Genomic DNA, 72,089 nt, shown 5'->3' on the forward strand with positions numbered 1-72,089 from the left:
ACAGGTGATTTAGATTTTGATGTAAGTCTAATTTCATGATCTTTAGGCCAGATAACACAAAGAATGTAATTAAAGAGGTTCTTATATTCATACATGAGTTAGACAAAAACAGTTGAATTAAATCTTTTATTCTTAATCCCCCAAAAAAGAATTGGTAATCCAAAACAGATTTTTTGTTGAACAGAGCTTCGCATGGCCTTATTGACTGTGTAGAGAAAATATCTACATGTGATTTGGATGAATTTACCAGTGAGTTTGATGATTTGATGAAAAAATTTACTAACCTTGCAAGAAGAATCCTTGCCAAATACGGATGCGATGCACACGACCACGATGAATTTTAAAACAAGTCAAGTTGACAAACAGGTATGAATTAAAGCTTTATTACATGCAAATGATAGAGCAAAAATCTTTATTCGTAAAGAGAAAAAAATTCTCAAAGTTTGGATTATTTACATTCTAAGTGACATTGTTCCAAAAAATAAAATAAAACTGTTTTTATTGCAGGTTGCTGAGGATCTCTTTTCCAATCTTGTGGCCATGACAACCACACTTCCATTAAACATATAGTATAATAATTAAATCATTTGACTATATAAATATAATTACTTTAACCAATATTTCAAACTCATATTTAATTAAATATATCACAATGTATTATTCTCTACCTTTGAAAATAGAATTTAATCAAAACCATTGTAAGGTTTGTCAGTTTATCTGTAAGTACATTTGTATACATTCGTGTTAAAGAATCATTTTATTTGGAGACAAGTTTTCAAGTGTTTGACAATACCTTTTTGTGCATTATAAAATATCTTATGGAAAAAAAGGAGTATTTATTCAGACATTCATTAATTTTTTTTAGTCAGAATTTTCAATCAAAACGTTCATTTTTATTTTTGTATAATTTCCTTCAAATTTAATTTATTTATTGAATTTTTAGATGGTGGTGGGGGTTTGTAGGAAAATGAGTAAAACAGCTTTTTTTTAATAAAAATTATGTTAGTTTATATTATAATTCGTAATGCCACATTTGGCCTGTTTCTTTATGCGTTCAGATAACCAAATTTGAAAAGGCATTTGTAATTGTTTAAAACTTTTAATAAAAATGAACTTTTTCCTGTAAATAGCATGATTAAAATCAATAAATTTATTGCGTTTTCAAGATTTTAAACATTTGAAACAAAAACGAATTCCATTGCCAAATGCACTTTGAAATAAGAACAGTTTAAAAACATAAACATATGAGGATATTCAAGTTAAAAATCGATTAAAATTTTGATTTGATCTCAAAGAGCATCATCAACATCTACATTCAATCTCGTGTTATTATTTTAGCTCACATGCGCCATATAGTCTTAAGGGGACTGACTGGGGTTTTCATTGCGCAATATTTCGTGCATCATAGTAATGCGCATTTACTGCATGTTTCAAAGTATTTTTTTCACTTAATTAATAAAAATTAAACAAAAGCAATAAATTACAGATTAAAAAATGTAATTTTCATTTTATATGACTGATTTTCAAACCGATTGTTAGGCAGACTGATGTGATTGACGTTGCAATTGTGTGATTCTGATGTTATGATAAACCAAAGCTCTTAAAGAAACTTATAATAAAAATGTTATTAAAGAAATATGTAGTACTCCATAAAAACCTGGAAAATCCTAATTTTTTAGCATTTTGTTTTTCTTGCATATAATGTACAATATAGTATTAACATAGAATTTTATGTTTTGTTTTCCTTTTTTGTTTAAATTTGTGCATCAATACAATATCTATTGACTTTCAATGTGTTCTTCCTACATATTCTGTATATCCAGCACAAGGTTAGTTGTTATATAACTTTTTGGTGATGGAAAGATGTTGTCAGCTTATTACCTTATCCTTATTTGCAAATTGTGTATTCGGACCAGGCGATTCACTATCAATAGATGAAATATTTTATGTAAGTGGTCAGTGTTCTCATGGGATAACAATTTTGATTTTGGTCAAAATCATTGACTTTGAACACGTCTTAAATTGAAGATATTAAATGCAAAATTCTAAATTTGGCAAAGGTTAATTCTTAATTCTTGGTTAATTCAGTGAAAACACTGATCACACCATGACCATATGCGGTCATGTCACATGGGTACTGAAAAAGTAAACAAGTTGTGGAATTGTCATGGAAACCGGTTCTGGGGTATATAATGGCTGTGCGCACCCTGACAACCTCAGTTACGGTTTCTCGAAAATAAATTTGTAAAATCTTACAACTTGTTTTCTTTTAAGGTACGTACATGGATATTCAATCATCTTTATGTTAATCATATTCATATTTATATACTGTTTAAAAGTTAACGCAACTAGATTGTAATATGTTGAAAATAATGAAATTTTATTAACAATTTATTTCTTTTTCATAATGTTTTGTAAAATTAATTATTTTATTGATATATGAGTTGCGGTTTCTCGAAAATAAATTTGTAAAATCTCACAACTTGTTTTCTTTTAAGGCCGATAATAACAGAGGCTGAATACAAGTACTACATGTACCATCCCTCACAAGCCAAGCGGGAACCTAGCTCAACCAAAAAAAAACACACACACAAAAATTCACTATTAAAGTATTACTAATCATATATTTTAGTTTGTGCAAAAACATTGTGACTCATTAGCCTAACAGTTGCCTTGGAAACAGAAACAGAAAAACAGAAGATATCTACAAAATGAACCTCTTATGACTTCTACATCTGTATAATTTGTTTTAAAGTGCAAATAAATTGGCACTTTCCTAGTAAAGAATCCTATCGTAAATATACCTGTATTGTAAGGCGGTCCTTTTATATACCTGGATTGATAGATTACACTAAAACTTTGCATGTAATTAAACTGAATTCAATGTAAGTTTTATATGGTATAAAATTAAAGAGTTTCTCTATTGTAGTTTTCCCACAATAAAACCTCAGTCGGTCCCATTAAAGACATATCAGGGGACTGGTATTTGCCAAAAAATAGTTCTGAAATTTACGAAAAGTTTATTTGTCTTTCTGAACTTTTAGACAAAGCTTTCAAACTCAATGATATCTTTCATTTCCTCTGAAAAATATCGATCAAAACAATGTGTTCTGAGTCATGATTTAAACAAATTAATAAATATTGACTGTGTTTTTATTTCTTGTGCAAGCAAACTGAGGATGTAAATACATTTTTGTATCAGATTTTTTGGTACCAAGATGTAAATATTTTTTTAAAAATTTTTTACCATCAAACAACGGAATCGAAATTACCGGTAAGCAATAAGATAAATATTTCAAGTAATTAAAATAGCCAAGGTACCTTTAGTTCAAAAAGCAAACTATTATTATAATATATATGCCTATTTGATATAGAAAAACTGAAATCTGATCACAAGTCGCTGCCGTAAACAGATGAAGAAAATACACATTTCTGATGTGATCAATAATTTTAAAACAGAAAAGTGTTTGAATCTGGAAATTAAGCAGGACGGGTTTCAGACTTTGAAAACTAAATGTCATATATCTAGAAAGCTGCAGAACTGTAGCTCTCAGCTTGATTACATTCAGAGAGATACGCCAGAGATGTACAGGTACAAGCTTTGTAAAAATTTTCGATTTACGACGCCGTCGCACATGTTGGGTATTATTTCTTGTACGTTATGATTTTTCCCGCTTTTAATTTGGTATTCGATATTTTAACTCCAACCTTTGGACAAGTGTTTTTTAAAAGATACTTTGAAAAAACACCAAAATATTTAAAATGGATTTGAAGTGCAGGGCTTCCATAAAAAGGGAGATAAATAACATTATATATACATTGTTGTAATAATTTATATTGCTGTTTATAATATTCAGCCCATTATAATGGCTTGGAGAAGTGAATAACCCCAGTCAAAACTACATACCTGAACAAGCTTTAACGAGTATCCAAACTTGAAATCCTATTTGAGATGGGAAGAAAGATTTTTACTTTTTGAATTTTTCCACAAAACACATTTATTTTGAGAGGATGAGGAGGATATGACTATATTGCAACCACAACTCTGAAGGAAAGGGTGTGTAGGGGATACGACCTTAACAACAGTCAGCGATTATTTTGAATAAATTTGGAGGGTGACCCTTCTAACTGCACTTGTCTGTTATAACTTTTTCATGTAAAAATATGTTTTGTTCAAATTTATTTTTTGTACATTGTTATTAAAAAATATTATCATTGAAATAGTACATGTATATCTAAAAAAAAATTTAAACAATAGTTTTGTAAAGGGTGTGACTTTTCAAGTAACAGTTCTCGGATAAGAGAAGACCCTGGAACAATTGTCCAATGTACTTTAATTAGAGAGCCTTTAGCATGATTTTACTGGATGAAGTAAATATATAATTTCATTCATATCATGATCTTCAATTATCATGGAAACATTACACACAGAATACACATTTAATTGAAATCCATAACATATTAATTACTGACGGAAATAGAATTGTTTTTTTATCAAAAATATCTTACCATCTAGACAAAATCTAACTCTGTTGCAATTGGTTCTAATGATAAGATCATGAGTTATGGACAACAACAATCATGTGATAACATCTATCTTTTTCCGAGAGTTTTCATCGACTGATTAAATTTTTTTTCTATGTTCAAAGGTTAATAAAATTCACGACACTCTTGCATAATGACTGAAAAAAAGCAGTGAAACACACCCATACACATTCCACACTTACCGTGTATGACAGAGTTCATACCCATGAACTTACAAACCATAAATGATTTAATGTTGTGACGCATGCACAAATTATAATTCATGGTGCATCTGTAACAAATAGTAAATAATGACCTTGTGATAGTTTTAAAAGCATATAGGTTAGCATTCCTTTTTACTTTTATCTAATCATCGTTTATATTACTCTGACAGCAGCCAAGAAGTTTGAAAGGGCTTAATTAAAGAAGTTTTGCCATCACTAGATTTCCAGAGATTTTCCTTAATCTTATTCCTCTAACTAACTTGATCATCGAGCCTCTGGGATCGATACTGTTACATGTATCAAGGGGAAAATAAACTACTTTTACATAAGAAATTTTCACTGTCCAGACTTTAAATCATATGGGTAATCAAAAGGATAACAATCACATGCTTTTAAATGGAGGTAAGTTATATATTTTAAGGTAATCGGGTAAAATTAAGTTTTCAAAAATCATCTGAAAAGAGTCCAATTTACACACCTTGATTTTGTAGCGGAATTACGAAGCAGTGTTTTTATTTGATAATTTTGCCTATTTTTAGGAATAGGAAAAGTGATTTGATGACATTTATGTCATTAATCAACTACATGTATGTATTTAAAATTAAGTGAAGAAAAAAAAATTAAGTGCTTTGATTATAAGTCTTTAAAATGTGACACAGGTAGAAAAAATTGCGTGTTTTATACAAGGGTCACAACTTTATTTCTGACATTTAAAAAGATGATACTGTAGACATGTATTGAAAACACTCACACACTCACCATGATTCTTTAATTTGTTATCTTTCCTTAAATGTCTAATCGTTTCTTACATGTACATAAGAGACATTTATGTCGGTGCTTAACTTTCAATTTTTTAAATTTCTTTCCTCAAAATACATTCGCTGAATAAAATTTGTGTTTCTTAAAATAAAATCTAGTTATCGAATGGCTAAACTACACATAAAAAATTAATAAAGTCATAATATGTTGACGGTGCGACCGTTATGGTGAGCGCAGATATTTATTTTGTTATAATTTAGATCGGGCTCGTCAAACTGCACGTAACATTTGGTGCGTCTAGACTCTGACGTCACGTGACGCCGTATGTAAGTTACATTTCCAAAAAGAAGCCTGAACAGTGCTGAACGTAAAGGAAGGACGTTACATTTCGTTTACAATTTTTTTTCAATATTTATCCATTAAATCAGGGCATGTTTACTTCTAGTTGAACATTTGCTGCTATTTTCGCTAGAACGGAGCTTTAACAAGTGATGTATTGTGGGTCCAAATTACTACGTCAAAAATTCTATCGAATGAATGTGCAATAGTCCGAATTTTCTCTTGGCGTTGCTTTAAGAGCTCGCAGTGACGAGGGTCGCTTAGCGACGCTCGCTATCAGTTGGATTTATGCAATTAATGCGAGTATTTATATTAATGTCTTGGATGTTTTGTCGTCCTTCTGAAAATTACTGGATCTACGCCTTGGCCTACTTATCAATGCCATTTTAGTGTATTTTGATATACACTAGCAGACATGCATTTTCGCAATAGCCTCAGTCATCTACATTAAGGTCAAGATCTAGTAAATGAAAGATGCCTACAGATTTATCAAACTTGAGAAATAAATTCCTTTATCGATGCTTTACAGCTTTAGCTTGGTCAAATACGGTGTTTCGGGGCATAATTTGTAGGTAAACAAGATAAAAAGTGTATTTTAAACTGTCATTTTCAATGAAAAATTAATAAAAACAGGCATAAATATACGAGTTTTTTCGTATTCGGCAAAGGAAATGTATCCAGATTGCCTACAGTCTCTCAGAAAACGGTAATTAGTATGTTCATGGCCTCTTCTTTAAATCAATATTAAATTTAGTATAGATATCCGGTTTACTTTTCACATGATTTCAAATTGAATGACATGAACATACCCCATTTTCTACATAATTCTGCTAAAGTCGTAAAGTACGGGAAAAAGAAAGTTGAAATTGATTATGACGTCATAATGGATCTAGCACTAAAAAATTACTTTAAAGTTATTTACTAGGTCTTGACCTTAAAGAAATGCCGCCATACAAGCGGTCTGTCTGAGCCTTTATAATTCCTGGTTTTTTTTTTTTTTTTGTTTCCTTTTAAATTTTAAGATGACGTGTTTAGTTTGATAATAACAGGGCCGTAACAAGGGTAAAAGATAGAGGAGGCGGGGGTTTGGGGGCGTCCGAATGAGGCCCCCAAAGATCGGGGGGAAATTGCTTCAAACGGCTCAATTTTGGACCATTTCCTTGATTTTGAGAATGCTTACCACTTTATTATATTACCTATTTATGTACTATTTTGGATAGATATGATCAAATAAATTTCAATCGTAATTCCCATTTTCAATATTGTCTGAAGGCTTAACGGTGATCGTTAACTCACAATACTCATCTGATGCTTCAATTGAATTTTAACTTCTGAATGTAAATATAAACAATGATAAATACGAAACTGACTTTTCCCAAGAAAAAGATAAAATTATTTAAGTCAATAGGGGTATCTGGGAAGATCGTACCCGTCGATTCATTCTGAATAGTTTTCACTGTACTAAATGCACTTCTGAAATGATCGATCGTTGTTGTTCGAATTTCGCTATGGGACATGGGGACTGGTCCTTCGAATGAGACCGCATAAAGTTAACCGAAGCCCCGTGTCACAGCTGTGGCACGATAAAGATCCCTCTCTGCTCAAAGGCCCTGAACGCCGAGCATAGGTAATGGTGACACTCACTGGATAGCTGAAAAATTGCTCAGGTGGCTATAATCAAACAAATAAATGATCAATCTTGATCCAGCTGCTTGTGTTGTGTTTCTTATTTCCCCCCAAAAAAATGAAAATCTAGAGGAGGCAATTTCCTCCGTTGCCTCAATGGTAGTTACGGCCCTGAATAAGACTGATCAATCAGTCTTTCAGCAGTTTTGTGTAACGTCTCTATATTTAGAAAACAGGGTCATCATAAAATTAGCCCCGTGGGGATCCGGGTTAGAATAGGTCCTCAGTACCCCTTGCTTAATTGTCGTAAAAGGCGACTAAATGGGGCGGTCCTTCGGATGAGACCGTATAAACCGAGGCCCCGTGTCACAGCAGGTGTGGCACGATAAAGATCCCTCCCTGCTCAATGGCCCTAAGTGCCGAGCATAGGCCTAAATTTGCAGCCTTTCACCGGCAATGGTGATGTCTCCATATCAGTGAAATATTCTGGTGAGGCACGTTAAACAGTAGACAATCAATCATAACATCGTAAAATTACATATGCCTCGCACACTTTGTATCGACTAAAGGAGAGTAATACGAGAATTTCTGATTGGTCAATAGAAGCTTAAATTACACCAGGACTTAACATGCACATAAAAAAAAAATCATACAAAATAATGTTATTAAATTTGAAATAGGATTTTTAAAGCAATATCAAAGTACACACTTTTTTCAATGCCTTTTCTGTAATTTCGGTGTGGAATCATCCCTGGGGATATCATATCGTGAAGAGCTACAGAATGAAAAGCACATGATTTAAATAAGCTTCCAATCGCAACAGAGCAGTATGAACAACTTAAACCCAGGAAATTGCACATCAAACGAAAACTTGAACTGCTTTGTACATTCAACAAGAATATCATACAATACTCTCAGTAGTAATAGAGATTGTTCTATCTGACGTATCCGTATCCGTATACGTATCCGTATCCGTATCGAGATATGAAAGGCATCTCGATCCCGATGTCTAAACCATTCAATACACTTCCATCTCTGTTTGTGGTTGCTTAAATAAGCCACAGTCTTGCATTGAAAAATAACAAATGGTTTTTTTTTCTATAAAAATACTAAACTGCTGTAAACCTCTATCATTTCGAAGAAAAATATTGATTAAAAAAAAAGAAAAGAAAATGAAACCAAGTTTAAAATTAATTTCATTTTGTTTCCAAATATTTCTTGAAAAATCCCCTTTCTCTTTTCCTCTCTCATTATATCAGGATATTTTATTGATTCATTCTGTATTTTTCACTATACCATTACACGTAAATGATAACATAATAGATACACCCCCCCCCCACACACACACACTGAAATACAAAATACCTTATCATCAACGCGATCAATAAAACTCTGTAGCCGTTTTAGAGAGAGTTTCAAATTGATTTCATAATTCGCTTCAGGACCGTTACAAGTTCTGAGTATATGCTTTGAATAGCCAGTTCAGCTCCCTCCTTTTCCCCTCACATTGGCGTCGGAAGGAAATTGAAAGTAGGGAGTGGGGCTAATTGAAAGAGAGAAAAATTCAGCCCTGAAAAAGCAGAAAAAAGGAAAAATTTTTGTTCACTGTCCAAAATCCTTAAATACAATTGTGTGAGTGAGTGTGTGTGTGTGGGGGGGGGGGGGGGGTCGAACTTTTTTCATTACAATTTTCTTTTCAAACACTCCCACTTACCCTACTTTAACCATTGGCGTCGGCAGCAAATTGTAATTTGTAATTAGGGGGGGGGGGGGCTATTTAAGAAATATTTTTGTTATTCCTTCAAAAAAAAAAAAAAAAAAAAAAAACCTAATTGGCAAAAAAAGGAACGTCCGTCTAAACACGAAAATCCTATTTCGGGGGGGGGGGGGGGGGGTGTTAGTTTCACTAGCAAATTTTTTCCAAACAACACCACTTTCCACATTTATTTAACCTAAACTAAAACATGTTTGTGGAAAGTTGGGGGGAGGGGGCTTAACCTAAGCGATGTTCAATGTCTATATTAAGTCTATCTTTGGATAAAAAAGTGGGGGGGGGGGGGGCGGCTACACCCCCTAGCCCCCCAGTTCCGACGCCTAAGTTAACTGCAATACAACATGCCTGTTGAGAGTGGGGAAGGGGCTTATCCTACGCCTCAATATATATTATGTATATCTTTGCAAATAAAGTGGGGGGGGGGGCGATAAGCCCCCCCCCCCACACACACACACACAATAGCATTAAAGGGTGAGTTTTTCAGAGCTTGCTTTGTTTACTAAAAACTCCATCATGTAACTTTCATGAAAAGAAGCTTATATGCAAAAAGAATAGTTTAAGAGAGGAAGATACATCATAACCTAACATTTATTTTCCTCCCCCTTTATCGACAAGTGTTTAATCAATCAAGTCTAAAATAAACAGCGTTTAAACGCAACACTTTCAGATTTTGTACATAGTCATTTCTCAAGCTCCTTGAAACCCTGGATACACATAGGCGTCGGAACCGGGAGGGGGGGGGGGGTAGGGGCGGCTTAGCCCTCCCCCTCTTTCTTGCAAAGAAAGACATTATATATAGGCAATTTAAATTGGGGTTTATCTTTTTTTGTTGGTTTAGCACCCCTTATCAACTAGCTCCCCTTCCTATTTCCTTCCGAAGCCCATGATACGGTTATCGACCTACAATTTAGGGAGTGTATTCAAACTGCCCGCGAATTACCAGATATCCAAAGTTTTTCTGGAGAACTATGACCATCAAATACGTGATAATGAATGGCATAGAAGATGATAAAAAAGAAAATGAGGATGGACATTTTCAGTGAATCCCCCATACACATTTTTTTTGCACTTTGATTAAATCTTTCCCAGTTAATGTACAACTACATGTATTTACAATTTACAAGTTTGAGATAAAGAGGTTTAACTGTATATATAATTATATATTACTGGGGATATGTCGTGTTCTTGTAAATGTTCTTTCAAGAATGAAGAATGAATACCCTAAAATTGAGAGAGAGAGAGAGAGAGAGAGAGAGAGAGAGAGAGAGAGAGAGAGAGAGAGAGAGAGAGAGAGAGGTCGATCTAGAAATATTTTCTACACATTTAAATTAAAAAAAAAATCATACCTGTTTTTCTAATTTTATTTTTAAACTTTTATACCCCCTCCACCCAAAAAGACATGATGCATAAGACGTGTACAGCAGCTTATATGTTTTTATTAAAAAAAAATCACACTACATATAATTTCTTAGTGAATAAGGATAAAAACCAAACTTAAAACGATGGAAATGTAACCAGATGGTTTAGACATCGGGATCGAGATGCCTCTCATACCTCGATACGGATACGGATACGTATACGGATACGGATACGTCAGATAGAACAATCTCTAATAGCAGTAAAGATCGTTGGTGTCCTAGCTGTCGCCATCAATGGAGGGGTTTTCGTTATTTTAATCAAAGATAAGAATATTGAAAAGTTTTAGTCCTTATGTTAAGCGTGAGTGATTTTACCATCGGGTTTCGAATTCTGTGCACGGGACCGATCCTATTCATTCCTTCTTTAAGGGGAAACAAGATCTTAATTGTCTTGCAAACAGTTTTGATGAACAATGGCATGTGTCTATCACTCTTACAGATCTTTCTCATAAGTTTACAGCGATATCTGGTTCTTTGCAAAGAACAGTGGAACATTTATATTTTTGATCGGAATCGGTATTCTGTTTGTTGTTTTAACAGTGCTTTTATTATAACAATCATTAACCTCGTTTTCATTTCACCACATCGGAGGAATTTTGATATTTTTAAAGACCATGTTCTGTCTTACGTCTATCATGGACAAATTTTGGTACACTCGATATACCTTAGGAGTGTTACACTATCCCTGTTATCATTGACGCTTATCCTTTACTTTGTAACAGTTTCCCATATTGCAAAAACGTACAAGAGAGAATCAAATTCCATACACATATATTTGCATATCCACTGCTCTCTCCTACTATGAACATGTTGTCATCTACTGCATTCATAGAACTATAGACGCAACTGCTTCTTCTATCAGTGCAATTGCTCTATCACACTCGTGTAGAACAAGATCTACTAAGCTTAAGCAACGTGTTGAGAAATATATATGCAATGTTTTGTAAGAGGAATAGAAATAAGTTTTTAATAATATTCTTTAAAAAAAAAAAGAAATTCAGAATATTTAAAATTGCTGATTTATATCTTTAAAAATTTAATTTTGTTTAATGTATTTAATTGTATAATAAAACTTTTTAAAATTAAAGAGAACTGCCATATTTTTATTTTTTCGTATCATGCATATTTGTACAAAGAACGATAACTCCTCACACTTGGGTAATAACATTCAGAAAGAGAAAATTTCTTTAACTAGTATAATATCTATTTCAAGAATGATTTCAGCTATTAAAAATAAATAAAAAAAAAATTTAAAAAAAATCATAGAAAAACATTCTGGAGTAATAATCATTATAAAAGCATACTCATTTTTCATCATAGTGTTAAATTATTGATTTTTCTACGAGGGTTTTAATAACGTTGATCGATGACGTCAAAACTGCATTAAAACAATAAAGTGATGACGGCGCTGCTTGTATCCAGATAACTGTGTTTAAGACGGAAATACTTTATAAATTGTTTGTGATTTATTAGAGAAAAGGAGCATTGATCAGGTATACTGATTTTAAAGCGGTATGTTTTTCTTTACTGAAGACAAGAAGCTGCGTCCTTATGTAAGTCAGGATATTCTTGAACAAAATCAAAGAATGCAAATATAAGTAATAAGTAATAGCAATAGCTCCGCTGGCATATTTTCCATGATGCGCTAGCGCGCATCATGGATTATGCCAGCAGATCAATTGCTATTCATAATGCCATGTTCACTGAATAACGTTGTTTATTTCTTAAATGTACAATCCATGTCCAAATGAGGCAGCAACTGAAGGGGACGCAACTGATAAAAAAACAACTGATGAAAACCATCTAGGAAAATCGCTGATCCAGAGTCAATGCAAGTTGTTGTCATTGAGACAGAAAACGTTTACAGTACTTTGAAGTTAGTTGGTTTATTAATTGTACTCCTCATAGTTTTGACTGGACCGTACATTCTGTCATTATGGAATGGTGATACTTCTTCCAAATCTAACAGTGTAATGATTTCCCTCCGTGTTGTGAATTCTTTAACAAATCCGTTCATATATCTATGGAATCTTTATGATATTAAAAGAATTGTAAAATCTAAATGTTGTTCCAGACATTTAGCTGGTTACTTGTAATTTTTTATTAGATAATTTATATAATGAATAATAATAAAAAAATTCTTTTGTTTGTTTCTTGTTTTTCGTTCCTTTCAAGAATTTTTTACTTGTATAGAGAAGCCACCACTTGTCAGTGAAGGGCTGCAAGTTTTGTCCCTTACTCGACACAGTCATCAGACAGCGAGGGATTTTTTGTCCCAACACCTATAGCGACACGGGACCTCGCTTTATACGGTCTCATTTAAACAGGTCGAGGAAACTACCTTATATGGATATTGTTGTCATTGCGCACAAAGGTGCTCACAGCAAACAATTGTTCAATCTAGTGAATGAGCCGAAAAGCATGATGGTCTACTACATTTTTATTTTTACTACAAACACGTGGGTTAAGGGAAATTTAGGATGCGATTTCAATTGACTGCTGGAAAGTCAATTTACAATTTTTTGAAATGTGTTTGAGAAAAAAAACGAAGAATAGGAACTAATCAAGAATTTCCATGCTCACATTAACAAACAAAGTCAGTTTTCCTTGTTGAATAGTACTTTGAAAAACCGCTCACAAAGTTTCCACAAGTAAGAAATAAAGGACTCCAGAACTTGATAATCGTAAATTTGCTATGTAACTAGCGGAATTAGTTATTGCTCAGTTATTTGTTAGTAGAAATTTATAGTTCATGCATTTACAAAGAGGACTTGAGTTGCACGTTTTTTTTTATTAATTTACCTCTATATTAATTCTCATGTGCATTGATCATAGAACGTGTATAGAGTAGCATAATGTATGTTTCGAAGTTGTATACGTTGTAAACATTGTCAATACGTGAGCACACCTCAGAGTAGGTTTTTTTTTTTACCGATGAATAGCCACGTGAAATTTACTTTTCACTGACAGTGGGAAAGCTGTAAACAAACAGACTTGTACAATGGAGTGGGGAATACCCCAATTTTTATCATTGTTAATCATTTGTATGTAAATGTGAGCATGGGGTTAGTAGATAATAATGTACATATTATATTAAGCATGTAAAATGCTTGGAAAAGTGCATCACGTTTTTCCGAGAGCGATTAAAAAAAAATGCTTTTCGAAACACACATGTAGTATTTTTTGTAGTAGCCCATAATGCAACTCATTGAGCTGATTGGTCGATTAGTCAGTCACGTTGGTTCCTCACTTAACATGTAAATTTATTCCGACGTCACAGAAAATAGTTTCCTCGACCTGTTAAAGGATTGGTCTCCATATGTCCCACGGTGCATTAGAACCCACGACGTAAGGATCAGTTCTTTACTCCAAAACTCTAGAACATATGCCCTAACCACTGCGCCAAACGAGGGACAAAGTAGTAAATTAATAAGACTTGATTTCGTCAGATACAACATATTTGGTAGCCATTATGTGGAGATTGTGTAATAATATTTCCCATTTAATACTGTGATTTATATATACCTAGATTATGCTTAATATGAACGGGTTTTGAAGAATTAAATGCTTGTTGGGTCGAAGGCTGTTTCATGTACCATTTGAGGGATTTTTTTACTCATATTTAGATATCAGTATCATCCAGTGAAAGGCTTCAAATTTAGACCTATACTCGGAAATCAGGACCATTCAACAATAAAGAATCTTTATCGTGCCAAAATCCACCCCGACAAGAAACCTTGGTTTTTAAGGTTTTATCCAAAAGACCCGTGACTTTTCATATCAGGCACTTGGCGAAAGAACAGTCACTAAATATAATTTTAATTCCAATAGTTTACTGTAATGTACTGGTTCCGTGAATGCAATTTACTTTGGCAGTACTTTACTTCGCATTAATTTTCTGCAAATTTAACTCTCCGTGTGAACAGGGCGATAAAAAAAATCAAATATTTAAAATATCTGATATTGAAGTATATTGAAGCATTTATTTGGTGTTTATAATTCCACAGATACATGTAAAATATGGTAAGTTGATTTTATTATTTGTTTTGTAACATATTACAGGAAGAGATTCTTACAAGCATTATATATAGCATTCAAAATCAAACTGTAACATTTCAACACTTAATAATGAAAGACTTTGATTCTGCGGAATCTACATTCTTTGTTGTAAAAACCAACTTTCCTGAAAAAGCAAAAATAAAGTTCAAATTTAATACATGCACTTTTAAAAAACATATGAAAGAAAAAGTAGACGGGGATGAATGTACAAATATATTGCACTGAAAAAAACCCAAAAAATATATTCACAATTTATTTTTCATATTTCATTTTTCAGTGTTCAGGCATTCAATAAGCTAAAAACACCCTCCTTCAACAACAACCACGTACATGTACAGTGATCGATATCACTAATTTTCGTAATAATGGTGATGGGGGTCATTTATGTTTTTTCGATATATGAAGATAACCAGGAATTTATGTCCAACACGAAATGTAAAATTTCTTATGCATTACTACTAGACATTCTTCAACAACAAAATTATGTCTCCACAATATTTTTTCCTCAAATCTCAAAAATTTGACCTCACGAAAATGTGATTTTACAGTATATAAATTACATTGATATTAACTACTTTGATAATGCGGATAAATATTTCTAATGGCTGTGGTAAAGTTTATGAATTTATTTTTAAAAAATTAAAATACTTGCCGGTTAGGAAGAAACAGAGGAGTGGATCCAACTAAATAATATCCAGGTTTAGTTGAAGACGGATATTTCGGATCCTCCTGTCGAAAATACTGAACGCATTCTCTCTCGTTATAGTTGAGACCTAGTGCTGCAAAGAAAACAATACGGATATTCAAAAATTCCACTACGGGTTAATTTATGTTTACTGAAAAAAAGTTTGAAAAAAAATTTGACCTCACGAAAATGTGATTTTACAGTATATAAATTACATTGATATTAACTACTTTGATAATGCGGATAAATATTTCTAATGGCTGTGGTAATGAATCTCATGAAAAGAGTAAACAATGCAAAAAATGAATTTAAGTTTACTTAAATTTTCTTTCATTTTTTAAATCAATAAATGTCCCCCTTGAATGTCGAAGTCTGTTATATTGTATAACTACACGTATGTATTTTAATGGTCATTTTGCTAATTAATTACATCTACACTAATTCCTCTGAATTTGATTTCAATTTTTAATCATAAGTTCGTTTGTTGTTTTTTTTACTCTTAGCCAAAGTTTCGCCGGATGATGAATTATGGGTATAAGTTACGATTTCTTAAATTGGCAACGGAAAATCCAAATTCAACATTTGATGTGCTTTGGCTGTAATGGGGGAAAATCATATTACATGTATTTGAAAATAGGAGTATAAGCTTACCGCTACAACATCTCACTGCCACATTTCCGTGTTTATCCATAGGAACTGCTGAGTATCCACTAACATAACCATTGTTTGGACAGCGGTAAGGACGAGAATTATGAATATTTATATCTACAGATAAAAAAATGATAATGATACATTTAAACTTTGAATGATGAGAATATAATGAAAATATTCATGAATTGAACACTTGATTTAAGACAGATCACAGAAAAAATTATTTTCAAAATTTTACATGTATTTCACATTTACCTTTCTAAGAAAAGAACAAAGAAAATTAAAGCTTACTTACACCTGATGCATGTACTTACAAATCATCTTACATCCTTTGATTGGCCCAGGTGGCGGATCACAGTTAGGAATGGTCTCCCCATACCGTGGTCGGAACGATACAGGTCCCCCGTTATCACAGAAATGGTTCTTAACATATTGCTCAGGATAATGCACACCTAGAGTAGGTTAAAATAAATAACATTTTGTTTGAATAGGTGTACATGAAACATATGGAGATAACAAATAGTATTCAAGTTCGAAAGTCAAAAAACTATACAAATTATGAGCAGAACAAACACGGAGCTCAAAAACCACAGAAGTGTAATCAGGTACCATGGAGGAGTGAGCATTTCCTGCCGACCGGTAATACTCGTTAAAAAAAATGCTAACTTAATAAATTAACCTATTTTTGATAGTTGTTTATCTCACAAGTTTGTACATGTTTGTAAATTAACAAAGCTAGATATTGAGAAAAAGATACAAGCTCATCGGAAAGAATACCATAGCATTTAAAAAAACGTACCATATTATTTTTTTTCAAAGGTGTACTGCTCTACATTCAACCGAGAGAGTGAAAATAAACACAACTTTGTATAGAAACATGTCATAGGTTCATGAAAGGAGCTCTGTGTGTCATATGCCAATGAAAACCGATCTTATATAAACAGGTGATACGCATTTCTTACTTTGATGCACATTGCAGCAGGTGTAGATGTTCTTTTGCATATAAGTTACAGTTTCCATATATATGATCAAAGTATTAAAGATATGATAAAAAAGAACAGGCCATCAATTTGATTTAACTTTTGATCTGGGTAGTGAGCCGTTTTGTCAATTGGAACCTTTGGTTTCGTTTATCGTTATGACAGAAAAATAAAATGTCCAAGATAAGTTGGACGTCAGTCTCATTGATTTGAAACTCACATTTAAAACATACATGTATTAGGCTATTATATACACACTGAATTGTCGACGGACTTTTTCGTTATTTCCTGATCATGACAAGGAGCACAGGGCTGGTGTGACCGGTCGGCAGGGGGTGCTCACATCTCCATGGCACCTGATCCCTCCTCTGATCTTTTGGTGACCCATATATGTTCTGCACCTATTTTGTATTATATAATGGTCATTTCAGCTTGAATACCGTTATCTCCATATGTTCACATAGGTTCTGCCCGCTATTCTTTAAATTTAAAGATATTACATTTTCTTAATATAGCTTAAAGCTACACATTTGCGTTTCATAATTGTAAATATGAATTTATATCATCGCATTTGAAAAAAATATAGCTACTGTATGCGTCATATAATGAAAATTTACTTCTAAAATAAAATGGAAGAAAACGTGAAATAAAATGAATTAATTTTTTGCACTGGATCACTCCAAACTAAGGTACACTGTAATGACCACTGGAAGCCTTGTTCAACTTTAATTTGAAAATTCGATATACTGAGACACTGTCATGGTCTCTTTATTTTGTCTTTCGGTCTGATTGATTATTTTAATACATGTAGTGAAGTAAAATAATTCAAAGGATTTTAAAAGGTTTTTTATATGGTATAGATGATTTCTTGTAGTGTCATTTTTAGCTCACCTCAACAAAGTTGGGGGAGCATATGTGATACATATACCTTTGGCTTCCGCATCGTTGTTGGCGGCCCAGGTTAAGGTTTTGTTGCAGTTTTCTTTTAAAGTATTTATATGCCGTACATTAATCAGAAATGACTAAAAGATGCTTCTAGAGTGCTTCATCGTACCAGTACTTGTCAATGTTTCAGATGCTGCAAATTCAGCTAAAGAATGACCATGTTAATGTATTTGGAGCAGGTTAAGTCTGATGCGATTAAAGTTTTCTTATGCAGGTATCGTATTTTATTGTGTCAAAAACGTACACGCGTGGTTAAAAAAATCTTCGTTGACACTCGCCGTCGATCTGCAACGTCACGTCTTTATGACGTTATTTCTCTGTTTTAGTGAAAATGCCATAAGGGCCCTTTTCTCATGGGCGCAATTATATGTTTTGATCTGGTACTATACGGAACATGCCATAGTCAAATTAAGTATAAATACAGACCGATCGTTTTAAAACAAGTGTGCAAAAAAAAATCCAAGTATATTTCCTTACAGGGTCAATATGACGACCTAGAATGTACAAAACGTTGACTTAAGATGGGTTTGTTGAAATATCTGTAAGATTTATCTTACAGCAATATACCTTGGTTAAAGACTGATCGCTCTTGGAACACATTCTTCGTTTTCTTATTTCAAAGGTTTTTAAATTTCGCGATATCTCAAAAAGTACCAATTGCGATGGTTTTAATTTCACGCTTCAAGAAATTAATTCAAATTTTGTATGAGCATTTAAACGTTTTTAATAACTAGTAATAGAAATCAAGATGTGTTCAATTTCGCGGAAAGTGATAAATCTCGAAATAAAACCATCGTGGTTATTTGCCAATCTACAGTATTTAAGAAATTTGAAGATTTTACATATAACACCATACATGGTAGGTGGTATCGGCAAATTACTACATAAATAGAAATCAGAATTCAAACAGTTTATTGAATGATCAATGGAATTTTTATGTTAAGTTATACACAACGACTCTTCTTAATTGTTTTTCATAAATTAAAAACCACATAATTAGAAACATTTAAGACATCTTTATGGAGTATTTTCTTTTCTCCTTTCAATGATCAAATGTTTCATCAACCTTTTACAATGCTAGAATATACGTGTAAAGGTTTAAAATCAAGAAATTGAAATAAGCTAGAGAGAATGTTTTTCTACACTGTAAAACGAGTTCACGCGGGTTACTAGCCAGTATGTATTTACTTCAGAAAGAAAGTATTTTTTGTTAAAAATAAAATTCATCATAAAACAGAATGAGTTTTTTTTAAAAAATGAGAACAATAAAAAAATTCATCAAAGAAAAATGTTATAATCATGTTTACCGGTATATATTTTACTTTTATGCCTTATTTCAATCTTGCCCATTTCTATATATTCTTCTATTTTAATTCATTTTTTGAATAGAAAAATTCAAGGAAATCTCCCAATGATCCTTACATTTATTATTTTGACCCATAAAAATATTTTTAGGTTTATGATATATTGAAAGATCCCATGCAAACTTTATAATAACTTTTAATTAATTTAAATGATTAAAATGAGTTCATTTCTAAGATTCAATGTGTTATCATAGGATAGAAAATGCCAGAGTTTGAACATACCTGAAAAGCTGCCTTGAAAATAACCTCCTCCAATTGCAGGAACAATGCTCTAAGAAAGAAATTGTCTCATTATATAAATGTTAATGCATTTAAAAAACAAACCTTTTAAAAATGAATTTACTCCTTGCATTTAGCTTGGTCGATATGATTTGAGGAATACAAAACGTTTCATTGTGGCATTGTGGCCCAAACGAATAGGATGTACAGTTTTCTATATTGCATATTACTCTCAGACAGGTGATGTTTTGTTGTTTAAAAAAAATTACATTCCCTTAATCAAACCGTCAGATTTTAAAAACTTACTTCTCACAAGTAATATCAAATCCATGTAAAAAATAAAAAAAGCAAAATGTGCAATTATATTGCAAAAATATAAGAAAAAACGTCAGTCAAGAATAAGTTGTCGATTTTTTTTCACCAAAAAATTCTGTTAGGATTAATTTTGTTTTAATTTAAAGACATTATTTTATCCTTATTGGCTTTACAGATACATGTTTATGTGGACAATGTTCAGTTGGGGGTACTAAGAATACTTACCAAAATAAGGATACAGAAAATCTCAACAGGTATCATTGTTTCTGTGTCAAAGGATTCGCACTTAATCTCTAGCCTTGATCTTCTTCTTCTTTTATAATGAATTGGGACCTTTTACTATGCCTTAATTAGATTGTAATAGATTTTTTGTGGTCTTGCCTTGATTGATAACCGTCAAACAAAGCGTCTTTGATTATGCAAGATTTTCTAGAAGTTCAATATAGACTTCTTTACTTTTTATTTAAAAAGACAGTAATCATTCAACTCTGGCTAGATGATACAGCACGATAAAATGATCTCAACCTTATCAAAAACACATCAGTATTAAAAGTATTTTTTTTACCGCAAGTACATACACGATTAGCAAGATAAATATTATCTAGCGCATTGTTACATGTAAATAATACATGTCAAATACCTGTGTGATGACTTTAATTTTTTTATGCTGGGTATTGGGTAAAAAAAAACATTGAAATTTGTATGAGGCCATTTTAAAAAAGAAAAGTTTCTTTGTTGCTTCTCGAATCAGGAAAAAAGGAAGTATTGTAACAATGTCCGCTTCGTTTTCTTTCAACGATGCACGATATGATAAGATACGCGCACGATTTAATAGCGAAAAACATACCATTTGATAGGAAAACACACAAAAAAATATGGTAAACTCGATACACTCCAGAAAAACGGTTTTTATAATAGGATAACTGCAAATATGGGGGCTATAAAAAAAAACAATTTGTTTTCTGATAACAAATATGTGTACTTTCAAAATTTTGGAAGTAAATTTTAAACTAATTAAAACTAAATTAAATATTTAATGATTAAACAATTGAAAGATCTATGCTTAATTTGTAAAGGAAACTCCCAGATCTTTAATATGAAACTGTAATATATTTATTTCACTTATTAATGATGAACTTCCTATTATTTGTGCATGTGTATAAATTTCGAAATTTACTTTAAAACTTAAATAATCAGTCGTGTTATAACCTAGTTGCTGGATAGAATTTTTTTGAAATTGAGATAGAGATTTAATAGATATTTATAAATAGAGAAATAGAGATTTATTTCTATTTTTCCATGCAAATATATATTGGTCACATACTCTCTTTCCTTAAATAATGTTGAAATTCTACCGTTGATTTTAAAGTTATGAATTTCAAATTAGTGCCCAACACTTTAATACACATGTGAAGGTGAGAGAGAAGAGATTGCTATTAGCTGCTAATTTTATCATTTGTGCACGCGTACTTTTTTTAGCAGTATTGAAGAAATATTGTCCTATTTACGATGAATAAGTATACATGTATCTGAATATGCCAAGCTAAACTATCTAGTTAATGGAACTCCTTAAAGGTTGGTTATCCTGATTAAATTCAGTTTTTTTTTTGTTTTTGATGACTAACAGAAATAGATGGGAATGATTTTTTTTTCTGTCAAAAAGATTCCTCAAATATTTCAAATTAATTAGACCGATGTTCTCAATTACTATAATTAAAAATCAAATAATAGAATTTTTTACGTGTAGTTTTTTCTTAAGTCACAAACCTAAGTGAACTTTTAACACTTGTGTTTTTTTAAATTTGAATTTTCCTTAATTTAAGTGCAAGAGCTAATGCTTTTTCATCCTTTAGATGCCATGCTAAACAAGTTTATATCTTTCAATCTCTTCTATTCAAATTTTGTTGTAATTAAAACTTTGTGAAAAATTGAGACAATGATATTAATACCGAAAGAATTTGATTAAATCATCAAATTCGAGTCCATAATTATGCACACATATTGTATAAGACTTATTATCACAAATTTAACTTTGTTTGATATCACACTATGAATACACGGTAATGCATAACATACAAAAAGAGATTTTGTGCTTGTAGATAAAAAAAGTTCATTCATATTCTTATAAGCGTTTATTCTATATTGTTATATTAAAATAAGTGGCTATTCTTAAAATAACATCCATTCTTCGTCAAAAATCACATTGATATTCTAATACATGTAGTTACTTTTCGATGAGTGCAAATTTGTTAGGAAATGTTTATGGATAAAGTATAAAATTTTATTTTTTGACAATAAACATGAAGTACCGCTTGCTCTGTCTGTGTAATGAACAAATATTTCCTGTAAAATTACATGTAATATAGACGAAGGTTAACTCAGTTCATTTCAAATTGTCAACGTTGTCATAAGACGATTGACGATTGTAAAGGGTGTAAAGAAACTTAAGTTCATTGCACTTTTTTGTGGTATTTCATGTTTTCAGAGTGAATTCTTGCTACTGATTAGGTCTTAACTTTCTTTTGTTGACACTAAGAGGGAACAGGTATTAAAACAGATGATGTCTGGGCAGAAAGCTAGGGATGAAGCAGATTTGTGACATATATTAACCACACATGTCAAAATTTCCTTTCAAATGCTATGCAAAAATTATCAAGTCATTAAAATACTTCAAAATGACAACACTATTCTTTTGAATAAATATCAATCTTTCTTAATTATGTTCATCATATTGTCTGATACAAGAAAAGCTATGAAAAAATAAAAGTAAATTATCCTATATTTTAACTGAAAATGTCCCGCATTTCTGTCACTTGGGAGCTTTAAAGATGTTATTATTTTTCAAATGGAAGAAAAACCTATTTTCTTCCTGCTACAAATGAATTGCTATAAATCTCAAGCACATTCTCCTGATTTTGTCAGACTTGAAAACTCATCTCTTTAGTTAATCGTGACTTTGAATATATTGAAAATATTTCATCATGGAAGGAACTTTCATAGCATCCTTATTGCTGTTTAATCCCCTTTTAAGAATTTTTAACTCGTAAGGGAACGTCACCAAATATCGGTGAAAGGCTTTAAATTTTGAACTTTATTCAGCTTTTAATAAAGGATTAAACGTTCTTTTTCAGAATTTATCGATGTGTAAACTCTGACTTTTTACTCACAAACTGAATAAAAGTGCGAAGCACTTTTATGTTGCAAAGTTGCAGACCGACGACGTCGTCGATTTGGTCTGGTTCGTTCAAACATTTAGGAAGAATATGGGATCTGTAGGATGTAAATATATGGATTTAATGCTGATAAGGCAAGAGTCTGAGGTACGTTTCTTTTCCCTATCACAACGTTACCAACTGAGCTGATATGGCACGTCGAGAAATTGACAGCATGATCAGCGATTTTTTAATTGACACTCGTGATCCGACAGTGACATAAACATAATATTCCCGTCTGTCAGTCTTGTTTATCTCCTTTTTATACATTCATTCATTCATTCATTCATTCATTCATATTTTATTTCAAGTTTCTTGTAATCATATTTTAGCTAAAACAGACTAGAAGTCTCTGTTTTCATTGTTTTAGAACAGTCAAGAAAGTAGTTCTGATTGAAAAAAATTATCGATGCGTAAATTTTTTCTTGAAGTTGTTCTCGTCCAATCAAAAACAGAGAATCAATAAATAAAGTTAAGGTTGGAATTATTGCCATTTATCAATGATGGATTGAAACTGTGCAAACGCCTGCCTTGACACCGGACCTCGGTTCTTAAGGCCTCATCCAAAGGAACCGCAACTCACGACCTTCCTATATATACAGAACAAGCGCTCTTGCGACTGAACTACAGTGACAGTATCATATAAATGACGTTTTTGTCAGTTCATTTCAAATTACTAGTGTTAATATACAAACGAAGGTTTAGTTCATTTCAAATTATCAATATAAACTAGAAACTCTTGTTGCTACAGCAACAAAGAAGGTCTTCCGTTCTCCTCTATTTATCTACATGAATGAGCTTTAATCTATGTTAAAAAGGCATATAATATTTTTAATGATTGTAGGAAAACAAACAGCCGGAGGTGTAACTTACCAAGATTCTTCACTTTACTTTAGACAATTATAGTCTTAATAACATGTACAAAAATCATTTTCAATTTTTTATCACTTCCTGTGACGACCAGAAGGAACGGCGTACGCATTTTACCCTATATTTGTTTTATTCATATAAGTTTAGTGTCTTGATCTGTTACAGTTTAAGAGATCTCGTAATATTATCTTCTCATTTTGAGGACAAATAATCACGTGACCGAAAGTAAATTTTTGAAAAGAGATTTGAGGTTACTCTAGATATTTCAGTCTAAATAACATGTTCTAAAATCATTTCTAATGCTCTTCTTATCAAAAATATTTATGGTATAGTATAATACTAAATTTATGCAGTTTTTCTTCATAATCGGAAGTTGTCCATTTTGTTTCCAGTGGGACTGACATATTTCAAAACTACAAAAAAGATGCTATAATGTATTACTATGAAAGATTCCATAAGAAAACTTTTTATTCATTTGTTCACTTCCTGTGACAACCGGAAGTGACGGTGGACAATCTTTTCCTGACTAGTTTTGCTTACACATCAAGATCTACCACTTGTAAAAGTTTGGTGTCTTAATCTCTTACCGTTTACGAGATCTAGTTATGATAACTTCTCATTTTGAGGACAGGAAATCACGCAACCGGAAGTGAATTTTTAAAGATAGTTGGCGTTACTTAAGACAGTTACAGTCTTAATAACATATCCAAAAATCATTACAAATACTGCATCTATAAAAAATATTTACTGGAAAGAAAAATACTCAAATTATGAAGCTTTTCTCTTATAACCGGAAGTTGTGTTCTTTGTTTTCAGTGTTACTGACTTTTTTCAAAACTACAAATAAGATGCTATTGTGTGATAAAAAAAGTTTCCATAAGGAAAAGTTGAATTTTTGGACTTCTTTGATCACTTCCTGTGACGATCGGAAGTGACGACAGACGATCTTATCCACCATGGAATTGCTCACTCATCAGGATATACCACTTGTCAAAGTTTGGTGTCTTAATCTCTTACTGTTTAAGAGATCTAGCTATAATAATTTCTCATTTTGAGGACAAGAAATCACACGCAACCGGAAGTGAATTTTAAAAAAAAAATAGTTGATGTTAGACATTTGCAGTCTGAATAACATATCCAAAACAGTTGCAAACACTTTATCTATAAAAAAATATATATTGGAAAAAAAATATTCAAATTATTTAGTTTTTCTCTTATAACCGGAAGTTGTCGTTTTTGTTTCCGGTGGAGCTGATATATTTTGAAACTACAAATAAAGTGCTATAATGTGATGCAATAAACGTTCCATAAAAGAAAAGATAAAATTTCCGATTTTTTGACCACTTCCTGTGACGACCGGAAGTGACGCGGACAATCTTAACCCAAATGTTTTTCCCTTTTTGTCAAGATATAATACTCCTAATAGTTTGGTGTCTACATTTCTTACCGTTTCAGAGATATAGCTATAAGAACTATTCACTTTGAGGACAGGAAATCACGCGACCGGAAGTGAATTTTCCAAAGATATTTGACGTTACTGTAGTCATTTGCAGTCTGAATAACACTTCTAAAAATCATTTCGAAAACTTCATCTATAAAAAATATTTATGGGAAAGAAAAATACTGAAAATATGCAGTTTTTCTCTTATAACCGGAAGTTGTCGTTTTTTTTTCCGGTGGGACTGACATATTTCGAAACTACGAGTAAGATGCTATAATCTGATGCTAAGAAACTTTCAAAAAAGAAAAGTTGAAATTTTCGATATTTAAGAACACTTCCTGTGACGACCGGAAGTGACGGCGGACGATCTTAACCCAATTGGATTTGCCTACTTATCAAGATCTATCATCCCTGTAAGTTTGGTGCCTTAATCTCTTACCGTTTCTGAGATCTCACTCGGATTAAATATTTTTGAAAAAAGCGGAAATCGGACATATCTGACGACCGGAAGTGAATTTTTAAAAAATGAAAAAAACGTCTCGAGGTATTTTCATTCTCTATCATCCCTGAAAATTTCAGGAAAATCCGTCCAGCCATCTCTGAGAAATCCTGCCGACAAGATTTGGGGAAAAAAATAATAAGAAGAACTAGAAACTCTTGTTGCTACAGCAACAAAAACGGTCTTCCGTTCTCCTCTATTTATCTGTATGAATTAGCTTTTTAAAAAGGCATATAATATTTATAATGATTACGGGAAAACAAACAGCCGGGGGTGTAACTTGTCGTTTTGTTTCCAGTGGGACTGACATATTTCAAAATTACAAATAAGATGCTATTATGTATTACTTAGAAAGATTCCATGAAGAAAAGTTGAATTTTTTAATTTATTTGATCACTTCCTGTGACAACCGGAAGTGACGGCAGACAATGTTAACCCAAGTGGATTTTCCTACTAATCAGGATCTACCACTCCTTCAAGTTTGGTGTCCTAATCTCTTTTAATCCGTTTAAGAGATGTAGCTATGAAAACTTCTCATATTAAGGACTGGAAATCACGCGACAGGAAGTGAAATTTAAAAAGATATTTGAAGTTACTGTAGACATTTGCAGTTTAAATAACATATCCAAAAATCATTACAAATACATTATCTATTGAAAGTATTTATGGGAAAGAAAAATACTCAAATTATGTAGTTTTTCTCTTATAACCGGAAGTTGTCGGGGTTTTTTTTCGATGAGACTGACATATTTCGAAACTACGTATAAGATGCTATAATGTGATGCCAAAAAAATTCATAAAAGAAAAGTTGAAAAATTCGATCTCTCAGATCACTTCCTGTGACGACCGGAAGTGACGGCGGAGAATCTTAACCCAAATGGTTTTGCCTACTCATCAAGATCTATCAGTCCTATAAGTTTGATGTCTTAATCTCTTATCGTTTACGAGATCTCTCTATGATAACTTCTCATTTTGAGGACAGGAAATCACGCGACCGGAAGTGAATTTTAAAAAGATATTTGACGTTACTGTAGACATTTGTAGTTTGAATATCATATCCAAAAATCATTCCAAATACTTTATCTATAAAAAATATTTATGGGAAAGAAAAATACTCAAATTACGTAGTTTTTCTCTTATAACCGGAAGTTGTCATTTTTGTTTCCGGTGGGACTGACATATTTCAACACTACAATTAAGGTGCTATAATGTGATGCAAAAAAAGTTTCAAAAAAGAAAAGTTGAAATTTTCGATATTTATGAACACTTCCTGTGACGACCGGAAGTGACGGCGGACAATCTTAACCCAAATGGATTTGCCTACTTATCAAGATCTATCATCCCTGTAAGTTTGGTGCCTTAATCTATTACCGTTTCAGAGATCTCACTCGGATTAAATATTTTTGAAAAAAGCGGAAATCGGACATATCTGACGACCGGAAGTGAATTTTGAAAAAATGAAAAAAACGTCTCGGGGTATTTTCATTCTCTATCATCTCTGAAAATTTCAGGAAAATCTGTCCAGCCATCTCTGAGAAATCCTGCCGACAAGATTTGGGAAAAAAAATAATAATAATAAGAAAAAACAGTAGAATCACTATAAGGTCTTCCGTCTGAAACGGAAGACCTTAATAAGAAAAAACAGTAGAATCACTATAAGGTCTTCCGTCTGAAACGGAAGACCTTAATAAAATATTTATCTTCAATCGGTCTTATCCTTCAAAAATCCTATGAATTCATTAGCTAAACGGTACATTACGTTGTCAAATACAATATAAAAACGCATATGCCCAAAAATTGGAATGAAACATGTCAGCAACAAAATAACGACAAAATGGTTAGTATTTTTACAAATTATATCATAATAATGACAATTTACGATTTTTCAAAATGCTGCTTTTCAACAACTTTATTGAAATCATGTGCAGTTCATTCTAAACCTCTCAATATTTTCGTGAACAACTCAGACGGTCATATAAATAAATTATGAAAAACAACAGAAGATATTTTACGCATTACATTTATTAAAGCATCAAAATCAAGTCTATATAATTATGAAAACACAATATGATAGAATGATGTGATTTTTCATAAATAAAATTTGATGTTTCAGGAATGAATCTACACCAGTGCATAACATAAAAAATCTAATTCTCAACGTTGTTAACTTCCTTTTAAAAGATTGGCAAATTGAAGGCTTTGCTTCTGCGGAATAGACATTCTGTGTTGTAAAAACCAATTTTTCTGGAAAGAGAAAGATAATATAGACCAATTTATTTGAATCATCAGGAGAGAGAGAGAGAGGGAGAGGGGAATTTGGTTATGTAAAAAAATCATTAGCGATTTCTATTTTTGCAAAAGTTAAACTTTTAATGCTTTTATTCACATCCATTTTATCTAACACCAATATCTAAAAGTTATCTGAAAGTTACTTTTGTATAAGAGAGAACCTTGTTAAAAAATCAAACATGTATAGATTATATGATAAAAAATTTAAAACTGCACAGCACTTTTTCCTGTTTTGTTTTTATGTATGAGGTGATCGCATGCCATATTGTAATTTGTTTGTCAGTGTTGGTTTTTACATGAAGGTTGGGTCAGTGTGGGATATACATTGCACATGTATAATTGCAAAATATAACAAAAAACTACTTGCCCCTGAGGAAGAAAAAGAGGAATGGATCCAACTAGATAATATCCGGGGTTAGTTGGAGACGGGTATTTTGGATCCTCCACTCGAAAATACTGAACGCATTCTTTCGGGTTATAGGTGACACCTAGTGCTGCAATAGAAATGAGCAGAAATGACCTAGAGCTGTGTAGAGTTAAAAAAAATAATGAATACATTCATAAGTATGTAAAAAAATATATTAAATTAAACAAAGAACAAAAGGATCCCTTAGTTGAATAAATCTGAATTGGAAAAAGAAAGTACAAATTTATTCATCTTCTATTTAATTTGAGAGACCTTTATTTATATATAAAATTGATGTCAGTTATTGAGCGTTTGCTCTTTAGTGGGAGATTTAAGTTTAGTCCTTATGACGTCAAGAATTCGAATTCAACTGCAGGACGAAATCGGTCCTCTGCATGAAACTTGCTCAATTGCCCTGAATACCGATTTTAGAACTGAATTTGCAGTCCTTCTCCGACAAGTGAAAGGGCCTCAAATAAGAATTATGGAAGGGACGTTCACAACGCAAACAATCAATTAACATTTACATGTAATTTATTAAATCAACCGAATATATTTCCTGAAAAGACAACTCTACGACAAACAGAATGTTGGTTTCAAATTTAGATTGAATCATTCTTAACACATTATATTTTTGATTACCATCAGAGTTCTTACCCCATAATATCGCTGAATCAATCTTTTCTATCCGCAAGCAAATTTCTTGTACATCTTTTTTGTTTGAGTGGGAATGCATTAAACGTTTATCTAAAATTAGATTTTTGTTTTTGGGGAAAAAGTTCGGCAAAAATGTGTACCGTGTGAATAGTGTAAATAAAATCAGTGAGGGATCTTTTTTGTGCCAACACTTAATGCAACACGGGACCTTGGTTTATACAATCTCATCCGAAAAGACCGGTCTCTACGTCCCACAGTGGGATTCGAACCGGTGACATACAGGTAAGGATCCACTCCTTACACCGCCACTCTAGAGCAGACGCTCTAACCGCTACGCAATGTCTAACTTTAAGTAAATTCAGTAACTATATATTATATGCTGTAATGGTAAAGATCAGAAAGTGATACGTATAGAGGCTAACTCTAAGTAAATTCATTACTATATCACAACACAATGTACGAAAATTTAATTAAATCTTTTTTTTTCAAATGACGGAGTTTTATTTTTCTCATAAAGTATAAACTTATATAAATGTATACATATATATATATAGAATATATATAAAAAAGTATATCATTTGAATATAGGATTACAAGGATACCTTTACAACACTTTACTGCCACATCTCCGTATCTATTCCTAGGAACTGCCGAGTATCCACTAACAAAACCATTGTTCGGGCATTGGTAAGGACGAGGTAAAAAGATATTAATATCTAATGGTAGAATATTAATAAATTTAGTTATGAAATAAATAAGTACTTTGCACTTGTATACTGATAATATTCAACACTTGAACATTTAACATTGTGTCGTATTGAAAAATATGTGTTTTAAGTATTCAAAATTTTCTGTTCGGTAATTTTTCGCTTAATCTCATCAGTATAATTTCTACAGATTAAATATAACGTAATGCGAATAGTTACTTATCATTATACACTCTTCGATGGGCCCCAGTGGCGGATCACAATTTGGAATGGATACTCCAAAACAAGGTCGGAATGAAACTGGGCTGCCATTAGCGCAATAGTTGTCCTTATCAAAATGTTGAGAGAAAGTTACACCTGTATGTATATGAAAAAGAAATAAATTAAATACTGTAAATCTACAAGCTCTTTTTTTCTCATGAATGTCGAAGATTTAGGTAGGAAAAATAAATAAATTTATAGAAATGATGCAACCATTTCCTACACAAAATCGCATGTACGTCAGGAACTTCTGTGAAACCGAAGCCTACCATAATATTTATTTTTTCCAAAGGGAATTGTTATATATTGAATCAAGAAAGTGAAAATGAACAGTGATTTGTACATGTACAATATGTATCACGTTCTGTATATAGCCCTTATGTGAGATCTAAAATTTAGGCGCCAATTGGCTCTTAACCAAAAATATTTCGTCGCCAATCCAAATGTTTAGTCGGCAAGTAAATTTTTGTTAAGCGTTAATTTAAAAACTAATATTAGTCAATATATAGAGACATGTCCATTCCTAAGTTTTAAACTTCGTTTCTGCTCCTTATAAAGAATTTTTTTTTAAATTTCTGTAATATGACGATCACCAAGTCAATTCTAAATGATCGCCAATTTGACGACTTTCAGAAAAATTGTAGGGGCCTATCACAATTTTTAGGCGCCATAGCGACTAAATTAGTTGCAAATTAGAGCCCTGGTTTAGCCTTTAACACCGTGTAAAATGCTAAAGAAAACATATCTTTTTAAAAATTCTGTTCAGGCATTTGTGACCTGGTTACCTTTTATATCAGGTTTAGACATTCCCTTTTTAGCAAAAAAAAAAAAAAAAAGAAAGAAAAAAGAAAGAAAGAAAGAAAGACATTTTTTGGAAAAACTTACAAATGATATGGGAATGATTAACATTTGATTAAGGCGTCTGAGGATTTAAGAATGACGGGTAATGCTTTCGAAAAATCTTTTTTTTTTGTCAAGTATATATATAGTATCTACAAACATAGCTTAATAAAAATATCAAAACAAAACGTTGGGTAAATCTGTTTCTTTTTACGCTTGGGTACATGTTATATGACCTTTCTGTCATGAGATCGGGTTTTAAATGATAAAAAATAATTTTTTTATCAAATAAATCCTTGAATCGAATATACTCTGATCATAGAGACTCGTCAAAAATCAACTTGTGAACTTTGGAAAGTGTAATTTTGCTCACATTAAAGATTTACCATGCAAAGAAAAATATGTTAGACTTTTAAACTTTTGCTCTATTTAAGCAGAATGATTAAATGTATGCTGAATATTCTGGAAAGAAAATGACAAGAGGGCATCTATGATACAGATTTATAGGTACAAGTATTCCCAAAAGAAAAATATATAACTGGCCTTCTTTATACTGAATGTTTAAATTTTTTGCTGTATTTTCACAATATGATGGTGGAGTTCATGAAATTTAATTGTATAAATACTTTACTTCCAGCATAAAACATGTCCTGCACAAAATAATTCTTGTGTAACATGCCAGTAAAAATGGGAATTCAATTTTAAAGTTACCCTACAAATTTCAAAAGAAAATGTTTTCTTTAAAACAAAAAACTGCCGCCACTAAATATAGTTCCTCATTTCATGCCTTTTTTACGAAATTTAATGCGAATCAAACTTATGCAGAAGCAGATCCATTTGACATAATGGAAAGTGTCTGTATACATATTTTAATGATTAACAAAATTTTCCTTAATTTTCCACTCAAAAATAGCATAAGTACCTATAGCTGACCACCGACAAGTGGAATTTGACTAAATTTTGCTATTACGCATGCGTCAGAATTTAATTCGAATTAGCTTCGCTTAGCGTTCACACGGAGCTAATGCGAAGTAATTTAATGCGCAGTAAACTAATTCGAATTAAACTAACTCGCATTAAATTCTCCGTGTGAACGCTAAGCGAAGCTAATTCGCAGTAACTTTACGTTTTAATCGAATTAAACTCTCCGTGTTAACAGGGCATAAATCGCCTTTTCTCAAGGGTATACACTTAATAGATCTAAATCATTTTTTGAAAAGTTAGTTTCCTTAGTTTGAAAAGTGCTGCAGCTTTCCGGAAATATTTAATAAATGCTTTGAATAATGATAAAGGTCACACAGATTTCAACTTGAGCTTCATTTCTCGAAATTTATACTTATAAAATGCTAATTTGAACTCTTAATAAAGCACAGCACTTGTCCGAATGTACTAAGCATAAATATATATGAGCCGTTCCAAGCAAAAACCCCCCTTATAGCAAAAATTTTCGAAAATGACTTTTTTCTTGAAAAATGATGTAGAACCTTAGTTGAATATAACCTGTAAATATTACAGGTGTATCTTGCTCCGTTACGGATTTACAGTTATTCAAAGTATGCATCATTTATACGACTGACGTAATATTTTAAAACGTTTCTCTTGTAGCAACGTCGACGTTATAACGACGTAATAAAAACATGAATTACTTATACGCAATAACTTGTTCTAAGTAAAAACCCCCCTTATGTGATTTTTTTTCAAAAATCATTTTTTTTTTATGTTTATTGAATGAATACACTGTAAACATTATTTTCTAAAAAAAATATGAATATCATACGATCATTTGTTTTTATTTTATACGCCATGAAAAACAATAACTTTTGTTCATTTTAATTTTGATTTCATTTTATTTTTTATAACGTGGCCAAGAGGCTTTCACTCTTCTGGAGCGGGGCAGGTCTGGTCTTGGGCGGATGGTCGCACAAGATGCCTGACAAAACGGTACAGGTATCTCTGCCTCTCCTCCGTGATACCACCAGTGGCTAACTCAGCGGGTAAATCCTCTAAAGTTGATGCGGGTGCCCCTGGTATAAGAAGATTCACCTTGTTTTCTTCTGAATCGGCGCGTCGTTTCACAAATACACATCCCGGAGCATGGGTGCTGAATCGAAAGTGTTGATACTGCTGGATTCCCTTACAAACATAAAGCAATGAATAAAAATAAATGACAATTTTAAAATTATTTTTATTACACTTGAAATTTTGGTTGGCTTTAATTAAAGCTTAAAAAGTTTGTAAAATTTTCACCTGTAACTCGCTTAACTTTTATAAAAATGAAAGAATACCTTAAGTGCTCTAAATCGCAGCGATAAGTAACTTTTCCAGTCCCTCCATACCCAAGAATCTTCTGCTGAGTATTTAACAACTGTGTTTGACTTAGAGGATTGCTCTATTACTCTGGCAATATCTTCTTTTGTGTCACAATCTGATCGTCGGTAGAGTTTTTTTATTTGTCCAAAACCAGCGTCAACCAGGCATCTTAATGAAAATATAATAGTTTATGTTATTGTGCTATCATATCTATATATAAACATGTAGATGTTGTTTAGTGTTTAGTACCATTATGTTATTTTCTTAACAAAACAGGTCTCAATCTTAATACATATGATAAAAAAAATATAAAGGATAGAACTTTACCTTGTGTGACCCGGTATTTGAAGCATGAAACTGATGTTCTTGTGCAGTCCTACCAAGACCCGCCAACAGAAGTAACCTATGACAAATCTGTTTTTGTTTTGGCCTATTTAAAGATATAAATAAACAGAATTTTAAACCTAATATCAATAATTATTAATTGTCAGTTATTTAAAGGCAATTTAATAAATGTTTACCTCCACAGTTGTTTGCATGAAGGATGCAATTTACTTCACCCAGTCCATAAGTTTGAAAAGCGTGGTGAATCATGGAAATAACTGAATTCGGTCCGTGAGCCAATGAACCATCAGTCCCTTCAAAATGTAAACATGTGTCTTATTAAAAGAGTTCAGAAAGGACCAGAGAAAAATATTGCATTAACTTTTTAAACGATAATAAATGCATGTTAAGGCAGGTTTCATAATTTACCAATTGTTTCATCTTCATCCATCATGTAATTCAGCTGTTTAGAGAGTCCATCAAGTCGTACCCCGAAGAGATGTATTTTTCTTGGTGTTGTAAAGTAGAGTTGTCCAATTTGTCTGGCATGATGTGGCAATATAAGAGACTGTGCGAAATCGAATGTATAATGCACCTTCAAAAAGTTTGAAGCTTGATGTTGGATTGGTCCATCTGGGCGGACGTAGCCTTCCAATTCTTCCTTGGATTTATGGACGCACTCTTTATAAACCTCTCTTTCGCTTCTGGCTTCTTCAATATGTGCAAGGTATACCCGTGTTGCCTCCACTTTCTCCTCTTCTGATCTGGCATCTTCCACGGCTTTCCTGTGAGACTCGCACTTAAAACAAACATCATCTTTTGGAGTGCTTACTCTTATGTGCGGCAGAAGTTTCTTCCAAAGATCATAAAATACTGAACTACCCACAAATTTGTCCGGTGAAGCGCTTTTGTAGACCTCATACACATGTTTCTTTGTATGTGAAGCGGGCAGGTATATGGGTGGGTCTTCATCTCTTCCTCTAGGGGCGGCAGGTTGGGGGAGACAATAGTCATCTGCATAAGTGGTAATAAAGGACTTTACTCGTTTATATTCTTCAAAATCGAAGGAATTGGGCTCATAGCTCTTCTGCCGGAATTCCCATGAGTACGAGGAGTGATTCCGTTAGTAACGACATGTTTTGCAATGTTTTTTAGCATTTCTTCTCCAATATCGTAAATAATCCGGAAGGCAGCAACACATACATCAGTTCCATTGAAGCAATAACAAAAGCGATGTCGCTTGATATCATCTTGATTTTTCTTCATCGTTGATCCATTGACCTTGATGGCCCCCATGATATGCATGTCCTTCTCTGACTTAGAGAGTTCCCTGACATTCAGAATATGTTCTATCACCAACTTTCTTTCTAATTGTTCTAAACATTTTTTCGAACATGGACATCCTAACGCTAATTTCTCAAAATCTTCTGCTGATAAACTTTCCGATAAAATTTCTGGATTTAAATCATCATCGGAATCAGTGTTATTTAATACTGCATTATTTACATCTGTATTGACAAGGAAAGACGATTTTCCAAAATGCTCTTCAATTAACTCGTTTAATTCCTGTAGCAAAGAAGTTTTAAAATTATATTAAAATTAATAGACCTCAGGTTTTTAGTCAGTATCATTTTTTTCAAAAAAATTTTTTTTTGATAAGTATCAAGTACATTTTGAAAATATTGCTTAATCATTTTAAAGGAGAAATGGTACATTATATTACAATTTTCCCTTTTGTTATGCATGATAAAATTTGATATTCCAATTCTTAAGAAAAAAGGCAACGTGTCAACTTAGATTTTGTAATATGTTTTTTTTTTAAATCCTTAAATATGCCCTCTTTCTAAATATAAAATAATTATAAAATCTTTTTGTTATTTAAAACTGATATTTATTGAAAAATAATACAAATTTACATTACAAAATTTAGTATTTTTCAAGCAAGACCAGTTCACAAATAAACAAAAAATATTCAAATATGTATATTTATAAAATAAAAATAAAAACTACATCAATTAAAATAAAAAAAAAATCTACTTACACAATAAAATTTTTTATCATATAATCAAAATTCAAAGTTATTGAAATTGAAAATCATACTGAGTCGATTTCGATCAGATAACCATTAAACTCTTCGGGATATGTGTGACCGTAGTCTACAATTTTTACCTAGTACGGTTCACCATACAAAATCACAGCAAATTATTTTTAGATATTGTAAACAAAGGCTTCGTACAGCAGTTACGTTAAACAGATGTAAATAATATGTTTTACCACCCTTTATCGTACTTAAATTCTTTGTTTTATAAGGACATGTTTCCATTTTTTTCAAATTTATTCCGAAAATGTCATGTTAAATGTGTTGAGCATACATGTCTCATGTAAACTGACATTGTTTGTAAGAACAGATGAACTTACGCATCGTATAACCATGATACATTATTTTTTGTGGCTTAACTTTAAGATTGCTTCTTGGAGAAAGAAAATTATTACATGTAATTGCAATTCTTGTGTATAATGTAAATCTAAACTAAACAAAGTCTATCGCTGATTTCTACGCGATACAGTCAATGTTACGTACTGAGACTACTGACTAAATTCTTGCAAGTATGGTGAGTAGGCGGTGACATGGAAGATACGCCCGGTTTGCCGAGTATTTTAAATAGACAAATATAGTTCTAAATACAAAGTTCCACTTAAAAATACATGTATAATAAAACTTCCACTGTATATCACATTACCTGAAATTCGTCCATTACATGTAGCTGATTTTTCTCTTGGAACTGCTAGTGTTTACTTCTTGCTTGTAGTCTGCAAGCGTTTTATTTTTCCCGAAAAAATTACGTTACGTTTTTGCATTGTGATGTAAAATATAGTTTAACGTCATAAGGGGGGTTTTTGCTTGGAACGGCTCATATAATAGTTTAGTTTTATTCGCTAAGATGTTGTATCAATATTCTATTATCTCAAGAGTTTTTTTTTTATTTTTATATCAACAATTATTCACTTTTTGGTTTGATTATGGGGTTCCCTATATAAAACAAATGAACAATTTTTAAAAAAAAATAAAATATATTTTTATTTGAAAGAAAATAACTTCTTTACGCGACGTAATTCTGGAAACATTTAGCAAACGAAAATTAACATTTGACATTCCTTTTCCATTCGTTAAGAACATAATTAAACTGTGAGAAATATGATTTTTTTTATAATGAAGTTAGATAAAGGGTATTTAGAAACTGAAGAAAAAATGAGGAGATATAAGCTCTATTGGACTGTTATTGGGAGCGCTGGCTGTTGAAGTTGCCAATCTTACTGATGAACAATTCAGAAAGGTTATCTTTCAAGTTATAGAGTGAGAAGAAATTCATTAAGATTTCGAGAGATGATATTGGTTCCAAAAAAGTGCATTCCTGCTGAAAGCATTTAAAGAATAGGTCAGGTGCGAAATGGCTCCATTACCGTTGATGAATATAAAATAGCAGATACATACAACAAAAATAAAACAGATTCCTAAAACCCGGCAACACTACATCAATGTAGCCTGATGAAACTATGCTTGTTCTGATATTTTTATCTTTATTATTTTTTTTATCTATCACACACTCTCTTGCAATCGAAACTAAGCGTGTGGTTGTATCATTTAGAGAGTACAGCATATCTTAATGTATTGTCTGCTGTTCTTTTTCTCTTCATTCGTAGTTTTATCTAATTAAACTGCAACAAAAACCACCGCCTGAATTCAATTACAATCATTCGAGTACAAAAGTATGTATTCTAAAGATAAAAAGGCTTTATTTCATCCAATCACTATATCACATGAACAATATCGGAATTCATTTGAAGCAAAATTTACTCAAAAAGTTTTATATAAGAAGAAGGGAGTGGTTGATGCTTCCTTCAGTCGGATATTTAGGTAACCCGGCTAAGTATTATCAATTAACAGTAGTTACTTCTATTAATGTGTTTACTCTATATATTCCAAGATAAAATGACAAAAAATATACCACAGATTCGAAAACTTGTTTTATAATCGAATTGTCAACAGAAACAGACCTTTATGTTTATCTAATAACAAAAGTTTATTATAATGCAAACATTAGAATTATGTTTGTTTGCCATCTCCCCACTCTGGATTTAAAGCTTGAGGCGGTAGTTTAGAAACACATCGTCAGAAAAATTAAGTAATCTCTACCAGGCGTTAGAAACGTTTTGATTCCGGCCGTTTAATGCAGTAGGTCGGGATAATACAACAAAACAATTTGTGTATTTAACTATGGCCTTTCACTGAACTTTTGTCAACTTTCCTTTACTGTGTAGCAATATACTATATTTACCTGAAGAAAGGGTGTATGTCTTTCGCTTGAGTGCATAAGCGAGAGGATTCCTACATAATATCTGAATGGGAAGCAAACAGAAGCAATCTTTTGCCAAACAAATTGACGAAGCAAGATTATGAGACTTGTTGAAAGTCGTCATATTGGGAGTTCTTTAGTCCGTTATTTATACACTGAATTGACGACGGGGTTTTTTCCCCGTCATTTCCTGAATATGACAACGAGCACAAGGCGGGTGTGACCGGTCGGCAGGGGATGCTCAATCCTCCATGGCACCTGATCCCACCTCTGATGTTTCGGAGGTCCGTGTTTGCTCTGCTCTTATTTTGTATATTGGTTAATGGACTTTTAGATTGAATACTGTTCGTTATCTCCATGTCCTTCTTGGTTGATAAAATGTCCTTGTCAGGAAAAATAATCTATCATTGAATCAAAACTGAGATATGGTTTTATACTAATTCTTAAGTCATTAATTTCAGTCTGATGTGCACAGGGATTTTCCAAATTAATCAGGAGCACACAGATTCTCTGGTCGACACACGGACCTTGTCAGCAAAACCAATCTATCATTTTGTGAAAACTGACAATTTTTCTCATGATTATTTTATGCCATCATTTTCACTCTGAAATTCTTAGGAATTTTCAAAACATTACGAGGAGAACACGGTGACTTAAAAATGTCCATATGGAATCCTTGCTTGTTGTACGTCTCACTATTTTAATTGTATTTTGGAAGAATTTGAATTTAGTTCAAACTCTTTCAAAGGAAGATCTTCGCAACATTAAATTTCATTGTTTCTCTATTTTAATCAACTGGAAACTAATTGTTAGAAGAGTTCGATCTTCGCTTTGTTAAATTCATGGATTCCTAATTTTCATTTAAAAATCTTACAAAGATTTATTACTGATTGCGAGAAATGCTGTATTCTTCTCTCCTTACAACCAACAATAGGGGTTGTCAAGGAGGAACTTTAGTCCAACAGTGTCACAGCATTAAGCATAGAAGCATAGAAGTGGATCATTAAGAGCAGAAGAACTTTCAAATTTCTTCAAAAGTCTCTATTATCAACTCTGACTTTTACATTTTTTAATTAATTCCTCAAAATAAATAAAAATCAAGACTTTTTGATATGATGAACCACAGCTGCATCAATAAAAGCGGAACCTTGAGATAAGTCATCAGTAGCACTGCTTTGTTAAAAGGACTCTAATCATTCAGACAGGTACTCTGAAGTTGAATATAAAAAGATGAGGCATTCTTCACTAACATTAGAAGTCTTCGGAGATCAAGTTCTTTCTCATGAAATGGTTCGAACTCTAAATGGTACTTGTTGTGTTTCTTTATAAGCGCGCCATTTTTATGCAAGTTTAAAGTAGAATTTATTTAAAAACGTCTGTAGGACAAGAGAAAAAAAAAAAAACTCTTGCTGTGGCTTAAATTCAAAATTCACATATTCTGGTTATCGACGATGTTTGAATTTATTTATAATAGTGGATTATAGAAAGGTTTATTCTTATCTCGACTCGATTTATCCCAGTCGTCAACTCATTTCATTTGCTCTTATTTTGTATATTGTTGAATGTACATTGAGATTGAATACTGTTCGTTATCTCCATATCCTTCTTCAGACGAATGAAATATCAAGTCTCGATCGGACTCGAACCCAGGGACCTGGTGTACCATGCAAGCGCTCCAACCACTGAGTTTTTCAGACCTTGTATATTTACTGGCTTTGACGTATCTTTGAACTTTGAACTTGTGACATTAAAATTAAAGATATTAGAGAGAGATTTTGCCAAGCTTACTCCTTTCTGACTACAAAGGATAAGGGCAATTTAACAACTAAGTGATATGAGCTTGTTCTGAGAAATAATAATTTTTAAAGCGAGGTTTCTCACTAAAAAGTTGAACATTGTCTACTAGATCTACACAGAGGGCTGACGGTGCATATCACTCATCAACAGGGGATGGTTTCTTATCTAATGTTCCTTTGAACATACAGGGTTCCTTGTTTGATTGCTCTTCATGGTTTTCATTCTGATATGTTGGGATTTTTCTGAAAATTAATCATTGTTTGATAACATCACCCTTTATCTTGTTACTTGAGCCCACACCTAATGTTTATAGTGATCCATATTCACTCTGCTCTATATTTCTCTTGTTTCAATGCACTTCTGAACTTCCTTAGGCTTCGTTATCTTATCAATTTGAGAACTTGCATTACAGACCTAGCCCGTTATCCATAGATGACCCCACATTACCAACTATCGTGGATGATCCACTTACTTTATAAATATGTGTGAAATAAAATTGTTTAATATAGATTTAAAAATATCTAAAAGATTCTAAATACAGAGGGCCTTACGTGGTACATGTAATTAGTGCCCACCCACTGACGTCACACACAAACATAGCAGGACCAAAACAGCCGCATGTTACTGGGAAAAAGTCAGTTTGACAGTTGAAGTAAATGAACTTAATATCAATAATATTAACTTGTCACAGAGCGGTAGAATACACAGAAGGAACTACATTAGAGTAAATGTAATTTCAGTATTTAGGAATATCAAAATGTATATTTGTTTTGACTCAATTTCATTTTAAAAAAAACTACCCTTGTAAAATTAACATAAAATACGGCGAAAGTGCATTAAAAACTTATTTGTCATTTTATTTCCCCGCAATGTTTATTTGCGTTATTTAACTTTCCGACGTCACAAACGGCTTTTCAACGTTACGACCGGCTATTACGTTTATCAAGCACGTCAATACCGAAGGGCGCTAAATTCGCATTAAATATGAATGAAATAAACAATAATGATTCATTATAACGCGCGGTATTCAATTTGTCGGCACGGCCAGGTGTGTTATAGGACCGAAGACATCCCAAAATATGAATTCAATGCTTAAACAAACACATTTTATTTCAGTATGATGACATTGCGATGACATAAGATTATCCGTTTTATATCTAAATTTGAGGGAAAAAAAACAATTAAATTGAGGAACGCTTTAATAAATGTTTAAATGATAATATGTGTAATTAAAACAATTTGTTTATAATTATTAAACGAAAATAAATATTTATTAAAAAGGATTCTCAATCATTTTCAAGTAATATGTACAATATTCTTAATATAATTATAAAACATGCATAGACTTACATGCATCACAAATAAACCCAACTGAAAACGGTATATACATGAAGAAAGCATATTAAATTTAACAGTGTTCTACAATAATTCTTAAAAGATTCAAGAACATTCACTTCTTCCTAAAATGTCAAATCATGTGGAAGAGAGTTTATTCTTAACAATGTTGCTTTCTGAAGTTCGTGCAATGATATTTGTTGTAGGGAATATCGATAAGACCGGAGAGATCCCGAATAGTCACCACAGATTTGTTGACAGATTCCGAGTATTTGCCAAGAAATATCTCTGAGGTCAAGAGGTACATAAACCCCGTCATCATAGAGAAGCAGAGTCTGTAGATCCTGTAGAGATTGTTGTGACGTCACTGTGTCACCCAGTCTGTGGTGATTCAGTATAAACAACATGCGTAACATCACTAGAGGTGGGATTTGTAATAAAGTCACACCATGCTTCTTACTCATTCCCTGTTCTAGCACTAATTCATCAATGTAACTGTACTGATTACAAATGACAATATCTTGCAATATTACTCTTCTCATCTTAGTACCAAGGGTATTCCTTTCCATGCAGTGCCTGTACATTTCTACATTAACATGATTATCATACATAACATACGGCAATAACATGCTAGCCTGTGCTTTATGTAAACAACTGAGTGAGTCTTCATACCTACGTGTTCTGTAGAAGTACATAGCAAGATACAGAATGTCAGATAAACAACCAAACCTACACGAATGTTTTAGCAATGAAGTTACTTTTGTCATATAGAAAACCTTATTCCGGGTTTCATTTTGATTAATTCTACACTGTAAGAACATGGCAGTACACCGTACCACCTCTGATGTGATACATTATAAAGAGACTTTTTTATAGGATTTAACCCTTATCCCGATCATATTCTATATCTGTTTCATGTAAACTGCAAATTCCTCAAAACGACTAATTGCTTGATTAAATGTAGATAATTCTGTAAATAAGCTTATATCTAATTCAGTGGTAGATATAATACTGTTCTCGTCTGTCTGGACTCTCAATGTTTTGTTTAATATAGCAATACTGAGGTGATGTCGGATTGTTTCACTCATTAGTAAGCATGATATCCCCTTACTATACAAATCATACAACTGACAGAACAGTGAGGTTTGCACAGAACCAGTGACTTTCATTCTAAACATGTTGTTTTGTGGAATAAAAAAGTTTGGACATTCCCCAGTATATACCATGTATATCAATAATTTAAAGCTTTCCCAGAAACAAGTCAATAAGTTATCAGGTGTCCAGGACAAAGACGTATTCTTCTGTATGACCCAAAAGACAATAGTTTTTATGAAATAAGAGCAGAGACCGGACGTATTAGGCTGACAATTAATTACTTTCAGAAAAATTTTGAAGAGACCATAACACAAAAACTGACAATGATTCATTGAATAAAGCTTGAGAGAATGAAATTCTCCATTCTAGTTTGTTTTCAGGTGTGCTTCCGATCGGAACAACATGAAATCCTCCGCTTAATATTTCTGATACAACTGTTTGATTCGGCCATCCCCGTTGACGGCATCTCTCTATCCACGGTAGTGCTGACGTTGGCCAGTCATGTGACTTGAAACAGAAAGCACCGTCAGTTTCTAAAGCTTGGAGTATGGAATAGGAAGAACAAGGTCCATGAGGGACAGCAGTACGAATACCATAGGTATTTAAGGATCGCAAATAGTTTTCTCTGAATATTGTACTTGAAATATATATATTGTCATTCATTACTACACAGGACGAAACGGTTTCTGCATTATTGGATTGGCTTAACAGGCTAAGTCTGGTAAAACCAGGTGGTAGATCATCACACTCCATCAGAATCACAGTGTGTTGTGGATTACGGTAGAGACTGACCCGGGAAAGATCACATATCACCTTGTGGTCTGGAGGCCATAACATCCAATCCTCATCAGAAGTCCTCAGTCTGAATCCTTCACGTCTACTCCCACTCTGTATTCTGTCAAGTCTGCTCATGATGTACACAGGTTTTCTCACTGCCTCCTCAGTGTCCATCACTTCTCTCCTTATCCTCACTTCTGTAGGAGTCCCTACTTCATACATAGTCCTACGTACATCACTTCTGATAGGCGAGCTAAGTGATTCATCCCGATATATTATGAGAATCAAAAGGTGCACGTCTGAAAATTAAATGATTTCATGCATAATTTTTGTCCTTTTAATTTCTTCAATATATAGAAAAGGTGCTTATCTATGAATCATTGTTTTAATTGGCGTTTTGTTTTGTTTTCACTATGCAATATATGGAGATAACAAAGGGCTCAAAAAATGGAATGTTATCAATCTTTGTAACAGATACGAACACATTACTTTAATGAATAAACCTTATTATATTTTATATTGAGATAGAATAAAATATTATAAAATAATATATCTAAGCTTTAGTTTTGTAAACACTCTATAATCAGTTAATAAAACAAACAATGAGCACAATACGAACAGTTGACAAAATCAACAGAAGCACGTAGATTAAGTGACAGGGTAATGGTAGGCATACATGATTTATTAGGAGATATCGAACAATATTATTTAAGGAATGCATGCACTGAGGTTGTGAAAAACCTATTTGTCATCTCCCTCGGGAGATGACACATTAAGATTGTATGCCGGAAGTAAAGTCCTAGTCTAAGCCTCCATAAATTTTTCGGGAATACTTAATGTTTTACAATATCTCAAGTGAGAATCTACACAAGGAGTTCCAAGTAGCCTGTAAACTGGTTTTCTTTTAGAAGAACTAGCTTAGAAGTGTGTGATCTACTTTCGGTTTAGGCCTATTTGCCTTGAAAGCCAGGGAAAATTTAGAAAAGAGTACGATGCTTATAAATATCTAAAGTTTTGGTGTGTCGTATATATATTGATCCTCAATACTATGCCTTATTAAATTGGTAAGCCCCACAAGGAGAACTGACAATGACGTGATTTCTATATATAGATTTGTAGTTGTATCCATCGTTAAATTACTGCGTGGAACCTTGCCCCTCATTTTTCATAAAAGTGATCAAAACGTAGGTATAGGTGGCTTCTTTTGAAAGGTTTAAAAACTGGTACTTAAGCTACTTGGGTCTAGGAATAATATTTGGACTGCTCTTGCTTATGTTAAAATACCTGTCAGATTAGTTTTCTGTTTGCTGAATCAGTCATTCGGGAACTTCAGGTATAATAATCTATATATTCATTGCATTAAAATTTTTCCCTTTCTGTTTTATTTCTTTGACATTATTGATACCAAAGAGATGACATTTCAGGCTTTCTGGAAAACCAAACTTGTTCATCTTTTAAATCTGTCAATTAGTAGACTAATATCTTTACAAATTTGTAATAAAACACTACCTACCGGTACCTGTTTCCTAAACGTCCTGATAAGATATCTTTTATCAATTGGAAATATTCAACCTTAAATGTACTTTCGGTTTGTACTATTCAGCCCTTTACCTGTACTCTATTTCTGGAAATGAATGCCAAATCTGTATCACTGTTCTTAGTTATAAAATAATATCGATTTCTTATAACGTAGATCCCATTACTAGTAATTCGAGAAAACATTATTTGATATTTCACTAAATTGAATCTTTAACTGACGAAAGAAGATTTAACTGACGAAAGAATAGAAGTATTTTGACGGAAAATATTTAAGTTTTTTTTTTTAACATGAACACTGAAGTTTATATTTCATTATTATAATATTTCAGAAAAAAAATGTCGCCATGCTTAGACAAATCATAAACAAAAAAATCGCTGATACCTTGTATAAATCTTTATAAAAAAGTGCACATACCAAGACACAGTTTAAATTAAGTATCCTTAAACAACTCCAATATAATATTTTAGTTTTATTCGCTAAAATGTTGTATCAATATTCTATTATCTCAAGAGTTTTTCTTTAATTTTCATATCAATAATTACTCACTTATTGGTTTGATTATGGAGTTCTCTGTATAAAACAATTTTTTTAAAAAATGAAATATATTTTTATTTGAAAGAAAATAACATCTATACGCGATGTAATTCTGGAAACATCTAGCAAACGAATGAACATTTGAAAACTCTTTTTTCCAATCGTTAAGTACATTATTAAACTGTGAGAGATATGACTTTTTTCTATAATGAAGTTAGATAAAGTGTATTTAGAAACTGAAGAAAAATGAGGAAATATAAGCTCTATTGGACTGTTATGGGGAGCGCTTACTGTTGAAGTTGATGGCCTACTTATACACAAGGTCAATGAACGGAAGCTCTTCTTCGATATAAATATTCAGCTTAACATTTAATTAAATAAGAATAACGGGTTAATTTAATGAGAACAAACTTTTGACCTTGAAGAAAACGACAACCACCCTACCCTCAACTCCAGGCCTTCACATATTAATGCCCAAAACAACATGCCTATGACCACTAGAAAGGTTTTCAAATCTTTTATCAATGCTGTACCTCCATACATGTTACAGGTTTAAATGTAAAAGTCCGCTTTCCGCAAAAAGTCCACACCTGGTGATTCACTACCGCGCTACTTGCAATGCACTGCATTCACGTTATTTTTAGAAATCTACAGTGAAATATTGCCCACATAACAATTTGCAAGTGAAGTTGAAATGACCCAAGCTAGTCCTGGTAAACGAGAGTTTGAATCCTTTCACTGTATGTCTAAAACTTAAAACCTTTAAAAATTATCGCCCGAAAACCATACAAAGCATACCTGAATTCCTTACAAGCATAAGAAATCGCTAGATTTAAATAAAAACCCACAAAATCATCATAGAGTGAATCCGGAAACAAAATCGATGGAACCCGAAGTGCCCTTCCTTCTATGTCAGACAATAGGAGTGGTAAAGGCATGTTAGGAGATGTTATGTCATTTTTTCGGCAAGGCACAGGCAATTTTCGATTAGCCCTTTTGCCATCCAAATCTCAACCCTAACTAGCATGTATAGGACAAGATATACTAGATTGCGAGAAATCTTTTCCAGCAGCAGAATCGAGCATAAAAAAGGGACGACCTAGTCAACACATGGAAAAACATTCAATAATTAATTAATTTTTCTGAATAGTGTGAACTCTTTCAGAAACTGTTTTTCTTGCTGTATACTCGTTTGAATGGAGGATAATGCAGTATTCAAGTGATATTTGGATGGAAATGACGTGAATCTAATTTTTATAAACTTATTTTTTTCTTATACCTTTTATTGTCTTATAAAAAAAAGGTTAGATAATGAGGATTTCGTCGTAAAAAAGGCATGTTAGTTGTGTAAACAAAACAGATTACTCTGGATGGACCCAACTAGATGTAAGTCATCCACGGAGGCGCTACTAAGGGTCAAGGTCGTCAGAGGCAAGTGAAAGAGACATCGAATCTTTACTTGATCACGGACGGGATTCTTTAATAAATTACAAAAAAACGAAGTAGATTTATATTGTCATATATCAACTTTGTTTGTGGATGATGCATTCACCAGTCTATTTCATCATGCGATTAATATTGAAGACCAATTTCGAATATTTACATGTATATTAGATTTCTAATGTGGTATATTTGTTTATTTATTTTATTCGCTCTTTCCTTTACATTCGTTCTTGTCATCTTTTTTCTTTAACTGACCTTTGTAAATCCATCGAAAGGTGTAATTGATTAGGAAAATTTAATATAACCTGATTTGGGTTTGTTATATACCCCAATACAAATTTCCTTCAATTTTAAAGGATGCAGAATAAAAATGAATTATATCATTATACTATTATCTTCATCATATATTTTCTTTCTAAAAATATTTTAATTATTTATGACGTTTCAAGTAAAATTGACAGCAAGGAAAAAACCAATACTTTCTACATGGAAAGGAAGTTTTTGTTAATATTGCTATTTAATCAATATCGTCGTTAGGCTTTAATAAGTGGATGACCCCGTTATAAAAGTTTTTCATTGCTGATTGTAAATGACGACAAAAATTGCCTTATATATTATGTATATTTACATATAATATGAATGAACCTGTGTGAAGACGCACGATGTTATATTGTGTTTTTCACTTTGGAAGGACTTTAAAGACAGATTATACAAACAAAAAATGGATACATTTTTTGGTCTTATTTCATTGAAAATGATGCAAATAATAAATTTTTAGAATATAGAAAAATTGTTAACCTTCTAGGATATTCAAAGTTCTGCCTTTGAAACCATGCTTATTAACCTATACAAATATTTTCCCCTTCAAATCACATTATTGTGGAATTTTCAATAAAAAAATTTAAAACTTCGCGGTGAAACTCATTCATTTTACTCATTAAAACATGTCTCAAGTAGTTATTTTCAAATTTTTGACATTATCAAAAGTTTGTTTGTATCATCTGTCCTTAATCAAGTCATAAAAACAGACAATTCAAAGCTTTAGTGACTTCGAAAATCTTTGGAACAGATAAGTTATATTGACAAAATGGTGTTTTTCGGGCCATCTTTACGGAGAAGACATTGTATATTTTGTATGTTTATAGCTTACTGTAATTGACATTTCCCTTCACATATAAACCCTTTCTTCGAATTGATTTGTTTGAAATAATCTTAAGGAAATTCCATTCTAAATGAGTTTCCTCTTCTAATGCACTAAAATTGAATAAGATTTAGTTATTTAAAGTTGATGGTTATCCAACGGACTTTTTCTCAGAAGTAGGATATTTTAAATCGTATCGTTAAAGGAAATATATTAATAGATTAAAAAATCCCGAAGTTATATTTAAATCACCAAAGGTTTTTAAAAGGCTGTTAAGAATAAACTAGTATATCAAGATAACAAACACGTAGATAAGGAGAAACGTGCATTTTTTATCTCTTGATATTTTTTTTTATCTTTTCATAAGATTGTGATCTGTATTTTTTTTTTACAATGTTTAGATTACATCCTACGTACAGTTGTTACACATAATGATAATGTACATTTTTTTTCTTCCTGTGTCAAATTTCACCTAATCCAATAAGTATTTTAAATATCACTCGTTCTATTCATTTAAATGCTAGCTATTCATAAGATTGCTCTTTAAACACTGGGTACTTTCTGAAATTTGTCTCCTGGTTTTTTCATTGTACTTTCATTTCAATTTCTGTGTAACTGAAATCATTCCATATAAACATTCGATAATAAGATAAAACTTTGTAAAATAAGAACAGACCGCGTCCTCTTTGCAGGTAAGTACGCTATCACCATCTCCAACAATTAATTACAAATATAGAAAGATGGAATAAATCAATTAAAAAGAACAGATAAAAATATAAATTTAATGTCAATTCCTGTACTTATTTTGCAAATTTATATGATTTACCAAATAATTATTTTAACATTTTTAAGAATAATTCTAACTTTCCTTCTCTTGGATAAAATTTGTTTCCATCTTCAGGAAAGCCGTATCATTAATGTATTAGCGATTTGTATTGAATGTTACAAATTTAAATTTCGAATCATAGAAATCAATTTTTAGGACATAAGATATATCAAGAGGGTATAAAGTTTCTTTTTTACGCGGTTTTGTTATATGCTGCTTATACTTCTATTAGTTGCAATATTAATACAAGAAACATTAAAAATAATTTTGATAATTAAGCCCTGGTTACTTTCATCTTGTATTGGTATTTGTTCAAACTAACATGTAACAAATAAAAAAAGTACTGTAATCCATCTTAAATATGGATATCCTCTCTTTTGTGACGCCATAAAACCAAGACGCTGCCAAATAAAATCTACCAATATTATTAACGTACTTACTTACTTACTTACTTAGGCCTGTCGTTCCGTGAGGAACATAGGCCATCAACAACAGTCCTCAAACGAACACGAATTTGAGCTGCTCTGGCTGCATCGTGCCAGGTCATATCCTATGCTCTTAACTCCGACTCCGAGTTACACCACCAGGTGATTTTAGGTCGTCCTCTTTTTCTTTTGCCCTGTAGGTTCTAAGTCAGGGCCTGGCGTGTGATGCTGGATGGTGACTTCCTTAGTGTGTGTCCAATCCAGCCCCACTTCCTCTGTTTTATTTGTACCTCCATTGGTTCCTGTCCTGCTCTCATCCATAGTTCTTCGTTTGAGATCCTGTCAGGCCATCGGATGTTGAAGATGCTTCTGAGACAGGTGTTGTAAAATGTCTGGATCTTCTGCAGGGTAGCTTTAGTCATCCTCCACGTCTCTGCACCATACAATAGGACGGACTTTACATTAGAGTTGAGGATCCGCAGTTTGGTGGTAGTACGTATGTTCTTTGAGGCCCAGATGTTCTTTAAAATGGTGAATGCAGTCCTAGACTTGCCAATTCTTGACTTGATGTCGCAGTCTGTGCCACCGTGTCTGTCCACCACACTCCCTAGGTAGATGAAGGATTCAACTTCTTTGATGGCCTCACCACCAACTGTGACTGGTGTTTGGACAGTGGTGTTTATCTTCATCAATTCTGTATTCTTCAAGTTGATTTTGAGGCCCGTTCCTGCCGATGTTGTTGCAAAGTGGGTTGTTTTATCCTGCATCTGGCTTTGGTTGTGTGAAAGGAGAGCCAAGTCATCTGCAAAATCAAGGTCGTCGAGTTGCTTCAGGAGTGTCCACTGTATGCCATTGTTCTTACCTGCTGTGGTAGTCCTTATGATCCAATCGATGACAAGGAGAAAAAGAAATGGTGACAGCAAGCAACCTTGTCGAACTCCTGTCTTGACCTCGAAACTCTCAGACATCTTGGCAGCATGGGCAACTCTGTATATCATGCCTTGGTAGGTGTTTCTAATCAGGGAGACTAGCTTCTCTGGTACTCCATAGTGCCTCAGTATCTTCCACAATGTCTCTCGGTCCACGCTGTCAAAAGCTTTTTCATAGTCGATGAAGTTGACATGTAAGGGGGACTTCCACTCCAGTGATTGTTCTATAATGATGCGCAGACTGGCTATCTGGTCAGCACATGATATGTTGGCTCTAAAAACTCATAAACTGCTACTAAATATTTAGAAAAGAACAATTGAATGCCAAATCTTACCTCAGCTTAAGTAACATTTTGTTTTATCATGAATTCAAGAAATCCTGCCTTCGGACCTAATAATTCATTTAAGGAGTGTGAAACAACAAAGTACTGAGTAATATGTTTGTTCTCCTTGAATTGGTTTTATTTCAATGTTTCAGATACCATAAGACTCAATATGGACTTTGATGCTCGACAATCAGCGGTGAACAAACGCAAACGTATGTATATGAATAAAAATGTTCAGGAATAATATTGTTTGGATGATATACATTTAAATTAAATTAAGTATTACAAAGGATTTTTGAGGAGGTAAAAATGAGTCCATGGATACTTAATTTATTTAGGTATAACTAAATAGAGTTAGGATTATTCTAAAATAAAATAATTTTTTGAATTAACGGTCTTTTGTCTTTTTATCCTTCATGGCCTTGTGATATGTTATATAAATTACTAAGTCTAAAATAGTGTATTATTGTCTTTTTTAAATCGAAATGTCTATAAATATCTGTATAAATGATTTTAATACAGGGTCAGGCGATGAGGAATATGAATTTGAAGAAAAGAAACTAAAGCTTCAATCTGACACAGATCCGAATGGTTTGTTAGGTATTCCGTCACTACAAAGTCCCATTTATCATGAAAAAGAAATTCCTCTCGAACAACAAGTATTCGAAATCCATTCAATCAAGCATGAAACAGAAATAATGAAAGAGGAAATAAGGACGACTTGGCTTCCGACTGTTTAAGAGAAAGTAATGAATTTGTTGCCGAGTCCATTCAAAGTAAAGAAATATTATCTATTCCTGTAGAAATATTAACCTTTGGATCCGAAACTACTTCTTCGACAAACTTGACAGAAGTTAAAGAAGATGAAGATGGAAATTGCATTGAACATGCAGAAGATTCTAGAAAGATTTATATACATACTGAAGTTATCAGCTCAAACAACTTCGAAAATGAAAATAAAGATCAAGCACAATCGCCAAAATACATAGAAAAGGGGTTAAACATCTCTCAAAAGAATCAAGCCCAAATTCCTTTTGGGATGAGGATTCATGCGCAATAGTCTCCAAAGCCGAGATTAATAATTCAATAAAACTCCAGGTACCAGAAAACATAGAAGATGAAGATCCTAATAATCAAGGAGAGGCCAGTCAAGTCTCTAAACGCGATGAAGGCTCATTGGATCAAGGAATACTTGGCAAAAACGAGTCTTCAAATACTTACGACATTTACATCGAAAAAGATGATGATAAAAACGTGAGCGAGTCAACGCCGATTGTCAAAGAAATAGTTATCGAAGAAAAAGGACCAGCTTCCCCAAGTCACAATCAGACAGGAAGGAGCGTTGACGTTATTGGGTCTTTAGAGGAAAATGATGATGACACTGAAGACAGGAATGATAATGATAGCGATTCCGACAAATATTTGTACAGACTACTGCGACCTGACGAAACTTATAATTCTGGAATCTTTCCCAAAAATAGACATTCCTATACAAGCCTTGAAGATCATGTTAGTAGTGGGTCTAGAAGCACTATAGGGTCAAAGTTCATTTCCTGCTCTAAATCGTTAGAAAAGATCATGCAGTTTGCCAGAATGATCCGGAGAAGTTGGCGCCACGAGCTAAGACACATTGTGCGGATTGACCGCACCCTAATGGGAAGCGATGTGGAGGAAATAGATCTCACTGACACAAGCGTCCGAGAAACACACCTCACCAGTGACAGATCAAGAAGAAACTCCTTAAGATTTGATGAGATTATATTGGTTCCAAAAGAATGCATACCTCCTGCAAGCGTTAAGAGGATTTGTCATGTCCAGAATGACTCTATTTATATTGACGATTAAAAATCCCATAGATATCTACGATAACACAAATGAAAAAAAAAACAAAGATTGGCCAAAATAAAATTATATGAAATAGCCTCATTGAAATGCCTGAAAAAAAATTATTGATCTAGGAAGTTTTTTTTTTAATCATTTTTTTTTGCCCATTACATGTGCACCATACAAACATTGAAATATAAGGTAAAATTATGTTGTTTTTTTTTTGGTTTTTTTTGTGTGATATATTTGTTTAAAGTCAGAAAATATATTAACTGTTTACTTATTTATGAAAAATTAAAAATTTTTTTCCATTTAAAACAAAAAAAATTCCCCTCCCTCCCTCCTCTGTCTGAAAACCTTATATTATTAATGCATAAAAATATGCTCTGTTTTTATTTATTATAATGTGTATTCATATTACTTTTTTCTTTTATATTATTAATGCATAAAAATATGCTATTTTTTTTTATTATAATTTATTCATTTATTTTCTTTAAATTAGAAATATTCTCCTACAAATGAAAGAAATGATGCATTTCCTTTCCTTTTTGGTGTGTGACTGTGATATTAATAAAGACATTAAATAACAATTGCGTGTATTTTGACTGTTTCTGTTTGTCATTTACAAACTTAATATTAATTTAATTAAAATTCATAGATTTACCTGCTGAACTGTTAGGATGTATAAAGATATCGAACAGTATTAAAGCTCAAAACGTCCAGAAAAAACACTAAAAACAGAGGTGGAAAAAGATGATATTGGAGAGTAAGCATCCACTGCCGATCGGTCACACCCGCTGTGTGCTCTTAGAAGATAAGGATATTAAAACGGTGGATATTCAGTGTTTAAATAATGGCCTAACAAAAAGTTTGAAAAACGTCAGTCAGCATTTCACTGAAGGACCATGTCTACACGTTGCAAAATTTTTTTTTTTAGATTTACCACCCAGGAAAAGTGTTCATACACAACACAGTATCAGTGAACAGAAATAATTAAATGTTTACTACCATACAGAGAACACACATATAAATAGCATGTTCAATTTATTTATTATCTTAGCCCTCTAACATGTAAAAAAAAAAACTAGAGGTACTGTGAGCAATGAGATCACTAAATGATACCCCCCGCCTCCAATATGAATAAAATGGCAGTGTCCATGATTTGCTCTGGAAAATCCAAAATATATGTCAGATCAAAAAGTAAAATAGGAGGTGCACAATGGCATGTAATTAAGATTCTGTGAAAGTTTTATTTAATTTCCTTCAGTGGTATGAGAGGAGTTGCGGAAAAGAGATGGGTACCCAAAAGCGTAACAGACGGACGGACGGACGGACACATCTGTTTCATACTTTATACTTTTTTTAACTGAGTATGATCTTATATATGCAGTTTTATTTTTATTTAAATATAAAAAGGTTATAGTCTTTCAATCCAAGATAAAGTCTTCCATGAACTTTAATCCCTTTTCTATTTTTATATTAAAGCTTATAAATATGTTAAGTATAATAAGTTTTTTTTTCTTTCACTCATATGGTGACGTCATCTCTCACCCAAGGACTCGTTCTCCAGGTGTACGTCTCGCAGTGGTTTCAAACCCGCGACGTTATGATTATCTCTGAACATCGCTACTCTAGAACAGATGCTCTTACCACTGCACTTGTATCTAATTTAAGTATTTAAGATCTAAAAACATTTTTTTTAAAATGCTGACCTACCTTGTTCTTTTGTTTGACACTGTGTCACTAATTCTCCTCTGTTCCATGTACAGGTGACGATAAAATCATCTTCTTCCTTCCTCTTTATATGGATTCCGTCTGATGACAAATTGAAGAACTTATGTTGGCAGGTCAAATTTATGTGTTCCTTGTTGTAGGTGGCATCAACCGTAAATTCTGAACCTATTGAAATGAAGTTAATTAAAAAATAAATAAAACAAATATTTATCGTGTTCTTACTAATTCGATCGATCGAAGGATAGAGAGAAACTTACGACATGGTATCATTATAATAGATTTATTGATATGGCTTCCATTATTACACCTGGAATGTATCACCATCTGTTTTCCCGCATGATGTTCCAGATGAAAAGTGAAACTGAATCGAAGAGATTTATTGGTATTTTCATAATTCCCATTACTACACAACATTTTTCCTTGATTCCAATCGCATTGATCAACATGATTAGGATCTCCCTCTACAGTTATGGTAATATGTCTGACGTCACAATTAATGTCTGTTACAATGGTTTTTCTTTCATTGTGGCAGAATTCTTTTGTTTCTTCGGTTTTTGACAAAATTACTGAAAATTAAAAAGAAATCATTTGTACATTTTTATTAAAAACCATTACATAAAGACATACTGAAGATATGGTTATATATAAAAACCATATATTAACTGTGATAGATAAAATACTCTATTCAGGGAAATTTTCGCCCCTTTCGTCCTCTTGAGAAATGAGCGAATTTAAAACGGGGCGAATTCAAATAAACAATATAATTTCTTACGCAGAACTTAGAATGGGCGAATTTAAATTGGGCCAAATTGTTCACAACTGCAAATGGGCGAAAATTACACGGGGCGAAAATAAACATGTATACTACGTCGATGTTACATGTAATGATTTTATCGTAGGAAACATCATTGTTGATGTGTGTTGAGCAAAAAAAAATGTAATCAGTATATGATTTATTTATTGAAGTGTCAAGTTCAAGTTCAGTTTATATCACCCAGAACAACGTATTGGTGCATGAGGTAAGGTGCATATATAACATATATACATTATATATGATATATGCAGTCTGGTAGAGGTACATAAACTATATAGTAAACATGACAGGAAATTAAAGACGTACAACACACTGAGAAAGATAACTCTTGCAATTTCAATTGAACGTTTGACGTGACATCAAATTTAACGTTGGTTATAAAGCATCATGGTGATGAATGCTACGATCTCGATGTATCAATCATAAAAGAAAAATGGGATATGGGGATTGATTTCTGACAAATTTTATTTAAGCCTACATTGCCTAAATTCTCGTTATGTACAATATTGGCTACGTACATGTAACTGTCTATATTTTAATTTGTGCATTCGCGATAAAAATATTGGTTAGTTCTTCTTTAATTAAAACAACAACACCAATAAACAAATAAAAACTTTTTACAACATCGATGTCTTTCTCAGAGCCTTACTGATCAAAGAGGAACAACTATCAAATTGTTTTTAGTATATAAAAAAACCAGTAGTCATTATGTATTCTGCATTCATAAATTAACAAACTAGTGTGTACCACAGGGATTCATATGACGAAATATATCTACACTTTAACCAACATTTTGTCAAACGTTAATCGTCTTAGCAGCGACGCAAAAAAGGGAAGGATAAAGGTGGAGGGGGTATTCAAAAATTACCTATAAATTTACATTTAAATACGCTTTAAATATGAGAACTCTGATATATGTAAGTTAATATATTTTTAAGCAAAAACAATATTCCAATTTGACCTTTTTTAAATGTGCTTTTTAGATTCATAGCATATATAGTCATTGACCCAAGTCTGAAAGAGGTGCGGGAACATGATTTAGGGAGAAAGGGGGACGGGGTAATTTTTCGCTATGAAATCAAAACTGGTCGTACAAAAATTATACAAAAAATCATGAAGATTATCTTTACTACATGTGCCAGATACCTTAAGAAAGTTTTTTTTACCAAAATTTAACTTAACAACAGGTTTTTTCACACACACAAAAAAAAAACTGAAATTGAAAAATACACAATTTTTAAGGCTTAGATAATTCATGGTTTATCAGTTTAATAAAAGGTCTTTAAACATTTCTTTGATGATATGTATATCAAAAAGATGACTTTATTTTTGTGTTAAATGGTAAAAAGAATATGTCAATAAAATTTGAAAATTATAGCTAACCTGGCTTTTTTTGAAAATCAATGTTTTAGTTTGTTGATTAAAATTGAAAAGTTTCTCTCCTCGTAAACAACTAAAGGGGAGGGGGTAAATTTGGGAATTTCCTGTCAAAAAACCACTCTAACGACTTTGTCCAACATGTGCATTTATACAGTAGATATAGCAATGTATCAAATATACGATTATAAAAATATTGAAAATTAAACGAGAGGAATATATAGTGGGGTGTGTATTGTACAAAAAATAACAGGAAAAACCATTTAATGTTGAGAGAGAGAGAGAGAGAGAGAGAGAGAGAGAGAGAGAGAGAGAGAGAGAGAGAGAGAGAGAGAGAGAGAGAGAGAGAGAGAGAGAGATAGAGTGAGAAAGAGAGAGAGAGAGAGAGAGAGAAAGATTGAACATCTTATTAGAGAGAGAGAGAGAGAGAGAGAGAGAGAGAGAGAAAGAGAGAGAGAGATAGAGAGAGGAGAGAGAGAGAGAGAGAGAGAGAGAGAGAGAGAGAGAGAGAGAGAGAGAGAGAGAGAGAGAGAGAGAGAGAGAGAGAGAGAGAGAGAGAGAGAGAGAGAGAGAGAGAGAGAGAGAGAGAGAGAGAGAGAGAGAGAGAGAGAGAGAGAGAGAGAGAGAGAGAGAGAGAGAGAGAGAGAGAGAGAGAGAGAGAGAGAGAGAGAGAGAGAGAGAGAGATCCTTTTGATAAACATGCAGACATTACATTAATGCACGAAAGTAGATTTCTCTTTTTTTATTTTATTGAAAACAACCAGATTTTACCTGAATCATTATAGTTCATGTATACTTTAGTTAAGAAAAAGAAATCGTTTTTAAATATCATTTTGTAAAAAGTACAATATGATGTCTGATTAAAATCTGGTTGTTTTCAATAAAATAAAAAAAAAACTTATACCTGGTATAAAAATCCAAATATGTGACACAATAATCCGTAGTTGTGAGTGAATGATGTTTTCTCACAATGTTTAATACAAAAGTTATGAAGAGTTCTGTTATAAATATCTTGACTGTATCAGTAGTTTTTTTAAAGTTTCTATTTATATATATTTATATACTTTAATTATAAAACTGAGTAATACATCACATATAACATTAAGTTGTGAATTGAAATGAAGAGCAATTATAACTGAAGCTTGAAAATTAGTTTTACTGTTCTTTCTTGATGGTATCATGTATTAAAAAACTATGTCATCCTTCATTTCTATATTGTATAATTTACAAAATGTAGTTTATTAAGACTCGTTCACAGTCACTGCACTTCAAGGCCATTCTTCACATTCTCAATCATATTAATCAGGCAGTGCTATATGCCCTCATTGAAAACATTTGTATTAAACTGATCTAATGAAAAGCAGGAGGTTCTTTCACAAAAACATCTTACTACTCAGACTAAAAACTTCACCACTCTATATTTTTTTCTTGATATTTAAAAGGATTGTTCTCCCAAATACACCTCATTTAAATATACTTATATATGCAATGATAGATTCATTATTTAATAATTAAAATATCAATATTATGTATTAGAACTAATTTTTCTAGCTTAGACATTTGATGTAGATGGGAAGACATTTTAATCTTCAATTAAAATAAATTGTGAATGGGTCACAGATTTACAAAACGAAAAAATATTTTTTTCTGTCCTATAAAAATCCAGGTCATAAGAAGAAGACCATATCTGATTTACTGATAGTGTGGTTATCTAAGACAGCTTTAAAACTACACAATTAACAAAGGTTAAAGACAAGTCGTCTACCAGGTGTCATTTTAGGGTAGCATGGCATTTAAATATTAGAGTATTAATTATTTATGGTATTAATTACAAATGTACGCGACAAACAAATTCAATGCGTTAAATATACAGCATGAATACGATCTAAAAATTCATTCTAAACTTAAGAGAGAAAAACTTGCTGCATACAAATGAATAAAAAAATGTCCGTAATACACTGTAGATGTTTTTACAGCATGTTTGATATTTATTAACACGGGAATTTAGACTTATCATTTTCAAATTTCTAAATTAATTTTAGAAAGGAAAACTGCATGAAGGAAATATCAATTCTATGGAAATTTTAGTGAGGTGTTTAATTAGATATCATTAACAACTAATTCCGCCCTTGGTGGAACTTATTATATCTTCCTGTACAATAAAATTGCTACATTTACTTATCGCCTTACCCAAATCCTGACTTTAAGAGTAACTCGTTTGCACAGGATCAGGATTATTTTTAATCTATTTGTCCGGTATTTGATGCCATTATACATCTGCATGCTAAAAAAATCAATCTAAACTTTGTACATATGGCACCATTTCTTGAAAGATAACACAACCCCTATTTTTCTCTGCTTTCACTTTAATACTGGCCATGTGTCTTGATAATAAGTTACTGATCAGCATTAGGTTAAAAAAGCAGTGCCCTCTCTTTGTTAAATAGCATTAAAAAGTTAAGTAGAATGGATGTATGAAATATCATAACATTAACAAAAATAATCGACACACTCATGGAAAGCTGGAACTCATTTTTTTTTTACTTTAAAAAAAAATATAAACATCCACTTAATAGTAACTAAGATGATGAGAAAGATTTGTGTTATATATTAGAATACTCTTTTTTCATAAATAAGAAGTAAAATTCTACTTTGACGTTTGGAAATGCACTTGATAAATTTCATAAGAAGGGCACTGCAACAAGCGCAAGTGAAGCATCTCCTCACAATAAAAGAGAATATCTATAAATCATAGCAGCATTAGACATCGATCCCGATCTAAATTTAACATCAGTTCCATTTGACGGTTTCGCACAGAACAATCTCGCTCACAAACAAACGAACGCACCCAATTATGATATTTAATGATATTTTAATAAAGAAAATAACCGAGAGAGCATTTAGAATTGCTTTAATGAAAAATAATTATGAAATATACCCCAAAAATTAACGAATTTTCATGTTTTAATAAAGTACTACATAATGTGACAGAAACATAGGATTTATACAAAAAATTAAAAATGTTGGAGAAATTATAATATTTCTATGTTTTGAATTTTAAAAGCATAAATAAATAACTTTTTTTCTTTTTTAAAATTCTTATTATCCTTTCTTTCAAACGTTTAGGTTATCATAACATCAAAAACATATTTCTAGGACGTTAATCTACCTATCAGTTAAAAATTCGTTTTGAAAATAAGTTATATGAAATTGTAATTAAATTTTTCGACCTGTAATGTCTTAATATTGATTTCTAAAGAGAAAAAAATGCTTTAAAAGAGTGCATACGCTTCCTTTTATTAAGATGCAGGAAAAATTGGGCCCCTTCGATTCAAAATGGCTATTAACATTTTTCTAATGCAGCTTTTAATTAACTTCAAAAGCTGCATGGTCAGTCAAAAAAATGAAACTTCTAATTCATTTATAAGTTTAGTCTTTCGACTGTTCGAGCGATATACCGGTTATAATGTTTAGGCAGTCATCTATGCATTTATTTAAAACTTATTTGATTGAATAATTACAATTTATCTTTCCTTAATTTTCTGCGAATTATTTTGCTAAAGCATTATCTGTCTCCCCAGCAAAAATGATATAAAAAGAATTACCTTGATAAAATACACTCAGAGAAATCACGTTATAGATCCAATATCACAGACATGATCAAAGTGTTGGCCGAATCTAAAACGCAAATAATGAAGTCTATAATTTCTTACTCATTAAACATTAAAGTTGGGTCTACTGGAATCTTGAACTTGAACTTTATTCTCATAACTGACAAAACAGTGAAGAGAATCAGAGCTTGAAGTATAACTCCGACAAGACACCCGAAAAAATACCTTGTACATTTCAATATGTAGACTGGGATTTTTAACCCGTCACTTTATAGGACAGTCCAGACACTGACACTGGTTTCGTTTTCAGGGCTTCCCCAACTCGTATATATGAAACAAGTGACTGTGAGTCAGGACCCTAAATAATTGCCGAGGTTTTATTTAAGTTCCACGCTTAATCAATAGATAAACGCGTTCAAAACATTTTGATCTGTAGTATAAAGTTACGCGATATACAGTTTTCCATTGAACTTCCTAAGAGTGTCCGTTTAAACTTCTGATTGTAAAGAAATCTGTAAAGTAAATTAGTTAAATTATGCGTAGTAATACACTGAAAAACTCCAATGGGATTTATTTAAAACGTGTTAATTATTAGAATCTTTAAAGATGTAAAGAAAAATTTCTACAATTATGCTTGTACGAAAAAAAAAACATTCCTTACTGCTCAATGACCTCAAGTGCTGTGTATAAGTCAAAATGTATACTCCCCGACGGCAAGTAGCAGTGTCTCAATATCATTAAAACATTCTCGGAAGGGTAGGTAAACAAAAAAAAGGCAATCATAAAACATTACTTTTATTCAGGTTGACGTTTGTGTTGTATACATCCACGTGCGTGCATGTACGCCTTTGGATATTATCTTATTCCCTCTTATATAACTAAAGCTTGTTAATTTTGGCTGGTAGCATTTTGCGTTATAAGCCTGCGAAACAAAATTTTTAAATGGAAAACTAGAACTGTAATTTCTAAACATTCATTAAATATAAATCAAACTTACCTGTATTCAGTTTAAAAAATAAAATCTTCAAAGACTACCAAAAATTACTAATTTATTTTCAAAATCTAATTCATTTTCGCCTCCAAACGTAATATTTAGATTGAAATTTGGCTCTATTTTTCAGGTTGAATCCACGTTTCCATTGATGTACATGTATCAGTGACGCTTGCGATTTTCAGAATGCTGACGGAAATGAAATGCATATATGATGGTAAATTAGGACCCTATACATTAATACATAGAATTAAGATAAAGATGTTATACAATGTTATTCACTTTAAACGTGCTCCTAATAAACAAAATTCAGGAAAAATAAGATGAAGCCTTGAGAATGCTTCAGATTTCAATGCTTCTGATTCATGTAACATGTAAATACATGTGTGCACGGAGTGTATTTAGGAATTAAAATGAACCAAGTCACGAGTTTTTTGTGGAATTTAAATAGTTTGACCTTTGAATGAAATTAATGCACTACTAAACAATTACGTTACAAGCTAGTAAACGGAAAAACAATTCGATCTTTAAGTAGACGACTGTACAATACTACTTGTTTATGCAAATTATTCAGTGATCTTAAGAGAAAAAATTATATTTAACATTGAAGGACGAAGGTTTCACTTAACCGTAAATACGTTTCCTCAAGATTTAAATTGAATTGTACTTTCAATATTATGTAACGTGTCAGACAACTTTAAGTACTGCGAGCAATAAGCTCACTAAATGATACCCCACCCCCATGCCTCCCATACGATTGTAATGGCAAACTCTATGCCTCGCTCTGGGAAACCTGAAATAAGTGTCAGATCAAAAAGTAAAATAATAACCAGAAGTCTCTGTCGAGACTGAAGCTCTACTGGTTCTTACTTGTAGCAAAGGAATAGGAAAATAGCAGTAAATTGGGACTTGAAACTTTACAACAGCAATAAATAGGATAATGATCCTTTATTAAGTTTCTTTATGTTCTTAGTGTAGTCCACTTGCATGCCACATTATATTATAATAAGACTAAAACTGTATTTGATTTAGCATTTTGGTAGCATTTTAAAGAAATTTTTATCTTTAGTAACCAAGGCAATAATCTTCATCGAAATCAAAAAACTATAAATAAAATTGTGCTTCTTAGTGTAGTCTACTTCTGTGCAAAACATTATTGAAATCAGACCAAAACTGTAGGAGGAGTAGCATTTTGAAAAAAAAATTCACAGAAATTCTATTTTTAGTAACCACGGCAACACCTTTTATCAAAATCAAAAACCGATAAACAGAATTATGTATATTAGCGTAGTCTACTTGTGTGCAAAGTTATATTGAAATCAGACTAAAACTGTAGGAGAAATAGCATTTTGAAACAATTTCACAGAAATTCTATTTTTAGTAACCACGGCAACACCTTTTATCAAAATCAAAAACCGATAAACAGAATTATGTATATTAGCGTAGTCTACTTGTGTGCAAAGTTATATTGAAATCAGAAGAAAACTGTAGGTGGAGTAGCATTTTGAAAAATTGTTTACTGACAGACGGACGGACGCCGGACGCTTTACTATCGCATAAACGCTTCTGGTTTCTTACCAGTAGAGCTCAAAAGTGCACAATGCCGTTGTGTAATTTAAAAAATCTGTGCAAATATCATTAAATTTTATTCAGTCGTATTAGAGGAGTTGCAGATAAGTTGCATTGGAACCCTTCAGTATTAGAGAAAGAATGGACGTGTCCGTGTTTTGCTCTGGAAAACCCAAAATATGTATCCTTTCAAAAAGTGATATAAGAGGTGCTAATGACACTATGTAACAAAGATTCTGTAAAAGTTTCATTAAAATTCTTTCAGCGGTAAGTAGTTGCGGATAAGAGATGGGTACTTTTCAATATTAGAGAAAGAATGGCCATGTCCATGTTTTGCTAAGGGAAACCCAAAATATGTATCCTTTCAAAAAGTGAAATAAGAGGTCACAATGACACTATGTAACAAAGATTCAGTAAAAGTCTCATTAAACTTCATTCAGCGGTAAGGAGTTGCTGATACCCCAGATGGGTACCCATCTTTTTAAGCGGGGGGTATAAATATACTGATATTTGGAAGTCTCGGTCTTGATATTTTCCTTATTTGTTCAATTGTAGATGTGAGTACCAAATAAGTTCACCTGGAATGCCGCCTCCAGGAAATGGAGTTGTCCAAATTCCAATTAAGGTAAATGAACACTGTATAGAGCGTTCTAGGCTGGTGTATGCCTTAGCAAGAATTCTTGGATTACCTGACGAACACACCCGAGGCGACAGAGACAACTACATCGACATACACTGGGATAATATTGAAAGTATGTGTTATATTAAAGAATTGTTTTGACTTTCAAAGGCTTTCATAATATTATTTACAATCTAAAGTTCTTAATGTAATATTGAATATGAATGCACATGATTTCAAACATGTATCTAGAAAGTATTGTACTGGAGTATTTAAAGAGCTCACTGCATGAGTTGCACGATAGAAACATAATTATGTGATTTTGCCGTATTAATTGAAGGAGAAACCGTTCGTGCGAAGAAGTATAACATATCATCACCGATGTTATGGGCTGGAATTGAAAGTATGCCGTACGATTTTACATCAGTTACTCACATTGGTCCATTCGAACACGCTCTTGATATAAGGAAACCGACACTATCATCTAAATATGAAGGAGTGTATTTTGGAAATCATCAGAATCTCAGTGTAATAGATGTTATGAAACTTAGGAAGCTATACAAGTGTCCAATAGGTACACGTTTTGTTTTCTTTTCAAATAAATATGAACAACTCACAATATGAAACCGTATTCTAGACCTTTTATAGTTAGTAACTTTATTCATTTTATTTTGATAATAAAGAAAAATGAAAATTTTCTTCAGGAGAGAAACATCATGGAGCAGTGGGTGAGTCAACTAAAATTTTAACTAGACAGAATATGTTTGCTAAGCGTACAAAGGTTTACTTTGCACAATTTTATATTTTATAAAACGCTTAAACAATGTGAAATGATTATGCAATTTTTTGAATTTCTAAAATTAAACATCCATCATACAGAATAATTTTTTTTTAAAAGCCAATAAAACTATTGTAAATTGTATTAAGAATTCGTGTATTTCTTAAGGGTTTCACCCAATACATTGTACGTTTGACCTACCTCTTTGTGGGATGGTGAACGACTGGACATTATCTGGGATCCAATGGAAAAAAAGAAAAGGTCCAGCATCAGAAGAAGGTCCACAGACTGACCATTCAAACGGAAATGGTTTGTTATTATTATTATTATTGCCTAAAAATATTCAAGAGTTGACATATGGAGACGAGCATAACTATTGTTCATCTGATGCAACATTGATTAAAAAGCTCTCAATGTAATATAAAAGTTCAGTAATCTTCGATAAATGTTTCTTAAATGACTGAAAGAATCTATAGATAATGTGCAATTTCTATTTTTTTTCTCTTTTTACACTGTGCTTGTATCTACTTCGTCATTTGCATGTAGGGTGGTACATGTTTGTCAATGGTACAGAAACTTTCACTACTGCTCGTCTGGTCAGCATTACTGAGCTGTCCCCTGGAGACGTATGTTTCTCTATGTATTACTATATAGAGGATAACTCAACTTCTATCAGGATATCTATAATGGAGTCAGCTAGTAACAACATTACCCAAAGTAGAGAGATAAAATATAATGAAGGAATATCCTGGTCCGAAGCCAGGTTCAATTTAAAGTCAACCAAAACTTGGCGAGTGAGTATCCATTTCAATGTTATTTAGGCAATAATTCTTCAATATTTTTCCGATTAATTTGACTTACCTGACTTCATCTTTGGTGAGCAAAGATCAACAACCTTATTGCGCCAGCGCAATTTTAGGCTATGTTTTTCAATGGGGCTCCAAGTAAAACCTGCCTCTTTTGCCTCCATTTCCACGGATTTCCACGGATAGTTTAATAAATTTGTTGGGTACACATTTTTCTTTTATTTTCACAAATCATTACTTACTTTTGCAAATTAGGGGCTATTGTTAAATTTTGTAGACTTGAACTATTTTTTATAAATCATTATTTTGACTAAAAAGATACCAAAAGAGTTATAAAAGAATTACAAAAGAAAATCTTGTTATTTGTCAAATGGCAAAATCTCAAAAGCAAGTAATTACGATTTCCCAATCTGACATTCTTTTAAATTTGAAAGGAGATGTAATTTCTACATCCATTTGTTGAAATAAAAGCTATGTTTACTTTTCTTATTTGGTAGATTTGGATATGTACACCATGCATTTGATTTTTTTCTTTTCTTTTCAGCTATTAATAGAAGCTGATGTTTCAAATGGTACAGTAGCAATTGATGACGTCATGGTGCAGTATGGAAAATGTATCTCTTCAGAAAAATGCTAAAATGACAGGAGAGTTTTCTTCGAGTTGAAAAATTCGAAAAATTTATTTTATATGTTTTCATAGCTATCAATAAACTAGTTAAAATATGCTTTTATGTATGTACGTTTAAAATACTGTAAGCCAACTATTATTCGCGTCATTTTTGAAATCAATCCGCAGCGATTAATTTTCACGAATAAGGAAACATTTTCTATATACAAAAACAAAGCAAAATAAATGATTCGCGACGATTAATATTCGCGACTTAAAGAAGGTCGTGAAACTCGCGAATATTTATCGCACACGGAAAATACTTGGTTTACAGTAATCCTCATGTGCATTTTTCCAATATTAAAATGTTTTAAATGTTGAAAAAATCGTACACGAGAAGCATATTAACTTTAGCTTATTATCTAAGATAGTTCACATCAATCTTTTACCTTTAATCATCATTAGTGTGTAAGTAAAGTCCGTAGGCCGTTAAGATAACATTTGCTTATAGTATTTTTTGAATGGGATAGCATCATTATTTGTGCAGATTAAATGTGTGAAATAAATCTATGAATCAAATTGTAATTCTAATCTTACTTCGTTTTGTTAAATCTGATCCTTAGCATTTCCATTGTCTTTGCTTCTCATTCATTTTTCTAACATAATTCTGTTTCAGAGAATCGTTTTGGGGTTCTATACATATATCATGTATTATTTAGCTGTTATCTAGCCTAGGTCTTATCTTCTATAGTTAGTAAAACATCCAAATGTGAAACTGATGTGGCACAATAGTTATTTTTAAATTAAAAGTTTACCGGAATACATCGAGTAAATCACAGGAGTTTGCGTACCTATCAATATTACAGAAAATTTTAGCGAATTGAACAATACGCAATACTAAAAATCATTCGATAAAATAGCGGGTTACATACATAATAATAAAAGGTGATTCTTTTTATTTACTAAATATTACGGTTAAATTGATAGGTAAGTGAACTCCTTTGATATGTATGTATACATAAATTGTATAGCATAAAAAAAAATTTCCAGAAAAAAAAAACAATTTAATGTTGAGCCAAGTAGTAAAAGTGCATTTCTTTTTTAAAATGTTTGTTTACCAATTCTGAAAAACCTTACTAAATACACTTGTATATCGTTTTATTTTTCGACATCTTCGACATAGTAGAAATAAATTGATTAATAAGATATAAAACTACCTTGCACTTTCCAGATTTCAATGTTATTTCACACAATTAGCAACGAGTAAATATATTTTTTATAATTCAGGTGTTATAAAGACGTTTTTTGCAAGAATGGTTGTTCATATTTTTAAATTTAAAATGTTTGCCATTGAATTTGCTTATAAACATTGTCTTGTACTAATTGTGTTTATATTCATCTGACAAACTTGATGAAAATATAATGATAAATCACATACATACATACATACATGTATCATTGGTTTTACTAAGAAAAAAAATTACAACTGATTTCCACAGTGTCCTGAACCAGAACTCGCCTCCTGCTTAAACTCACCTTTCCCCATACTTTGCAAAATACAAAATCCCTGAGGCTGCTTAAAAAGAAAGATACGTTCTAACACTGATTCTTTTAACAATTTTATTATTATATTTTTTCCAGCAGACACGTATGGCAGAATGTTTTCTCCATTTGAATTTGGTTTAGATTTATTTTTACGATATTGAGGTAATGTTAAATCCGTCCATGCATTGTATACATGTATGTATATTAAATTTTTGTGATAATTTAATGTTTCAGACTCAAATTAATACCTTAACAAACAAACACAAACAACCTGTTGTGAAATACTTTACGTGTTGCAGCTTTAATTTCTTTTAGCAAGAAAGCATAGATGAGATTTTAAAAAAAGCGTTTTGTCGAGTTTTTTTATCTAGAGTCATCTAGCTGTATGATGACTTTTTTAATACCCGCCGCTTGAAAAGCGGGAGGGTATATAGTAATCGGTATGTCCGTCCGTCCGTCTAGCTGTACGTCCGTCTGTCTGTACGTCCGTCCGTCTGTTACGCTTTAGGGTACCCATCTCTTAATCGCAACTCCTCTTATACCACTGAGTGAAATTTAATGAAACTTTCATAGAATCTTTATTACATATTGCCATTGTGCACCTCTTATTTTACTTTTTGATCTGACACATATTTTGGGTTTCCCGGCCACAGCAAAACATGGACTTTGACATCAGTTATAACTATATGGGAGGCAGGGGTATCATTTAGTGAGCGCATTGCTCACAGTACCTCTAGTTTCAATTACAGAAAATAAAAAAGAGTTTTAGGTGGCAGAGGATAGTTATTTTTTGTTTTTGTTTTTTGCAATCAAAACGTTTGACTGACGGTTTACTTAATATTGAGCTGCTTTTGAAATGTGCATTGAAAAATTTTAAATTCCTTCTACATGTAATAATAGTATGTTGTAGTCCCTTGAGGAAATTGAAGCTTTTAGGAATAAAACTTGTACAACTTACACAATGAGCCCAAAAGATGGCGCAGGGACAATCTCAAAATTTCATGTGAATCAAGCCTATTTTCACTATTTCGCCGCAGCCGCAACTGCTTCCAGGCCCGTGCTCATGACCTAAGCTACCACACAAATTGCAGAATAACATTTGTACATACCAATGAACAGCAAGAGATAATGGCTCAACCACCTCGTTTTCAAGCTGCAATTCATCCTATGAACCCACCCCGCTTTTCTGGTGAAATACCGGTAGAGTGAGTTTTGAGTATAGTTTCGTATTTCTAGTCCATATTCCATATACAGTAGTAGTGACACTAAAGTGTCATATTTCAATAAAATATACAAGGCCACCATTCCCTCCAAATGCACCCATAAAATATTCTAGCAATAAAATTATCTATAATATGCATTCAAACCTCAGGTTTCTCTATTTTTTTCTATTTTTTGACGGTACTTTATTCGAAACTATCCTCTGCCACCTTTAACTTTCAAAGTTTGTCTTGCAAGTAATAAACCTTGCTCAATTCAAAAGAACATGCAATTCTGAGTAAAAATATACCAAATATGTCCTGATTCATTGAAAAATAAAATAGTTTTGGCCAAATAAGAGACCTCACCAATTCTCGGTCAACCACCTTACCCCCATATTGTTTGTTACACATAAAACAAAAGCAATTCTTACAACTCCAGATGATCAATATACCATCAAAAAAGTGTTAAATGGTAATTTTAATATATTTCAAATACAGTTATATGTAAAAAGTCCAATATAAAGTGCATATTATGGTGAAATATACTCACATGTATCACATACTCCCCTATTTTTTATGTTCTATGAAATTCCATTTTATCTTTTTTCACTTGGTTTTATATACCTATAACTTCTTTGCAGAGTTAAAACCCCTTTCAACTTTCAAGATATTTATCATGATATGCAAAAAACCCTTTGCATCACATGCTAAAGAAAAAGTGTCCAGAAAATGGCAGTTCAACAGTCTACCACTGCAACCATTTCTTCAGTGTAATGAAAATGCACTGTAAAATTATGTTTTTCCTATCTGCATTCTTTCTAAGTGTCTGATATTCACTTTCAACAGTTATGAGTAATCAAATACATACATTTAATTCTCCTGAATACTAAAAGTGATTATTCTGTCCTTCCTGGGCAATTGTGGGCAGATTATGTGGGCCCAGCAGAATTCAATAATTACATGAGAATGCACATTTTATTGATATTACTTCATTAAATATGCAATATAAACTCTTTGTTTTGTTATCATTCAAAGAAAAAAAGTCATTTTATAGCAAACCATTGAAAAGTTTAGATTCTGTCACATTTAAATTTAGATAAATTTAAAAATTGAAAAGGGGGGGGGGCATATTTCATGAAAACATCAATAACAGAACAGGTTAAATTTGGAAAAATAAAGCAAAAAAAAGTTTTCTTGTACTATATATGGTTAGGTTTAGTGACATCTAGGTATGCTGACTGATTTTTATATTCAAAATAATTATATTTAGTAAATTAGGTTGAAAAAATGGCAAATTTAGGTAATTTCAGTGATATCGCATTAATTAATACACTTAAAAATTTTAATTAGATTTAATTAATTAAAGCAAAATGATTTCAATTATGTGACAATACCCAAAATATCAAATTCAAACAATTAATTCATTCTCTGGCAAAAAAATGCCTAAATCTTGTATGATTTATTATGCTGATGGTTTAAAGTCTTTAAAAATGAATACTGGAAAAGAGTAACCCCCCTTGCTTTTTAGTGAATATACCCAATACTTGATATCGCGATTACTTAACTTAGCGGAACTCTTTCGCGAAGGAGGTAGGAATCGTCTATTGGGTGGGGGCAATGTGCTATTCAATACAATGCAAGATCGATCATTGTAGCATTTATAAGGATAGATAAGTAAAAAATCCTGGTGGAATACCTCGCTAAACAATCGCTGAACCAGCCTAATATATTTTTGAGAGGAGCCAGTCCCAAATTGTCACATTTTTAACGATATTTTTAATTAAGCGGACTCTTCTCGTTAAATTTCCATTGATAATCGTCACATTTTTAAGCAGATAAAATATTCTAAACTTTCCTTATTTGACAATCTACTATTTGGAGTTCAATATCTGGCAAAACATCGTGATTTCGGCATTAAATTATTCGAATCATTCGATTGTCACTACTGTAAACAATGTCATTTGCCCCCAGAAATTTAGACTTTTCTCGACTCCCCCGCAAAAGAGCGGTAGTAAGTTCGATAACTGCGAGGTACTCATTGGTAGTCGCGATATAACGTAAGTACAAATTTTAAATAAAAGAAACAAAGTTTTTTTTTTAATTGATATACATAAATAAACCTTTTTGTATGAAAATCAGACTAAAATTCATATTTCTAAACATTGATGTATTCTTGAAGGTGGCAGAGGATAGTTTTTTTTTTTTTTTTTTTTTTTTTTTTTGCAATCAAAACGTTTGACTGACGGTTTACTTAATATTGAGCTGCTTTTGAAATGTGCATTGAAAAATTTTAAATTCCCTCTACATGTAATAATAGTATGTTGTAGTCCCTTGAGGAAATTGAAGCTTTTAGGAATAAAACTTGTACAACTTACACAATGAGCCCAAAAGATGGCGCAGGGACAATCTCAAAATTTCATGTGAATCAAGCCTATTTTCACTATTTCGCCGCAGCCGCAACTGCTTCCAGGCCCGTGCTCATGACCTAAGCTACCACACAAATTGCAGAATAACATTTGTACATACCAATGAACAGCAAGAGATAATGGCTCAACCACCTCGTTTTCAAGCTACAATTCACCCTATGAACCCACCCCGCTTTTCTGGTGAAATACCGGTAGAGTGAGTTTTGAGCATAGTTTCGTATTTCTAGTCCATATCCCATATACAGTAGTAGTGACATTAAAGTGTCATATTTCAATAAAATATACAAGGCACCAATTCCCTCCAAATGCACCCATAAAATATTCTAGCTAAAAAATTATCTATAATATGCATTCAAACCTCAGGTTTCTCTATTTTTTTCTTTTTTTTGACCGGTACTTTATTCGAAACTATCCTCTGCCACCTTTAAGCATGAAAATTTCACACAGTAAAAAAAATAATTTTATGGTCTCTAAAGTAAAGACAAGACTACAGTGATGATAATCATTAATAACTTAAAGAACTGAAAACAACGAACAGATCTCAGACATATTATAAACTATACAAAATTGTAAACCGGACTTGAACACGGGCCCCTGGGAATCCAAAATGAGAGATAGGGTGCCTTTGAGGAGAAACATCCCCTGTCGACTATTCATGTACGCCTTATGTTCAGTTAGACGAGATCATCCGAGGCCTATTAAAAAACATGTATAATAAAATCATTTTAACAAGTATAGAAAATAGCATTTAAGGTTCATAAACCCTCTGCTCACTCATATAAAATGTTGCTTGAACCTTAATGATTTTTCAAAAGAAATGTGTTTTATAAGTAAAATACAAACAATTATAACATAGCTTGCGGGGCAAAATTGGACAAAAAGACACTTCAACTTGGTAAATTTATGAAGGAATAATAGACATTTATGTCATTAAGAGTTATCCCTCTTATCAGAGTGTCAATGTACCTTAAAGAAATTTTGTATTTCTAAACAAGATATTTTGAACTACAGTCGAGATCGAGAAATGCTGGCCATAATCGAGTTTGAGGAAATCCCTAAAAAAAAAACATCTTTTCTGAAGAAACTTCTAAAAAAATCATTGTTTTCAAAACAAGCAATTATGCATTGAATACTTTAGCAAGATACACCATAAACACTATGTAAGGTGATAGCGGTACATGTACATGTATCGCTACAAAAATAAGGAAATATGGCGATGGAAAAACTAATTCATCTGGGTTTTTTTTTATATACAATTTAGTTGTTTGTTGTCAATAATTTGCTATTGTCAAGGAAGAACTGAAAGAAATGAAAATTTAATCAATAAGTGACACTCTATATTATTTTTGTTAACGAAAATAAGAAAGGGACCTTTTTTCAATTTGGATTATCTTTTATATAGAATTTTTTAACATTTGATAGAAAATTCCTTTATCTAATTTGTGTTTTTTAAAATTTGTGTGATCAACGACTGAACAGATAGTTTTCGATTGACCTAAATTTAGCAAAAGTTACCTCCCGTTGGCAGCCATACTGGAGGTCCAAATGCTCATATCGCTTCATTGTTCAACCAATTTTAAATTTTTGTTTTAAACATATTTTATTGACAATATGTCAAAGGGATCGGACACAAGTTCTATCAACTTAAATTTTTATATTTGCGATTTTGAATTAGGAATCATTATTTGTATATAAAAAGGCTCCTTTATTTAAAAAAAATACGCAAGTGAGTTAAGGCTAAATATGGACGTTTCTATGCAAATGAGCTATTAAAAATTCATAAGTTGTATATTTTTTGTACAGAGAATGTTCAAATTGATTTTCTTATACATACTTAGTACCCACAGTATATTGATGCAAGTGCACATTATGACGTCATTGTTCTCTCCCATTCAAGGTAATAAAACGCATCAACAAAACCACGTCGGCGCAAGGGCATGTCCTATTTAATTTAAGATAAATAAT

At 32.3% G+C, this 72,089-nt stretch overlaps 4 protein-coding genes and 1 long non-coding RNA gene across 6 annotated transcripts; 1 reads left to right on the plus strand and 4 right to left on the minus strand.

Annotated features, from left to right (window-relative positions):
- Window positions 1-14,786: 14,786 nt before the first annotated feature.
- LOC134259467 (uncharacterized) lies at window positions 14,787-20,143 on the minus strand. Its single transcript, XM_062742043.1, has 6 exons — window positions 20,108-20,143; window positions 19,571-19,619; window positions 16,374-16,511; window positions 16,060-16,173; window positions 15,376-15,502; window positions 14,787-14,847 (listed from the first exon to the last, which is right to left on the minus strand). Exons 1-6 carry the CDS (start codon window positions 20,141-20,143, stop codon window positions 14,787-14,789), a joined length of 525 nt encoding a protein of 174 aa, XP_062598027.1.
- Window positions 20,144-27,974: 7,831 nt separating this feature from the next.
- On the minus strand, window positions 27,975-31,031 carry LOC134259468 (uncharacterized). Its single transcript, XM_062742044.1, has 4 exons — window positions 31,010-31,031; window positions 29,859-29,972; window positions 28,561-28,687; window positions 27,975-28,148 (listed from the first exon to the last, which is right to left on the minus strand). Exons 1-4 carry the CDS (start codon window positions 31,029-31,031, stop codon window positions 28,079-28,081), a joined length of 333 nt encoding a protein of 110 aa, XP_062598028.1. The 3' UTR covers window positions 27,975-28,078.
- A 1,908-nt stretch (window positions 31,032-32,939) lies between these two features.
- LOC134259469 (uncharacterized) lies at window positions 32,940-44,604 on the minus strand. Its single transcript, XM_062742045.1, has 10 exons — window positions 44,571-44,604; window positions 42,603-43,356; window positions 41,862-41,914; window positions 41,491-41,663; window positions 34,808-35,264; window positions 34,128-34,712; window positions 33,896-34,012; window positions 33,702-33,804; window positions 33,350-33,542; window positions 32,940-33,197 (listed from the first exon to the last, which is right to left on the minus strand). Exons 2-10 carry the CDS (start codon window positions 43,277-43,279, stop codon window positions 32,940-32,942), a joined length of 2,616 nt encoding a protein of 871 aa, XP_062598029.1. The 5' UTR covers window positions 43,280-43,356; window positions 44,571-44,604.
- Window positions 44,605-53,798: 9,194 nt separating this feature from the next.
- Window positions 53,799-59,615, minus strand: LOC134259463 (uncharacterized). 2 transcript variants are annotated; one of them, XR_009990365.1, is made up of 3 exons: window positions 59,576-59,615; window positions 54,037-54,345; window positions 53,799-53,944 (listed from the first exon to the last, which is right to left on the minus strand). It is a non-coding gene; the product is annotated as an uncharacterized LOC134259463 (long non-coding RNA). The 2 variants fall into 2 exon arrangements; XR_009990364.1 differs by lacking the exon at window positions 59,576-59,615 and adding an exon at window positions 56,875-56,939.
- Window positions 59,616-62,530: 2,915 nt separating this feature from the next.
- Window positions 62,531-65,115, plus strand: LOC134259470 (meprin A subunit beta-like). The gene is made up of 7 exons (XM_062742046.1): window positions 62,531-62,583; window positions 62,697-62,893; window positions 63,101-63,334; window positions 63,465-63,488; window positions 63,707-63,847; window positions 64,085-64,332; window positions 64,889-65,115. Exons 1-7 carry the CDS (start codon window positions 62,531-62,533, stop codon window positions 64,979-64,981), a joined length of 990 nt encoding a protein of 329 aa, XP_062598030.1. The 3' UTR covers window positions 64,982-65,115.
- Window positions 65,116-72,089: the final 6,974 nt, after the last annotated feature.

The sequence above is a fragment of the Saccostrea cucullata genome, unplaced genomic scaffold (genome assembly GCF_032062105.1).
Source record: "Saccostrea cucullata isolate Sc308-1 unplaced genomic scaffold, CSIRO_AGI_Scuc_v1 ctg1537, whole genome shotgun sequence".
Classification (NCBI taxonomy): Eukaryota; Metazoa; Mollusca; class Bivalvia; order Ostreida; family Ostreidae; genus Saccostrea; species Saccostrea cuccullata.

Excerpts from the sequence above, each read along its gene's own strand:
- LOC134259470 (XM_062742046.1), top strand. The coding sequence starts at position 62,531 with ATGACACTATGTAACAAAGATTCAGTAAAAGTCTCATTAAACTTCATT. Across the intron at positions 63,489-63,706 it reads GAAACATCATGGAGCAGTGG|GGTTTCACCCAATACATTGT; the intron begins GTGAGTCAACTA and ends GTATTTCTTAAG. Across the intron at positions 63,848-64,084 it reads TGACCATTCAAACGGAAATG|GGTGGTACATGTTTGTCAAT; the intron begins GTTTGTTATTAT and ends ATTTGCATGTAG.
- LOC134259469 (XM_062742045.1), bottom strand. The coding sequence starts at position 43,279 with ATGTATGAAGTAGGGACTCCTACAGAAGTGAGGATAAGGAGAGAAGTG. Across the intron at positions 41,664-41,861 it reads TATGTACTTCTACAGAACAC|TGCTAGAACAGGGAATGAGT; the intron begins GTAGGTATGAAG and ends TTGATGAATTAG. Across the intron at positions 33,805-33,895 it reads TCATGCAAACAACTGTGGAG|GCCAAAACAAAAACAGATTT; the intron begins GTAAACATTTAT and ends ATCTTTAAATAG.
- LOC134259468 (XM_062742044.1), bottom strand. The coding sequence starts at position 31,031 with ATGTCTAAACCTGATATAAAAG. Across the intron at positions 28,688-29,858 it reads GGCAGTAAAGTGTTGTAAAG|CACTAGGTGTCACCTATAAC; the intron begins GTATCCTTGTAA and ends TTTCTATTGCAG. Across the intron at positions 28,149-28,560 it reads CCTCTTTTTCTTCCTCAGGG|AAAAATTGGTTTTTACAACA; the intron begins GCAAGTAGTTTT and ends TTCTCTTTCCAG.
- LOC134259467 (XM_062742043.1), bottom strand. The coding sequence starts at position 20,143 with ATGATACCTGTTGAGATTTTCTGTATCCTTATTTTG. Across the intron at positions 19,620-20,107 it reads TTTTCTGTATCCTTATTTTG|AGCATTGTTCCTGCAATTGG; the intron begins GTAAGTATTCTT and ends TTTCTTTCTTAG. Across the intron at positions 14,848-15,375 it reads CCTCTGTTTCTTCCTAACCG|GAAAGTTGGTTTTTACAACA; the intron begins GCAAGTATTTTA and ends TTGCTTTTTCAG.